The sequence below is a fragment of the Rhineura floridana genome, chromosome 16 (assembly GCF_030035675.1).
Source record: "Rhineura floridana isolate rRhiFlo1 chromosome 16, rRhiFlo1.hap2, whole genome shotgun sequence".
NCBI lineage: Eukaryota > Metazoa > Chordata > Lepidosauria > Squamata > Rhineuridae > Rhineura > Rhineura floridana.
Window position 1 is genome coordinate 24959757 of NC_084495.1, and position 72089 is coordinate 25031845.

Here is a 72089-nt window from a genome sequence, read left to right on the forward strand (position 1 = left end):
CTTCAGACTTATATCTTTATGCAGCTCTTCCCTGAATTGATCTGCTTCTTCCCCAGAGACCACTTGATACAGTTTGTCTTCTTCAGCAGGCCTGCTAGTGGTTGCTATGGTGACCTGAGGCTGGTTAACAGATTCCACCCTGTTTGTTTCAGCCCCCCTTAATATGGCTTCTTTTTCTCTGCCAATTTGCTGTCTGGTCACTACATATATTTTCCCCTGTGCCCCCATAACATCTCTTCCCAGTATTACTGGTTCTTGTTGCTGGGCATTAATACCAACTTTATATTGGCCCTTTCGGCCTCTCCATTCCATTTTCACTAGGGCCACAGGCAAACTCTCTGGTTGACCCCTCACTCCTTGGATAGTCACTGTTTCCTGAGGTAATATTACCTCAGATTTTATTAAATCTGGCCTCAGTAATGTCTGAGCGGCACCAGTATCAAGCAATGCCCAATAATTTGCCCCTTGTACTCTCACTTCCTCTCTCAGACTTGAATCAAGGTCTGTTACTTCTGTCCAGTTTATCTGGCAAAATTGAACCTTTTTCGCTGCTTCTAAAGCCTTGGGCTCTGTTTTCACTGCCCTTGTCTGAGCAGGATTACTAATGGGGTTGGCAACCTCACATTGAAAACGTAGGTGCCCCGCTCTACCACATTTGTAGCATAATTTCTCCTCACTTTTAGGGTACACAGATCCACTCTGGGGTGTCCTGTGCCCTTCAGATTTTAATGGAGGACTCACTCGCTGGGGTACCACATCCCTTCTGCCAGCACTATATGGTCTAGGTTTAAACTCTCTTGATGTTTTCCCCACCCAGCCAGTTCTATTGGAGGCGAAGTGATCCGCCATCTCTGCGGCCTCCTGCACAGATGTAGGGGAACGGTCTTTGACCAGGAGCCTTATTTCTGGTGGTAACTGATGGTATAATTGATCCAGTATCATGAGGCTTTTCACCTCTTCCACTGACTGAGCTTTGGCACTACTCATCCACTTTCCAAATATATCCATCAACTTTGCTCCCAGTTCCACAAAAGACCTCCCTGTCTGTATCTGGCAATTTCTGAAAAGCTTTCTAAAATAATCAGGCCCCAGTCTGAATCTTTTAAACACTGCTTCTTTGAATTCAGCATAGGTGACGGGCCTGTCTGAGGGGAAATATTGGTATACCTCAGCCAATTCCCCTTTAATCAAGTTTGATAAATACTGCATGTATTTATCTTCAGGTAGCCCCCACAACTGAGCTGCTTTTTCAAAGGTGCTGAGGTAAATTTGAGGATCTTGACCAGGCTCATAGACAGCAAAGTCCTTTGGAGTAATTTTTATTTTTGCTCCATCTCTGTCTTTCCTTTCTCCTCAGAGTGAAATTTCTCTCTATCAAATTTTAACTTTTCTACTTGTAATTCAGCATCCAATGCTCGTTGCTTCTCCCTCTCCTCAAACCCCAATCTCATTCTCTCAATTTCCAACTCCCTCTGTTTTTCCTTCTCTGCACCTTCCATCCTCAATCTCTCAGCTTCCAACTCCCGCTGTTTATCTTTTTCCTCAGCCTCCATCCTCAATCTCTCAGCTTCCAACTCTCTCTGCTTTTCCTTCTCTGCACCTTCCATCCTCAACTTCTCTCTCAAGTACTCTATATAAGCGGGATTGCTTAAATATCCTTCTGGGGTCTCTTCCCTGACAGGTTGTTTTTGCTGGGCAGTAGCAAATCCTATAAGTGCTACCCTCAATTCATCTACCCCTTTACCCTCGTGAGGTAAATTGAATGTTATGCACTTCTCCACCAGCTCCTCTCTTTTCATTTTTATGTATTCAGCCACGGTGTTTGAGTTCACTCACTCTTTGCCACACACTCTTTGCCAGTCACTCTCACAAGAAATCCTGTTTTGTTATTTCTGTTTGCCACACAACTATTAGGGATTGTCTAGTATTCGTATCTCACTGCTACAGCCAACACCTGTGACGTAGTCTCCTTTGTCACCACGTGTCTTTGGGACTCTCTTTGGTTCGTATCTGGATTCTCTGTTGTTCATATCCCCACCGCTACTGACACCACATGTGAGGCGTCCTTCCCTGGCTCTCCCTGTCAGGTTCCTACCTGCTCGTGGTTACTGCCTGTCTCTAGGCACCACCAGGGACTCCACCAGTCCGGACCGCACTCTCTTATGGTTTACCTATCCGCTCTAGCACAGATCTCAACAGATCCCCCTGCTAGGCAACCACCAGTAACGTCCCAATACTAGTATTCCCAGAGACTCTGAATACTGGTATTGTTATTCTCTTCACCGCTGCCACCATTTGTTACAGTTCCCCTTCAGCCTTGGTCATTACCTTACCCTCCCTTCTGGTCTGTGAAACTCCAGCCAAGGATCAGGCCTTTGGTAAACCAAATTAAGTATTTATTACAGATAACAAAGCTAACAAGATTAACAAGATTTCTTCTTAAGGCACATAAGCATATGGTTTTACTCAATACTAATCCGAACTCCACCTCCCTCCTGGTAAACAACTCTCTAAACCCCACCAAGCAATCCACTCAGTTCTCTTCTCCCCCCAGATTCCACAATTCACCACCTCACATTCACCCAGATTTACCTGTCATCCTTTCATTTATACTGTCAGCCATTTTAAACATTCAGCCAATCATCAAGCATTCTATTGCCCATTCACTCCCCCTCCTCTTTCACTACTTACCATGTATACTCTAAACAACCAGCACTTACCATATATAAACTAATATATAGGAACATCACAGAGTGCCTTTTTGAAAAAGTTTCTTATGGTGTACACATCTGCACTTGAGCTGTGCTTCCCTTCAATCCCATCCTCAAATCTTCCTATCCAGAGAGTTGATGCTGCCAAGCTTGCTGAAGTTGCAACTATTCTGTAATAAGTACACTCCAATCCAATGTGGGTCTAAGCATCCTATTAACTGTTCTTAAGTTCTCGGAAAGCTACAGTCACTTCACTAATGCACTTGCTTTTGAAGCCACGGCAAGACATCACAAGGAAAATAAATACAGCAGGGATAAAAGTATATTCACCAATATGCAAGGGGTGTGTGAGTGTGCGCACATTCAGGTAATAATTTTGTTTTCAAGTAGACATAGGAATAAGGGATTGTTTTCTTGTTCACCTGCAAAGGGGTTGAAGGTATTTTGAGAATTCCAAATGGACCCTTGGAAAGATTTGACTGAACACTCAAGAAAGCCCCTGTAGTTCCTGACATACCCGTGTCTCTGTCTTTCTCTACCCTAAAGTCAGCTTGGTGTAGGCAAATGAGGCAGGGAAAGGATTCAAGTGCCTGCCACCATTTTGTTCACAAGAATTTGAGTAAGGAAGCTCTTGTCTGTGTAAGAGCTCTATCTGAATCCTTGTGATTCCTCTAAATAGGGTGTGCACATAAGAGTATCCTAATTTCCCAGTTGGTATCATGTTGTAAGAGTGATGCAAGAAGGCTATGTTTTTTGTTCCACCCTGCATTTGTCACATTTGCCACCCTGTATTTCCACTCCGCTGCAGTTCATCTTCTGCCAAAAACTCATCTCACTGCCTCTGTGATGTTATTTACATAATTAATTACATACATTATATTATCATTACGTCATTCCAGACCATTCATTTCAATGCAAATGAAACACAATGCGGGGGGGGGGGAATCAATGACATATTGTTTGGGGAATGAAAGCAACAACAGCAAACACAGTTGGATTGATTTCTATTCCAGACATGGGACAAATAAGCAAATGCCGGCAATTTTTGCTACAATTTCTGTTTCAGTCTAAATTCTCTGGCACTCCTAGTTGTACAGCATGAGTTTGGGAATGCAGAGCAGGGGGCTTTATATGTGGCCCTTGGGACTCTATCCAGGGCACTTCCCCCTCCCAGATCACACCCCTTCTCAACCTTGCTCTGCTGTGGGCCCTTCTTTATTGCTTTTTTCCTGGCTGAAATGTGTCCTTGAACTGTACTAATGCATCATCCTTGCCTGGAGAGAGAAGTGCATGTTTAGAAACCTCGGAAGCATGTGGCCCCCAAAGGTCTGCAGCCCTTTGGGATGAAAAAGGTTCACCCCCTCTGTTGTAGGATGTTGTTTTGCAAGTTCTTAAGGGGATGCCTTCCATTCTCACCCACCTGGAGATATGAAGGCCCAGGAAAAAAAAGTTTTTTCCTGTTGTTTTTCATTGTTCAGGAAAAAAGGGATTTTTTTTTTAAAAAAGAGGAAAATTCCCATTTTTTCTGGTTTTTCCATGGGCCCCCACATCTCTATGCCCACCCTTCCCTTTTCAGATTCTCACACCCAGAATAACTGTAGCAGGGCCAGTTATGACAACACCAACCCCCAATTTGGCCCACATACAGTGAAATACATTGTGGCATCATCTACTATCTCCCCCCAAAAAAATCTGAAGATGGGGCCTCTCATCACATTTTCTTGGGGGAGGGGGAAAGAAGTATTCCATCACAGGATGCACTGATAGAGAGTCTGACCGTGACAAATACCTAAAGACTGATAAGTTTTAAAAGTTGTTATCTGCATAAAAGAATGTACCCATAATAAGAGAGCAAATTCCTGAGGGAAAAGAGTTGATGCACACATACTTGCATCTCACACACACTTCTGCACTTTTTTTAAAAAAGTACTAAATGACTCATTTCTTTTTTCCTCCCTTGCTCCCAAGAGCAGCATATTCCTGTCTGTCTTTTTGGATGATGCATCCATTCCCGATTTTCAGCTATGAAATTTCCCAATGGAGGCATTTTTATAAAATGGTACAAATTGTGTGCTCATGTATCTTTCCTTGATATTAAAGTAAAGCATTGTGTTTTATAAGGGACCATAAGGAGTTTTTAACTGTTTTTAAGGAGGTTTTTAAATCGGTTTTAGAAGGCTGTTTTTAGAAGGTTTATTTGTATTGTTTTAGTATTGATGTGTTTGCTGCTTTTTGGAGGAAGGTGCAGGATATAAATTTAAATATTAATTAAATGTTCAAAATGAGATTTCTCCCAATAACAACAACAACAACAACAACAACAATAATACAAACAAGGTTGTCTCACAAGAAGTAAAGCCCCAAAAGGAAGAACACAAGGCAAAAAAATCAGTGAAATACAAGGATATAAAAGAGATGTATGTTTAAAATATACAGCACCCTGAATAATTGCAGCACAAAGTACATACTGTCCAATGTTTCAGAAAGGAAAATAAGGACATCCCTATTTTTGCACCAAGGATTACTAGTTGTGGTTCCACACACAATGAAGCAATGAATGAAACAGAACATACAAAAATGATTATTTCAATATGCAATAGCCAGTCCGGTGTTGGTTTCTGACTATCTGGATAAGCGCCTGAAGAGGCAGACAGACCATTGGTCTGACTTGGCATGACTGTTCCCAGTGCTGTATGTCCACTGAATCCTCTTGCACCATCCCAAACTGTTCCTGAGGTCTGAGAGGTCATCTGGAATGATGCATGGAGGCATAGGAGATTGCAGTTGAAGAGAGGAGGGGGCAGAGACCCGCAGTGTATGGATGGAAGTGCCATCCACTTGTGAAGGGCTCCACTGGATTCAAGTCGCTGTTTTACAGGTGTTTAATCCAAGATAACTAGTATTACAACAAGGGTGGGAAGGGAATACCAGAACAAGACTGTTAAAAAAGAAATTCAAACCAGGAGCTCAAGAGGGCATACATGGTTCCCATTCCCAATTTTGTCCTCACAATAACAGGCCACCCAGTTAGCTTCATGGCCACTTTGGGGATGTATATCAAGATAACCCCAGGTTCCCCCTGTAGTCCAACACCCTAACCACTACACAACCCTGGGTCAATTGATGGAGATTGAAATCTAATATAACTGTAGAGAATATGAAAGTAAGAAGAAAAGTGAAAATTAGGGGGAAACTGTCTTAAGGTGCTTTTTAAAAAAAAGATATGCAGGAATATAATTTTAATAAAAGTAAATAAAATAAATCCCATAGGATGTGGCAGAAGAGAGAGGAAGGAACTTTAGGTGCCTGAAGAAAGATTATTTCAGGCTCGATGCATTTCAAAATAAAACACACCTGCCACACATTGGGTAGTCACCTAATCATCCATGCATATTCCAAAAATATATGATCCCAACAAATTAACCTGTGGGTAGAGATGAGGACACAACTCAACTTTTAAGAAAGCTCCCACTGAATGTTTCAACTGCACATTGTTTTGGTCACCTTGATAAGGACCAACTCTTGATAGAGCCACTAGTGAAAGACACATGGCCAAACATAGAAGATGTAGAGTTGTCACTGATATCCCCATAGATATGGCTCAGAAAATGCTCTTGAGATTCATCTAAAGACTCATCAAATAACTGTGGCTAAATTGGAACAAAGTGAAATATACAAGCTCTCAGTTTCTTCCAGGTGCAAATTTGTGAATAGGTTTGCCAAAGATAATTAAATTTCAATCAAATGCATTTTCATGTTTATTTATGGTTCCCCCAAACACACATTTTATTAAACACCCAGCACGTGCAACAATACACACACACACACACACACAATCACAATGCATACGATTTGCACAATCTCTTCGTACCACAAATAGAATACCCAACAAGGCATCATATAGCAAAGATTTTCTTCTCCTAACAGAGCTCTACAGCATAACAATTTCACTGAATTTTCATCAACATTCTAAAACATCTGAGGGGAAAGAGTCAGTCATGGAATGTTGAAACAAATTGCTGTACCTGCTGTGCAGTAAGCAGACCTTTTCTGGTGCCTTGCATAGAGACCTGGACAAGAAAAAGCTGCATACTGTTGAGGTGGAAGAGAACTGAGGGACAAGCTGGGCCATCCCTGCCACGCTGCAGGATGAAGAGGTGAAGGATAAGCCGGCTAGTGCTACCATGCAGTAGGATGAAACAAGTTGCTTCAGACAGCACCATAAAAGAATAAAGGCAGGAAATAGTGTTGGCCTTAGCAGGGGACTGGAAGAAACATTTGGGCTCTGCCTCGGGCAACAAACGTCTTGGGCCAGCACAAAAAAAGAGGGGTATACATTGGCATGCTAATCCACCCACCCCCTCAGCTGGAAAAAAACACCACACCCCCAAAATGGGCTCGATACCTTTGTTGAGAAGAAGGGATGCAGAACAGAGCTGAAGATTAGGACAGATTACTCTTGATCATCAGATAAACAAGAGACAGTTGGATGAGAAGTGTGTGCGTGATTGTTGGGGTGGAGGGATGAGATTCACATAGATGCAAATATATAGCTAGATCTTTAGTCACATTCCATATTATCTCTCTGTGCCATCTTTGGTAAACTGCCTTTCATATTTCAATGGCACATGGGTCTACAACAGAGGCAGAAACTGAAACCCTTTGTGAATGCCATTGGATCTTTATTGAAAAAGATTAGAAAAATCACCAGTGCTTTCAACTGTTAATTCACAGACACCTCTCTCTCTCTCTCTCTCTCTCTCTCTCTCTCTCTCTCTCTCTCTCTCTCTCATAACCTCTGCATTTTTTGACTGACCACTTTCCTTTCTTCCACCCCTCTTCTCCTCTACACGAAACAAGCTGGACAACTTTCTGTGTTGTGATAGAGCAAGCAGGCCCTCTACTGAACAGACAATGCTTAGTATTAATCAACAGCACATTAGTGTTGAACAGACAGAGAGAGAGGTGTTAGCTTGGATGAAATAGCAGTTTCACAAAATAGAAAGATTTATAGCTTCATAAAAGCTGCTTGTCTTATTAATGACTGCAGAATGACAGCCACATCACCAAAGACTGAAACTACATCTTCCCTTGGCAAAAGTATGTTCCCAAACCCATATTTGTAGAGGTAATGCAATTCAAGGTTTGGTGGTTTATGGAACAGATTCAAGTGGGCTGGTGTGCTTAACTCTTCTTGCTCCAAAACAATTATTTAGTAGATTTCCACTCTTGGAGACCAACTACAAGAAAACTAGGTTAAAAATAGCTGGGGGATTTTTTGGGGGGAGGGCAGAGAACCAGTGGGTGGTGGAAGAATAAAGCATTCCCCCCACCAAATGCCACTTCCTGTTAAAAGGGGTCACAATTAGCAAGGCTGAGAAGGACTTGTGTGGAAAATCTAGAAGTCTTCCAATCATGCACACTGTCAAACAGCAGTTTTTCTGTAGAGCTGAGAAAAAATTGAAAGGAAAGCATCTAATGAAGCAGACTCTTGCTTATGAAAGTATTATGCCACAATAAATGGGTGGGTCTCTAAATTGCCCCAAATGCAGCTGAACCGTTCAGGTAAAACGAAAGGAGACAATCCCCAACACATATGCCACTGGAGTTTTCATTGCTTGATTACCAACTTGATGACTAACCACTGAATGTACGAAATTACATCATGAGAACAGGTTGACCTAGTTGACCTAGTTGGAAGTAATACTAAAGTTGTGCTTGCAGTTTTTCACTGTGCTGACTCATTTGCACATGCAAGTCGCACTATGACACTGGAGCCCTAAGGCGATAAAACATGTGTATGTGAATCAGCCCATAAAGCAAGAATTTCAATGTCTTTGATTCCAAACCTGTTACCAGCAGAACAGATTTCCATCCTGTTACCAGCAGAGCAACCTTGAATGAGAAGTAGCAAAAGGAAGGGTACCCCTTTATGAAACTGCAGACAACTTTTTCCCCCTCTTGAAGCCATGCTTTCTTCAATAGGGGGGGAGTGGCAGTACTCAACTGACCTCTGATTGCTCGGAGGTCAAAGGGGTGGAGGACCGAGGTGGCAGCAAGGCCAGCATGGTGTGAAGGCATTGGCAGAGCCAATCCGGCACTTCTGCCAGTGGATTTGCATGGCACCAACGTCACTGCCACCTCACCCCTTCCACTCTCTGTCCTGGTATGCAGCAGCACTGTGGTTGACCAGCCCAAGTAAGCAACAAGGGCCTACCTCACCATCTGCAACTGATTCTATTGAGGATAATCTATTAGAGGCCATATGGCAGGGATAAGTGGAACCTGAAGCTGGTGGTAGGTGGAGCCAGAAACAAACCTAGGTGGAGCAATACCCCCCCCCTCTCTCTCTCTCTGGGGCCCATTCTCTCCTTCTCTCTCCCAGCAGGCTGCTCTTGTCAGTGGTCTGCCAGAGATATTGACTGATTGCCTGCAGGGGGGATTTCTCCCTTCCATCATAGGAACATAGGAAGCTGCCTTATACCATTGGTCAGACCATTGGTCCATCTAGCTTAGTAGTGCCTACACTGACTGGCAGTGGCTCTGCAGGGTTTCAAGCAGGGGTCTCTCCCAGCCCTATCTGGCGATGTCAGGGACTGAAGCTCCAACCTTCTACATGCAAAGCAGATGCTCTAGCACTAAGCTACTCAGTCAATTTCAGCTTCCTTCAGCCATTTTCCCCTCCTACTCTCCAGCTGTTGGGCCAAAGGATCTTTACCCCTGCATTAATGATAATGTTGTTTCTATTTAATGTAATGTTTGTATATTGTATTGTTTATATTGTATATTATTGTATGCTTATACCTGTGTTTATTTTTCTTGTAAGCCGTCATGAGGGCCTTTGGCCGAAAGGCGGGGCATAAATAAAATTTAATAATAATAATTAAAGAATTGCCAAGCAGTGGCAGCGGTGGGGAAATGACAAAGACACTCTTGTGCAGATTCAACTGCTTCCACATCGCTATTTATTCTTTGGGGAAGCTTGCCTTCCCGCATCCATTTAAATGTAATTACCACACCTTAGCTGGGCAACTGCACCTCATTCAGCCTGCCCTCCCTGCGCCTGCTTCCCATCCAAGCTCTTCTCCTTTGAATCGTTACAGGAAATCTTACAGCGTTTGACTTTCTGCACCTAAAGAGAATTTCACCCATCATGTGAGACTCTTAACAGAAAGCAGTGTCTTCTCCAGGACAACTTTGATCTGAAGCAAAGACTTTTACATTCAAGAAAAACTCATTTTAAGGGATAAGGAGGAGACAAGAAACCTTTTAAAAAACAAGAGCTAGCGACCAACTGATACACCATGTCCCTTCTAAATGCAGTTGGGGGACCTGAATGAAACCAACATATCTAGTTTGTGTCAGAACAGAATATGCCATTCTGATAAATACATTTCAGAACATGGAAGATAAAGATCCATTTTTCAGATGGGTATTTTTAATGCCATAAAAAAGAAAGAAAAAGAGCAAAGCTTTGTTTTAGATTCCCTCTCCACATACAAAGGCTTTATGGACTTGAAAGCAGAGAGCTGGCACAGTCACAGGCTTAAGCTTTGTTTCCTCACAGGTCTACTTTTATGTGAAATCTCCTTTTGTAATTGTTGCATTTCTCTTTACACATTTTAGCCTAACACTAAGCTTTTATAGATGAATAATGGATGCATTCCTTTTAAATACAAGAAAACTGTTCAGTTTGACTGGAAAAGAGGTTCAGGCAACTCATGTTAGGACAACCTAGGTGTGTTTATTTAGTATTTAAGTTTCAACAGTAAAGTGTACAAGGCAGAAATTGCCTGCCGCACCACTGGATTCCCCCAATGGCTTTTGTGAAACAAAAGGAAAAGATGTAGTATAAATATTTTGTTATCAGGTCCCCTGGAGGTGAAAACTAAAGTCACCTTAAAATCATAAAAAGATGTGTCACATCCAGAGAACCAAACTGGCAAATTCTAAAGTATTGTGCCAGCCTTAGATTGTGGCAGGAAGCTTCATGCTCACATAATTATGTTATGCCAGCCCATCACATAACTAGCCACCTAATATCTTGGGGAGCAGGTGGCCATTCCAAGCTTGAACTCTCAAGTTCCAAAAACTATCCAAGTATATGCTACCATAATGCAATATGTCAAGAGTCACAAACACAGTGTCCACCGGTACTTCCTACTGTATCCACAGAAGGTCTTAGTAAATATCCCTCCAAAAATCCACAATGCATATGATAATATTTGCTTTTATTGCTCAGTTCCTGTCTGAACTGGCTTGACCTCTTCTACATTGAACATCATGCCCCCCAAACCCCCCCCCGTGAGCAGGATTTAACACCATGCTAACACAAGAAAGGCCCACTAGATCTAAAATGGGCATTTGCTAAGACAAAGCATTTAAAATTATTATTATTATTATTATTATTATTATTATTATTATTATTATTAGCCCTCACTTCACTCTTCAGGGCAGGTCGCAACAATTTTAAAACACACAATTAAAACAGTTAAAACAACCCAGAAAACATCACAGAAAATAGGATGGGTCCTAAAATATATCTCTCTCAAGTGTTGAAGGCCAGGGTAAAGAAGTGCATCTCCAGCATTCTCCGAAAGTTGTACAGTGAAGTTGCCATATACATCTCGGTGGGGAGGGAGTTCCACAGCTTAGGGGCTGCCACAGAGAATGCCCTCTTCCAGGACACATACACACCCCCGAGCTTCCAAGGTTGGTCTGTAGGAAAGGAGGCATCTCATAAGGAAGGATGGAGTTAAAGGTGGGCCTTGAGTCTGAAAGCTGTGTATCCACTGCTATATAGTAGTGTCACTATGCAAAATGCAATGAAGCACAATCATGGATGACAGGAGAGTATAGCAGGTGATGACAACAGCCGAACTGGAGGTCTATTACCTACACGCCACTCTGAATGTCCTCAAGGCACAACAGAGACAACTGTATCAGCACAATCCACAGCCCTGATTGTCATGAGCTGCTACAATGAGAGACAAGCAACGTAACAGGACAGGTTGCTGTTAGCACTTCATTGACCCAAGCCACTGCATGACCACAGGAGTTCTGCAGACTGCTAGAAAGAAACAATAGATGACATTTGGATGCTCCTTAGCCTCACTTCCCAAATGAGTGCATTTCCAATGACGTATGGCTCCAAGGCAGTCAATTGAGCTTGAAAGTTCACATCTCTGAAAATTTCCAGGTGCCAAGTCCGGTTACCGCCATTTATTTTACAACCAACTTCTGAAAGTTAGTGGCAAAGTATTCACCTAATCACTTTTTAGAGCCTATATGCCTCCTCCAGGTCTTATGGCCAGCAGCCATCCATGGTGCCATGAGAAAACAATGGGCCTTGTATGCTTCCGATATGCAATGTTTTGACAAGTCATTAGTGCACCATTCCAATGATGGATGCCAAAGTTGGTATGTGCCCTCAACTCCAGCAGTGGCAAAGCAGGTAACATAAAACAAACTACATCAACAACAAGAAAACTTAAATTAAGAAAATTATTTTCTTACATGCGGAATTGCCATCCAAATCCCAGCAGCTTGCTATTTCTGTTGACTTTCTGAAACCCTAATCTATATGAACCCCCTATATTCATATCCTGGTTTCAAAACAGTAAGTAAAACACACCTCCACAGTTTGAACATCACAAGAAATGATAGTTTAACAACACAGGAAGAAGCACTGAAGCTGGAAGCCTGAGGGAAGGAGAGGGAATGTGCAGGCCCCCCATTTTGTTCTCAGTCCAATTAACTGTAGTTTGTTGGATCAACATTGTTATATTTGAACAGATAATACAAATACACACACACACAAAATTTAGATAGATAGATAGATAGATAGATAGACAGACAGACAGACAGACAGACAGACAGACAGACAGACAGACAGATAGATAGATAGATAGATAGATAGATAGATAGATAGATAGATAGATAGACAGATAGATAGATAGATAGATAGATAGATAGATAGATAGATGTATTCGCCAAAATGGGAAAGGTAATCAAGTGTAGGGATTAGGTATGTACTGAATATCAGAGATAAACAGGGACAAAGTTCTAAAAAACAAAACAATGTGGAATAAATTTAGAATAGCAGCTCATAAAACAGTATTTCCCAACCTGATGCTCTCCAGATGTTTCTGACTACAACTACCATCAGCTCCAGCCAGCAAGGCCAATATTCAGGAAATATGTGAGTTGTAGCCCAAAACATCAGGAGGGCACTAGATTAGAAAGGCTGTCTTAAAGAGACAAAAGTCATTTCACAAATGACAATTACATGACATATTTGTGGGCCCTTGAGAAAGCGCATGCCAAGTTCTGGTGTTGGTGTTGGGGTGTGTGTGTGTGAAAAAGAGAGAGAGAGAGAGAGAGAGAGAGAGAGAGAGATCAGAAATACCATAAATATCTTGAATAAGGTTGAGACAAGTTGCAAAGCCTTGGCTTTGTACAGGAATCTTGTCCGTTATCAATGTCCCAACTGCAGAAAATGACCCAAATCATCTTAGATCTACATCTCTCAACAAGGAAAGTAGAAAAGTTTGACATGTTTAAGAGAATGTGTGCATATGGAGGGGATTCAGAACCAGGACTTAGCCACACAATCATGCCTTCTTAATAGCTATGCATTTGATATATCTTCACACTGGTGTAGTCATCATCAGCACTATTATAAAGAATAGCATGAACAGTATGAAGGAACATGGGAGCACAGGACGTTGCTGTATACTGAGACCCTTTGGTTCACCTCGCTCAGTATTGTCTACACTGACATCAACTCCTCAGTGTTTCAGGCCTCTCCCAGCCCTACATGGAGATGCCAGGGACCTTCTATGTGTGAAGCAGATGCTCTGTCTCTGAGCTATGGCCTTTCCCCTAGGAAGTCACGATTACTGGAGCATATGAATATTATTTATTCTTATTTATTTATTATAGCTATACGCCACCTTTCTTTTCATGATAGAAACCCAAGACAGCTTATATATGGTTCCCAGATGGTCTCCCATCCAGGCACTGACCAGACCTGACCCTGCTTAGCTTCAGCAGGGTGCTGGCCTCATGTGCCTTCAGACCATAGCCTGGGACCAATAAATCTCCAAACAGTCTTCCAGGTCACTTCCATGCCCTCTTCTGCACCACCACTGTGTTCACACCTTTCTGTGCAACTTGAAGCGGCTGCAACATGGGGGAAAGAAGTGCATTTCTGTATTATGCTGCTCATTGGACAGCATAACAAGGAAGTGTAGCATATAGGAAGAGGGTGCCGAAAGCCTGAATCTTGGATCAGAAAGCCAATAGTCAAAAGGTGCATGAGACAGGTGAGAGGTGCTGGGATGGCACATCAGAAGATGCCATAAGTTTGAATAGCATTGATCTTGATCTGTGTCTCCCTCGGAAAACAACAACCACATATTCACATGGAGTGTTTTCCATGCCACCTGGATTGATGGGGAACCACTGTTGTTGTTTTTAAAAAAGCAGGGATAACCAACATGGTGACCTCCAGATGTTGGTAGGCTACAATTTCAATCATCCTTGATCATTGGCCATGCTGAATGGGGCTGATGAGAACTGGGAGTCCAACAATATCTGGAGACCCACAGGTTCACCACCCCTGTGGGCTTCTGGCACATACAGACTCAGGCCCCATCTCCATTATACATTTAAATGTATATACATTATACATTTGCATATCACTTTAAATAGCAATAGCTTCCTCACAAGAATCCAGGGAACTATAGTTTGTTAAGGGTGTTGAGAGTTGTTAGGAGACCCCTAGTCCCCTCACAGAGCTACAATTTCCAGAGTCCCTAGGAAGAGGGATTGATTGCTAAATCACTCTGGAAACTATTGCTCTGTGAGGGAAATTGGGACCTCCTAACAACTCACAGCACCCTTAACAAACTACAGGTCCCATGACTATCTAAAGTGGTATGATACAGCTTTAAAAGTGCATGCAGTGCAGATAGGCCTCAAATCGTGAAGCATGCTTATTGACTTGCCTTAACCAAAGTGAAACCTACAAGTTGCCCATGTGCTTCTCTATTGATACCAGAGGAGGTGCTTTGCCAATAGCAAGCATGCTGTCTTTCAGCAATGTTTTTCCACCATCAGATATCTTCTCATCAAGGAATGAAAGCTAAGCTTCCCTGGACCCCCAGAGTTCCATGAAAAGCACCAGTCTGGATGGCTGATAGCTAAGGTGGCCAGGTATAAAAAGAGCATAGTTGTGATAAAGAGGGAATTTTAACAGGTGTAGCTTGCATGATGTGCTACACCTGCTGAACTTCCCTCTTCTAAGCAATGATGGTGAAAGAAAGCTGTTCTGTTTTGCACTTGGTCACCCTTATTGAGGGTAGAGTTGCCTGGTTGAGTATCAGCAGGCAAACTCACTTTAAGCAGCAGCCCAAAAGCTCTCACCAAGACAACTACACACACACAGAGAGAGAGAGAGAGAGAAAGGAATCTCACCAATCCTAAAATATTAATTGCTTGCTTTCAGCTCAGACGTAAAAGATGTCTGCGTGTTAATGATATGTCAATGGGTTTGACATTCTCTTCGCAGTGTTTATCCTCCTTTCTTTCAAACAGATTTGGCTCTCCTGTTTCATTAGGCATCTATTAATAGCGCCTTAGCAAAGGCTGAATATGTCAGTATTCACACCTTCCATTTTTAATACCCATTATGGGAAATGGTTCAGTTTTGCATTTGAGATTATTGTCGCATTTCAGGGCTGGTAGAGGAGGGGAAAGGGAAGGTAAAAATAGCAGGTGAAACTATAGTACTTGCAACTGAAAATTAAAGGTGTCTGGGAAGGAAAAATGCAGGTGCTGATCTCCAGCGACAGAAAACTGATTATTGTAATGTTCCTAATGATGAGACTTGCCAACACAATAATGAATAGAGTCATAGTTTACAGCTGGTGGTGACATTTCCTGTTGTCATTCAGCAAACTAATTGCCTCCTTTGTCAAGTCTGAATTTCTCATAACCCAGATGTTAAAGGAAATTGGGTCTGGCCAAGAAGGCACACCTATCATGACTGGTGATATATCTCCTATTTAGTTTTTTTAAAATGTTTTTCAGCTTTCTCCACCATTTATGCAGAAGCATGAAGAATTATGAGCACCATCCTTGTCTCCATTCATAAACAAAAGAGAAGGGGGGGAGACAGGCATGTTATGAAACAATTTCCCAGCCTCTATATAATAGCCTAAATGATGTATTTATTAATTCTTTGGTGGATGGTGCCTATTTAGTCTTCCTAGGTAGTTATTCATTTCCCATGGTATTTTCCCATGGTATTATAGCTAGTTTATTCCCATTTCTTCTTATTATTATTCAAAGAAGGGTGCATAGAACTACCCTGGATAAAGTTCACCCTATAATGAGAAGAGGCACCTCAAAGAATCCATTTCATCAACAGAGAACTTGCTTTCTGAAATCCTATGGATGTATACCATTAAATAGCAAATGTACTGTGAGCAGGATTTAACACCATGCTGACACAAAAAGGCCCACTAGATTTAAGCAATAGTTACTTCCTGTTATTCAAAACCTAAATACAAGTTTAGAATATATATATATATATATATATATATATTTACCCCTCTACATGTGAATAGTCACAGCAAGTTAATCAACAAGTTAGTTCCTGTCAAATTTGGATGGGAACAGACCAAGCATGTGGTCATATCTCTTAGATAGGGACATCTGTCCCATGGGGACATATGTCAAGGTAGGGGAGAAGGTAGAGGGACCGACAGTAGGTGGAGCCAGAACCAATGACAGGTAGGGCCAACTCATTCTAGCTTGGTCACCGTCTTTGTCCCTGGCAAGTTCTAGAAGTGCAACACTGAGACTAAGGATGAAGAAGCTTGAAGCAGGCAGATGAAAGCTGATTCAGGACAGGCTAAGGTTGGTGGGGCAGTGCTCTATTCATGCTAATGGACCAGACTTCACTGCTCCTGTTTTCTCCACAGATCCACTCTATTTCCAGTTCATCCCACTTCCTCAGGGGCTCGCTCATCCATTCCATTCCATCCTCTTTCTGCATGAATCTGCAAATGGGTCATATATTATGTGTGTATGAACCGGATGGAAATATTTATATAGGCATTTCTAAATGTGTGCATTTCTCTCAAAGTAGACACTTATAAATGGATTTTGATACATTCGTTGAGCCAAAAACAGCATCAGAGGACTTTGAGATGAAAGCCAGTTGATAACAAGTTAGACCGGGAGGTGCAAAACAGGTCAAGTTTGTCGCAAAGATTTAATTCCTGACAGAGTGTGACATACTAAGGAAGACAGAACTCATTGGTACTTTCCACACTAACCGGTAACTATAATAAATACTGAATTTTATGGGTGACCTAAAATGGGGAAGGAGTGTGGTTCAATCAGTGGTAGAACATCTGTTTTGCGTATAGGAGGTCTCAGACTCAATCCCTAGGATCTCCAGGCAATGCTGGGAGTAGGGATAAGGGAGAAATCAGTTTACATTTCAGGCTGAATCTATCAAATTAACTCTTTCCAAATAAATTTGAGAACCAAGATGAAGTCATCCTTTGAATTTCGCACTTATCTGAATTTTGCAATGCAGTTCTCCAACCAAGCAATGTTTTCAAAAAACGTATATATTAGGAGAAAGTGTGCATAAAAATTTATATCTTAGTAATATATATATGTTGTGCACCGCCCTGAGAGCCCTTGGGCTGTGGGCGGTATATAAATCGAACAAAATAAATAAATAAATAAATAAATAAACATAATATACAAAATGCATTCTATTAGGAGAAATTGCTTGCAAAAATGTGTCCATTAGTCAAAACTGCAGACAAAAATATGTTTATTAGGAGAATTTCACACTAAAATGGTGAAGAATTTTCATGAGGATATTTTAAAAGAAAAATTCACCAATGGCTGCAGAGACTAGGAGAACTGAATTTAAGACAGGAGCAATGAAAAACTGAGAGAACCGAAAGTGACAAATCCTTCCATCCTCCTTGGGAGAGAATCCAGCCTGAAACCCTGAAGTGCTGCTGCCAGTCAGTGCAGACAATATTGAACTAGATGGCCCAGCTTCCTATGTTCCTCTGTGTAACATATACCTTTAAAGCTGACACCCAACATTTTTTCCCAAAGTTTTTTCATCTTTTTTCTAAAGTAGATGATGATTAGGAAAAAAAATATTAGAAAATTTTCCCCACCCAAAGGACATCAAAACAGAACCCCGAAAAGGGGTTTTTGTCAATATCATGTCTCTGCCAAAATAACACTGCCTGGAAAAGTAGACTCAACATTCATTTTCATTTTTAACATATGGCAGATTACTTTCCTGGATCACTTTAATTCATACTATTTAGAAGAGACAGTCTTTATTTTCCCAATAATTCAGAAAGGTAAAAATCTAGCATGTATTTGTTATTGTTGCCATTGTTCTATTGAATTTGCTGATTGTTGCAGACTGCACTTGGTTGAATCAAATATGTAAAAAAAGAACTCTACATATTTTCAACAAGTCAAAAGATTATTTGCCTTAAGTTTCTCCTTATAGACACCAACAGGCATATATTTCTTGAGGTTTCTTCATTAGAAGGGGAACTTCAGAACTACTTTGCCTCCAAACCATCAGTATTTTACAGGATGTATTCAAGCACATACCAGGAATTTAGGTTTGCCCAGTTAAGATGAATTAAGGAGCTCTGTTGCCCTAGTACAGGTATGGGGAACCTTTGGCCCTCCAGATGTTGCTGAATTACAACTCCCATAATCCCTGCCCATTGATCATACTTGTTAAGACTTATGGGAGTTCTAGTTCAGCAACAACTGACTAACATTGCTGTACAGTTTAGGTGAATGTTGAAGATGCACCTCTTTCCCTGGCCTTTGATACCCGAGACATGTATTTTTAGGACCCATCCCATTTTGGGATTTTAGGTTGCTTTTAAATTGTTATTAATGTCATATTTTAAAACGGTTGTAACCCACCCTGGGATCTTTGGATGAAGGGTGGTAATTGATGATGATGATGATGATGATGATGATGATCTGGAAGCCAGGGCTCCCCCACACCTGCCCTAGTCCAACAAATCCACTTCTTAAATTTCTTTTTTTTAAAAGTTGATTTTGTGGTTCAGAAAGTGACCGATGCACTGAAAAACCTGGGTTGTATGAATGACTAATAGAAAGAAGTATAAAGACCCTGTAAGCAAATCAGAATGAATGGTCATTCTCATATAACATCCTTGCAAACAAATCAGGACAAATTCATAATGAAGACCAGGCATTGTTAACTTATGTGAAAGCTTTCTGCAAGCCAATGAGTATGAGTGCTCAATAAACAGGTTGTCTGGAGAAGGTCATATGCTCACAACAGAGATCTACCACAAAATGTTGCACTTTGTGGAGTACCCTTGTTCCTTATTCAAGTCAGTCAGCCAAGACATCTTTCAGAACAGCCCATCCCCCAACTTTATTTTTTTATCATTAATTTTTATTCAAATTTTCAAAAACAAAACAAAACAAAACAAAACAAAAATACAAATTAAACAATAAAATAAAATGTTGACTTCCAATTTGTCACAGATCAGTTATAGGTCTACAATATATAACAAACCTGTCTCTTAAATTATATTACAAAATCACTTTCCTCCAGTAGTTATCTTAATTAATCATCAAATCTCATAAACATCACCTTATTCTTTCCACAAAAAGTCAAAGAGAGGTTTCAACTCCTTGAGAAATATATCTATCATTTTTTCTCCAAATAAACATGTCAATTAATCCATCTTATCAAATCTGTTAGGTCCAATAATTTCAATAGCCATTCTTCCATTATCAATGCTAATTCCATCTTCCATCTTCCATCCTTGCACCCATAATAATCCTGTTAGGTCCAATAATATCAGTAGTCATTCTTCCATTATCAGTGTCCCATAATAATCTTGCTGTCATAGCCATAGTCATATAATAAGAGTCTGATATGAATTTCCTTTATCACAAATATTTCCTTGCCATCAATTCTGAATGTGTTGCTGAAATATTGTTGTAAAGTCATATCTCTATTCTTTTTACGAAATGCACTGGCACATCTCTTGAAAGTTTTTCCATTGTCACATATCTGTAATTAATTCTATAGATTTTTTCTATGTCAAACTCCATCACATCATTCCAGTCCAGAAATTTATCCAAGACATGGATAACTTTATCTCTGATATCTTCATTAATTTCTTCGGAGACAACGCTGAATTCCAAACAGTAAACTTTATCTCTAATATAGTCGAGAGGCAGAGCTGGGGTCCCGGGGAGTTTGGAGAAGAGGATTCAGACGGATGGCAGAGGGGAGGGGGAGGAACTTCCCCCCTTTGGAGTGAAGACGAAACAGAGGAAATGCCAGTGATAGGGTCGCCTAGCAACGGGGAGCCTGAGAGCTTTGAAGTTTCAGAATCCTCCCTGGACATTCTCACGCCTCCCCTTCTCCGAAGCTCAGAGCAAGAGGGAGGGCTGCCCACAGCAGAAAAGCGCGAGGCAGTTTACCATCAGCTCCTCCCCTATCCCCCATACTGGAATCGGAAACTTCAGAAGAGGAGGGGCCGATGCTTCCCCCCTCACCACGCACACGTAGACAGCTGAAAAGACAGGAGAGAAGGGGGGGAAGGCAGGCAGTACCTGAGGGGCAGTTAAGGAGGAGCGAAAGGTTGTGCGCCCGTTTGGCCCCTTCTTTTTTTTTTTACAATAATTTTTATTCAAATTTTCATAAAACATACAAAACAAAATCATAAAACATTCAAAGACAAAAAACAAAACAAAACAAAAATGATTAAACAAAAAAATAAAATGTTGACTTCCCATTTGTCGCAGATCAAATCAGTTATAGGTCTACAATATATAACAATCCTGTCTCTTAAATTATATTATAAAATCACTTTCCTCCAGTAGTTATCTTAATTAATCATCAAATCTCATAAACATTACTTTATTCTTTCCACAAAAAGTCAAAGAGAGGTTTCAATTCTTTAAGAAATATATCTATCAATTTTTCTCCAAATAAACATGTCGATTAATCCATCTCGTTAATAATAATAATAATCTTATTGTCATAACCATAGTCCAAATAAACATATCGATTAATCCATCTCATCAAAATCTGTTAGGTCCAATAATTTCAATAGCCATTATTCCATTATCCATATTAATTCCATCTTCCATCTTCAATAGTCCTGTTAAGTCCAGTAATTTCAGTGTCCAATCTTCCATTATCAGTATTCCATAATAATCTTGCTGTCATAGCCATAGTCATATAATAAGAGTCTGATGGGAATTTCCTCTATCCCAAATATTTTCTTGCCATCAATTCTGAATAAGTTGCTGAAATATTGTTGTAAAGTCATATCTCTGTTCTTCTTTTTTACAGAATGCACTGGCTCATCTCTTGAGAGTTTTTCCATTGTCACATGGCTGCAGTTAATTCCATAGATTTTCTCTATATCAAGCTCCATCACATCATTCCAGTCCAGAAGATTATCCAAGCCATTGATAACTTTATCTCTAATATCTTCATTAATTTCTTCAGAGATAACGTTAAATTCCAAACAGTAGATTTTATTTCTAATATCCATAAACTCCAGATCTTTTTCCAATTCCACATTTGTTCCAATCTCCAGGGCTTGTATCTTCCCTTTATTTTTTCTTTTCTCATCTCTGATCTCATTCTCCTCTCTCACAGGATCCCCTATTTCTTTAAGCTCCTGCGTCATTTTGCTCAGTTCCATTTTCAGCTCCTTACTGCCCTGTCGCAGGGTTTGTTTTGTTATCTCAATCTTATCCATTATTTTCTGAAACATAATTACTTCCAGATTCTCAGCCACTTTCTTGATTGCCATTTTTAAAACCACAAAAACAAAACAAAACAAAAATAAAGAAGAACCACTTCTTATTTCAGCAACAGTTGGGTTAATATTCCAGGCTTGATGACATCACAGTATAAACAGAGCAGCCTGCCTTATCTCTCTATGTTCAAGAATACAAAACAAATTTAGTTCCCAGCATCAAAACAGTTAGTGGCGTCGTGAAGAAGCAGATTCGTCAAAATAAAATAGACCAAAAGGAGAATAGTCCCAGACAATATAATGTTCCTCGGAATAGAAATCCCTCTTCTGTTTATATCTTTAGAATGCACTTCCAGGACAGCTTTTTGCAATAGAAACAGAGATAAGCTGTTAATTTCGTGAATAACAGAGAAGAGTTATAGCTCACCCAGAAGTTCTTTAAAGCTGATTCATTTGACAAATCTCTTTTTGCTGCAACAATTTAAACCAAGTAAAAAAAAATAATAGAAAGAAGGGTGCTTGCCTGTTAGTCCGTTTTCTCTTTGAAGAAAAGATAAACGTATCGCATTAATCAGATAGAGCTTGTTCGGAAGTCCGTCCGGCATTGCTGGCTGGACCTTTTCTCATAAATTAATGAAATCCAGTCCTCCCAACAAAAACAGGCTTTTGAGGTTGATCTCTACGTTTCTCCCTGCCCGGGAGAAATTTCATCAGTCAAAAAAAAAATGTTCTGACTGATTTATATCTGAATAAGCTTCTTCTGCGGCGGGAGCCCGTTTCAAAAGCAGGCACAAGTGAAGTCACCCTTCCTGGAAGTCCCCCGTTTGGCCCCTTCTTAAAGAACAGGCGGGAAGCAGCCCCTTGCTCTGTCAACTTTCTCCCAATGCCGCAGGACCTGTATCCCTGTATTGCTTCATGAGAAGACGCAGTCTTTGCTTGGACATTACCCTAATAAAACACGAATTACTTACAACCTCTGGTCTGGTTCCTGAGTCTCATCCTGGGCCTGACAAATATCCATAAACTCCAAGTCTTTTTCCAGTTCCACATTTGTTCCAATCTCCAGGGCTTGCATCTTCCCTTTAATTTTTCTTTTTTCGTCTTCTAATGCTTGACCATTTGTATCTCTGATCTCATCAACCTCCTCTCTCACAAAATCCCCTATTTGTTTAAGCTCCTGCTTCATTTTGCCAAATTCAATTTTCATCTCCTGTCTACCCTGTCTCAGGGTTTGTTTCATTATCTCAATCTCATCCATTATTTTCTGAAACATAGTTACTTCCAGATTCTCAGTCACTTTCTTGATTGCCATTCTTAAAACCACGAAGAAAAAAAAAGCCACTTCTTATTCCAGCAACAAAGTGGTTAATATTCCAAGCCTGATGACATCACAGTGTAGCCAACACAGCCTGCCTTATCTCTTATATGCTCAGGAATGCAAAACAAATTTAGTTCACAGCATCAAAACAGTTAGTGGCATCCAGAACAAGCAGATTCGTCAGAATGAAATAGACCAGAAAAAATAGTCCCAGACATATAATACTCAAAAGCTCATAAATCAGATTTATTTATTTTTTCTCCTCGGAATAGAAATCCCTCATCCGTTTGTATCTTTAAAATGTACAATTCCAGGCCAGCTTTTTGCAATAAAAAACAAAGATAAGCTATTACGATTTCTTTCCTCCTTAATTTCGTGAATGAAAGAGAAGAGTTATAACTCACCCAGGGATTCTTTATAGCTGATTCATTGACAAATCTCTTTTTGTTGCAACAATTTAAGCCAGATGATAAAAATAGAAAGAAGGATGCTTGCCTGTTAAAATCCGTTTATCTTTAAAGAAAAGATAAACATCTCGCTTAATCAGTTAGAGCTTGGTTGGAAGTCCGTCCGGCGTTGCTGGCTGAACCTTCTTTCATAAACTAATGAAATCCAGTCCCCCCAACAAACACAAGCTTTTGTGGTTAATCTCTAGGTTTCTCCCTGCCCGGGAGAAAGTCTCTACCAGTCAAAAAAAAAAACGTTCTGACTGATTTTAAAACTGAAAAAGCTTCTTCTGAGACGAGAGCTCGTCTCAAAGGCAGGCACAGGCGAAGTCACCCTTCCCGGAAGTCACCCATCCCCCAACTTTAGATGAAAATTGGATTTTCATCCTCCAACATTAGTCAGTCAGCATTCTCTGCCCACTGAACACTGCCCCCCCCAAATGCTTATATTGCTCAAGGTTCTCTCAAGCCTACCAGTACCTCCTTCTTCTATGTGAATGTGCTATTTTTGCTACATAAACATAAGCACTTACATTTGAACATCATAAATGTTTAGTTAAATATGTGTTTAGCCCTCCGTTCCTCATAATGACCTCAGAGCATGGTGCATCCTCATTTATAAAACAAACAAACAAACAAACAGTAACTTCTAATAATGCAATGAGAGCAATGAAACATACTTAAAACCCTCTGCACCAATGGAACAAGCAACAGTATTTCCTACATAAGGCTAAACACAACTAATCAAATACAAAAGCCTGAGCATATAAATCAGTTTTTCAGCTGGTGCCGGAAAGAATAAAACTTTCGTACCCACCACACCTCTGAGGGGAGGGCATTCTAAAGACAGGGTACCACCACAAAGAAGGTTATTTCCATCACTGACATATAGTATATCTCATCAGAAAAGAGAATGATGTGTTTAAGCTGAGTCACCTTTCATATATTGAGTTATCATCAAAGAGGAGGGATTTTTGTTTATTTCAATGCCGAGTCACAACTCTGAATTCTGATTCAGGCTCCATCTGTATGATACATTTAAAGCAGTATCATACCAAAAAGCCATGGCTTCCCCAAAAGAATCCTGGAAACTGTAGTTTGTTAAAGGTGCTGAGAGTTGTTACAGATCCCTATTCCCTTCACAGAGCTACAATTCCCAGATCTCCCCACAAATAGGGATTGACTGTTAAACCTCTCTGGGAATTGTAGCCCTGTGAGGGGAATAGGGGTCTAACAACTCTCAGCATTCTCAACAAACTACAGTCCCCCAGATTCTTTGAAGGAAGCCATGGCTATTTATAGTAGTAAATCATTGCTTTAAATATAATATAGTGCAATGAGACCTTATACTTTCAACCCAAGGCCGAAGTGCATGACCTTCTCTGCCTCTGGGGTCTTTCCTCGTGAATGGTGACTCTCTACTTATGATGAATGGGGCCACCCAACCCATTTACCAGGAATCAAAAATACAATATTTGACATCATTGCATGTTGCCTATGAATTCCAAGGCTACTTTTCACACTTTGGGGTCAAAGCTGACAAGACTGAGCACTAGATTTGCCATGTTTTTCAAATGTCCAAGCAAATTTGTAGTTTTTAGATTGGGAGGAGCTTCTGAGGAAATTTGTTTCGATTCAGATATGGCACAGTGTTGTGAAATTCCTCAGGCGGGACCTGAACATCCTTAAATTCGTGACAGGTGGGCTTATTTTTTAAAAAAGCTTTCTGTAGGTGGTTTGAGGAATCTAGCAATGGAAATATGATTCAAAACAACTTTTTTCAACTGATATATCTGTACAATTGAAAATTAATATAATTGGATTAAGATGGAAATGCATCATTTGAAATGGTGATGAATTACTTGATCAAAATGGGTCAATTGGCCAATCCAGGGTTTTTACTTAACACTAGCTTCCTGGGAGCTTCAGTCTCATACATTAGGAAGATGAATTATCACAATAAAAGAGAATTACACAAATGAAGGTGAATTACATGACAGGAAGCAAAGGCTAATTAAACTATTATGAAGTGGATCTGATGTTCTCAAAGAGTATGAATATGTTAGTCATATGAATATGTTAGAGAGCTCCTACTTTCTACAGTTGCTGCATATTTCCTCCACCCACCCAATGACACAGTTGTGTTATTCCAGGTATTTAGCCTACTTCAGCACAGTCAATACCACAGTGGTAGATATCACCAACACAGTCAGATAGATTGCAGCATGGAGGGACTGCACAGGTGGTTAGGTCATGATGGGAGAAACTGGGGGGGGCAAGGTGCAAGTAGGCAGATGGATACCATAACTATTTTCAATGATGGCTTAGTCCCGTTTAATAATTCTATAGCACATCTCACATGGCCACAGGAATCTTACATAACTGGTCGGATGGTTGATCCATCTCACCCAACACTATCCAGTCTAATTGGCAGCGACTCTCCAGAATTCCAACAGAGGAATCACTGTACCTTAGCTGGATTGAACCTGGAACCTCCCGCTTGAAGAGCATGTATCACTGAGTCACTGTCCCTTCCTTTTAGAAAGTGCAACCGAAGCAAGAGGCTTTAGATGTTGTAATGGTTCTGTAGTTTGGAAGGCTGTAACACAGCAGCTAAAACCCCTCAAGCAAAAGAATAACAATAATCAAACAATTACAACAGCACTGTGTCCTAATTTTTTGCCTTTATCAAACCCTAAGTCACATTAAAAGAAAAAAGGAGGAGGCCATTTAGCTCATGTCTTTGGGTATTTGTAAAGGAATGGGGAGAACCTTAAGTAATGTCAGTGAAGAAATGCGTATTATAAATTTCAAGAAAGTACTTCCTGTGGATTCTTAGTGCACAGCCATAATCCAGAGCTGTCACTAATGCACAGTGGCACAATAGACTTGCAATGGCTTTGAGGGAGCTGCTGTGCTATATCAGATCTATAATCCGCAAACTAAGGAGGATTTACATGATAGGCTGTATATGCTCTCCCCTGGGGGGCATTACTGCCTTTATTTACCAAAATCCAGGGTTATTTCTTTTAAAAAAATATGCTAGAACGCATGTCTTTAATCCAATAGGCAGCAGAGCCCAACTAAGGAGGCACCAAAGCCATTTGGACGGGAATTTCTTATTTGTGAGAAACTGGGGAATGTGTTTCAAAATATCCATGGGAAATTGCTGCACATTCCATGGTACCAGTGGACCTGGAATCATTCACTTTATATAACTGCATGGGGAAATTCATCCAAATAGAGACTGAACTCACCACTTATGAAATCAATTATGATCCTGCAGCCCAAGGTCTACAGCAAGGAGGGGAACCTTTGGGCCTTCAGATGTTATTGGACTACAGCTGCCATCATCTCTGGCCACACACAGTGTAGGCTGGGGATAATGGGAATTTGAGTCCAATAACATTTAGAGAGCCACAGGTTCATCCCTCCTGCAGTAAGTCAAATCAAGGGACACATTCCATGGATATACTGGTGAGGTTTCAGTAGGTGAAGCTCAAAATGCAATCTCCTCCCACTTGAAAGGAGCACTCCAGTGGCCTAGATCCATTCCAGACTGTTTCTGGATCAAAATGGCATTAATTTCCATCCCAGTTATGAGTCCACCTTGCTTATTCCTCCATATGTTGTGAGGCACAAACAAAACAAAAAACACCCTTACCTTTGGTGAAAGAGGTGAAGATAACAAAAAGCAGAGAGAGATCACAGTCAAACTGGCCTGCCTAACTCCTCAACTCAAAATTATGCTTCTGTGCATGAGAAGGAGAATAATGACTACCTCAGATCTCAGGACCAGACATTTCCTCATGGCAGAGGCAGGGCCTTTGGAAACCATCTGTCTTTTTGCAAGCATCTCTGTAGAATGCTATAAAAATAACAAAACAAATCCAAGCAACTAATGTGTATATTAGGAGGAAGTATGCGTAAAAATTGAATATTTGTAGATAGGTAGGTAGATAGGTAATTATTATTTACTGATTGCATTTATATCCTGCCTTTCTTCCTGAAGGAGTCCAGAGTAGCAATTGCATTACGTTAGAGGGAATTGTTTGCAAAAAGGTTTTATCAGGAAATTTGCATACAAAAATTATATTAAGGGAAAACTGCACTAAAATGCTAATGAATTTTCATGAGGACTTTTTTAAAAATAGAAAACATGAGGAAATGTGGAGAACTCAACAGAAGACTGGAAAAGTGAGAAACGGGAAAAACATAGAGATTTGTGCATCATGGAACAAGGAAACACCACACTGGGAGTTACTTTGAGGCTCACCTTGCCAGAACCAAGCAGTAGGCATCTATCAGAGGGGAGCTAGGAATCACAGCAGAGAGAAGCAAACTGAACTGCACCACAGCCAGGAAGACAATGTTGTTCAGGCAAAATCTGAGCCCGGTCAGGAAGCCCTTTATAGTCCTCTCAAGAAGGCCAAAAGACTAACCTAAGTGGGTGAGGTCAGCTCAGAGCCTGAGTCTAGGGACAGTGAATCTGTCAATTTCAGTTTCTCATTTCTTGGCTGGAGAACCGCACTGCAAAATTCAGAGAACAGTGACTTTTGAAGGATGGGTGTGTTTCACTTTGCATATCGTTTCTGAAAATATGAATTAGGTAGGTTTGCCTTGAAATGTGAACTGAATCAATTTTCTTCCACAAAAACCTTGGGAAAGACCCATAGCTCAGTGGTATAGTATCTTCTTTGCATGCAGAAGATTCATGTTCAATCCCCAGCATCTCCAAGTAAGGCTGGGAGAAACTCCTGTCTGAAACCCTGGAGATCCACTGTCAGTCAGTGTAGACAATACTAAGCTGGATGGACTATTGGGGAGGAGCAAAGTGGGTTTGAGCTCCTCTTTTATAGTCTGGACATTTGCATGGTCCTGGTAATCCATAGTTTGGCTTAACAAGATGTGTAAACCAGGCCACTGAATGTCTCATCCATTCTCAACATCAGTTATAGTTTTCTGGACTGGGGAAAAAAAACCATCGTTAATCTGGGTTTGAAATATTCCAACACTGCTATATTCAACTATGTACCATATCCCTTTGAAAGAATACTTCTGAGTGCCCTCTTAACATTTCTGAAATGCAAAGCTACAAAGGCCTTTGATAACCGGAATCTCATCATGTGTAATAGATATATAAAGAGGTTCCTTTTCACTGGTTACAATCACTATAATTGAGCACTGTTACTAGTACTCAGCTTTGAATTTGTGTAAGCTTGTGTCATTTAAAAAAAAGTGAAGGAGGAGGGCAGGGGAGTAATAAAAGGCATACCAAATTCAGTTTTGACGAATAATTTGGAGATGGGGAGAATGAAACTCCGGCTGTTGATTGAGCTGGTGAATGAGAAGCTGATTGTGATCCACAAAGCAAAATAAATAACCCAAAGAACATTTGAGAGTTCATCAACAATACAGAATTAAAATAATGTGTACATTCTGTAGCAAAGTTTACTTCCTTTACAAAGGCAACCTCACTCAGTGGTTCAAGGTGCATAGTTCCTAACAGGAGACAGATATTCCTACATATCTAAGTGAAAGTACGTGATTTCTTTTATCAGAATCAGACATATATTATGGGCTGTAGCCAACAATATTTTACTCAGAGGAGGCTCATTGAAATGAATGCATTTAAGTTAGTCATGGCCATTAATTTCAATGGGCCTACACTGAGCAAGGCTAGCAATGGATATAACCCTATGTTATTTTTGGTTACTTCACTGATGCTTAACATCAAGGCATACAGCAGTCATGGAGTGAGGCCTAATGACTCCAATTTGTTCATGTTGCTGTGCTTAGAGCAGCCTTCCCCAACCTCGTGCCCTCCAGATGTTGTATACTACAACACCTATCAGACCAAGTCAGCGTGCTCAATGGCCAGGGATAATGTAGTTGGTTTGAATCAGGATTCACATAGATCACATTCCTCAAACATCCCCACTTATAGAAACTGTTCCCCTTCATATAAATCAGGGATGAGGAACAGGTAGCTCTCCAGATGTTGCTGGAATCTAACTCCCATCTTTCCTGCTCATTGCCCATGCTAGCTGGGAAAGATGGGAGTAGGAGTCCAGCAACATCTGGAAGGCCACATCTTCCCTATCCCTGATATAAATGATCTTTTAAAGACATTGCAAGATGTATAGCATTTCCCCATGTATGCACGCACACACACACAAACAAGCAAACAAATATTTTATAGGGAGCAACAAAGATCTTTTGACTCAGTAGCTCCCTGTAAAAGTATGGCTGCTTTCATACTGCAGTTTATTCCATTATTTCAATGATTTCTTACCTGGTAATTTCCACTTCTTTCTGTTCTTTCACATGACATAAAAGCTAGTTCCAGAAATATAGTGGAATATAAAAGTTTAGCGTTCATTTCTGTGATAAATGATTATAGAAACAATCCATTTGCAAGCTTGGGAACTTCAAAAATCGTGAGAGTTCTGTGCTAGCTGCAGCCACTCATGTAAGAGTCATGCCGGCATGCAATGCATTCCCACCCTTTGGGCATGCACCAATGTTTTTTGCTGGCATAAGTGTGGGTAGCAGCATTCTTTTCCTCCTTTTCCCATACATACCCATGTCCAGACACTAACTCACAGTGAATTGTGGGAGATCTACAGCACACATGTGTATAATGGGTGAGTGATGAAAATAAGACATTGTTCACTGCAGCTGTGTGAAAGACATTTGTGCGAAATGCCAGTACATCAGCTGGAAAAGTCACAGTTCCTTAATGCAACAGGTACTGTAGTGTGAAAGGAATTTTAGAAATCAGGACAGAAATACTAGCATTTTAATCCACAGAACTGATGTAATAAGCCCCTTGTGTGATAGCTGCCTATATATGATATTCCTCATATTATATTCACCATTATACTAGGGAAAAAAAGATATTGGAGTCATCTCTCCCTTTTGTTCATAACAATACGAGTTCACTATGCAGTTTGGTTCAAGACAATGGCCATAAGAAACATAACAACTTAGACTGTAGCTTTACTTCACAAATATCTAGGCACACCTTTCTAAAAACACAAGTCAAATACATAAATAAATAATATTTAGCTGTATCAAACATCACTTGCTCAATTTTCAAAGAATGGGGGCTGAGGAAAGAGTGTGAGACACACACACACTTTCACATAGGAAGGCTGCAGAGAGAGATAGGCTGTTCAAATGACATATCAGATTTGCTAGGCTATCATGTTCTGTAACAGAAGCAGATAAGAAGTATATATTATTTGTTTTTTAAAAAATCAGCTAAAGAACAAAAAGATTTCTAACCAAGAGTGCCAAACAAGATTTTTTTGGAGGGTGGGGGGAACTGGGGTACATTGATGACTTGACTAGACATTTTAAGTAATAGGAGAGTTCATGAAGCACAACAGAAGTAATACAATCCTAAAATGTCATGCTCTCATTGTACACTAGAAATCTTACTTTATTCATGTGTGAGATTTCTCAGTGCTCTCTCTCTCTCTCTCTCTCTCTCTCTCTCTCTGTGTGTGTGTGTGTGTGTGTACTTTGTTCTGAAAAAATCATGTATCTTGCAGATTCATGTTCATCAATCTTCACATGTACCAGCAAATAACATATATATGATTTTCCTGTGCTGAAACCTCAACTCTCTCTCTCTCTCTCTCTCTCTCTCTGTGTGTGTGTGTGTGTGTATGTGCGTGTGTGTGTGCGTGTGTGTATTTCTTACCACAACCCTGAAAGGCAGACTAAAATTTAGCCAGTATTACAGAATGGTGTGGATGGGACTCTGAGAATTGCCTAAGGTCACCCAATGAGCTGTTGACTGACCCAAGATGTTAACATCAGTGATGTTTTACATCAGTGTCCTTCCAATACTAATAATGCTGAAAAAATGAAAATTCATTGAAAATTTCCCTATATTGTTGTGAGAGAAGCATTTGTCATCCTTCTTAAAAACAAAATAAAAATCTGCATTGAAGCTGAAGTCCCCTATCCCTTCATGTCAAGTCTTTATATTAAAAAGTATATAATATGTGTGCAAGGAAGGAAATTTTGCTACACAAAGTCCGAGGTTTCTGATTTCCCCTGTTACATTATACACACTTGTCAGATGGGTCAGAAATAGTTAAACTTTACAACAGAGACATCTACATTACCTCTCCAAAGAATACCTGGGAAAACAGCAGTAATATGCTGCTGCATCTTCCAGCAATCATTTAAAGCTAAGCTATGGCTTATGAAGGAGAACCCTACAGCAGTGCGTCAATGTCTAACCATGGTTGCAGTAGTAAATACCTAGTGAATACAGAAAAATAGATGGACACAGACCATTTTCATAACATGTTTCACATATGCCTAAGCAAATCCTTCTCTACCTTGGATCTATCAAGGAAGATCCAAATAATCTGGAAGTCAGTTTCCACATACTGAGACCATGACCCAGTAGAAGACCCACCATCATGGGCCTGATGCTTTTCATTGATATTCACATCCATTTGCTCACCCATTGTCTCCCCCTGCAGAGGGTGAGCAAGTGAGTGGTGAGGATGAGAGACATCAAGAGCTGCCACCACCTGTTTATCACTGGCCCTCTCTCTGGCAGCCCTCACTCCCCCCCCCAAGAAAAGATGGCAGTAACAGGAACAGTACTAGTAGTGAGAAATAGGTTGCACTTGTAAAGGAGGGAAGAAGCCTAGATATGGTCTCTACCCTAACTTTAGCCCCCACCCTGACACTGGCAATCCATGAATGCAAAGAAGTACCGATGAACAAAGCTCATCCATGCCTTATGCTAGTGAACTAGCACTTTGTTTGGGGGGGGGGGAGCTGTTGCTTCCAGATATTGCTGGACTACAACTCCCTATCATTTCTGACCATTGATCAAGCTGGCTAGGGTTGATGGGAGTTGGAGTTAAACAACATCCGGAGTTATACCGCTTCTACATCAGCAAGGTAGAACCATGTCCATTGTGAGACACATATTGCTGGAGTAGATGGACCCTCATTCTGATTCCCCAAGGCCACTCTCCTGGACACGAGTGGCAATGCCCATAAACGTCTAGACATGAGTTGCCAACGTGGAGCCAGTGGGCAGGTATGTATCCACAGAGGCCTTCCTTGGTGCATATAGGGTCCCCTACTTTTCTTGTCCTCCCCCCTCTGAAATTAGCCTTGGAAGAACCTTTATGTTATAGCCAATAGAAGAATTTTTAAAATCCCAGTTGTGGGGCTGGTGATGGGGTGGTGGTGATGCAGCATGGAATGGAGAGTTAATCCTTTTCTGCAACCCTCCAAAAATACTCATCCCCATAGAAATTAAGCTTGAAAAAAAGCTTTCTATTGCCAGGGGTTATCTTCCTGGATATAGCAGTTGGGGAGGGAAAGTTAATTCTTGCCTTTCTGGGAACATCACTCCCCCTCACCTCAAAAAAAACAGGCTCAGATAAAAACTAAACACACTTCTTTCAAGCCTAAATGCTGAAGAAGCAGAGTGAGTGTGCACATGCGTGCATGCAGCACATGTGTGATTGTGATTTGAGCATGTGGTATCTACAATAATCTCCTTGGTTTGCAAATTGCCCTTGGACCAAAAAAAAGGTTGGCAATCTAAGTTCTAGGATCAATAGCGGTTATATATGACTCATACTGGATTACAAGCCTGTATCTTAATTATAGTACACAGAAAATCTGTTGGGACTGAATTAGGGATCCATCTTGCCAATAGATCATCTACACAGACAGCTACTCAACCCAGAGAGAGACAGGACAAAGGACAAACAAAGTGAGCCAATGCTTTCCTTCTTTGCAAAGTTGAGGTCATGGCCCATCATATAATTCACAGGAATAGAAGCCTTGATGAGGAAGTGCTTGTTGCATTTCTTCCAGTGTCCTGGCCCACATCCTCCAAAACACATCTGCTAAGAAGTCATTGTGCCTATTTCCCAAGACAGACTGCCAGGTCAAGATAAGCAGAAATGCCAACCAAGTGGCTGCTTTGAATGAAAAAAACAAACACAAGTTATAGAAAATGACACCTTTTCGGGGGGGGGGGGAGAAAAGAAAAAGGGTGGATAAAACAAACACGTGGCAATCAGTGGTGCCACGTTAACAATACCTATTTCATTACAAAGGATCATGTTCATTTTTACTCATACGTTATCCTTTTACAAAAGCCTCTTATTATGCTGTATTTGCCTAAGCTGCTTCTACAACTCATCCCCAAATGGTCCTCCTCTGCAGACTTTTTTCTCAAGAAAAAAAAATACTTTTCCAGTTATCATATGATCAAACCAATTAAAAAATCAGAATCCAGGGGAGGATGTGGGCTTTGTTTTCTCCTCTCCCTACATTTCATTATTACCTTTTTTTAGGTTCATCTGATAGCTTTCCACACACTCCTTTGTGTTACTAGAAATAGGAAGCCAAAGGTTTGTGTGCATATCCATTTCCCTTAGGATGGGCTTGTTGTAAATCGATATTTGTAACTCAATTGTAACCACATCTTTTTGGGCTTCCAGGCTCCACTGATCTGTTCACTGCTATGTTATTTATTACCAAGCCGCCACACACCGTCTAGAATCCTCCATGTGATTCCTTCAAATTAACTTTCTCTTTGACATCTCTTCATTCCCCAACTCCCCTACCTCCTCATTATATATCATAAACCAGGGCCATTCTATATCATAAACGTCCTCCAGATGTTGCTGAACTACAGCTCCCATCATTCCCAGCCACTGGCCATGATTGCTGGGGCTGATGGGAGTTGTAGGGCCAAAGGTTCCCCACCCCTGTCCTAAACAGAGAAACTATAAAGCCAAAGAACGATGTGAAACAGCTTAGGCACTAACAAATACTAGCATTTTGGGAAAGTCTATATGATCTTCATTCCAAGGATCTGGTAGCAGATCTGCCTCTGTCTGAGACAACAGAGCAGAACTTCCAACATGATACCCATAGACAGTGCTTTTTTGGGGAGGGGGGGTTGGGGGTAAAAATGAGGTGTCAGCACTCACGCCTTGATAAACATTCTGTGGGCGTCAGCACACAATGGCTGCCACAGGCAGCAAAAAAAGAGATGCCAGTACTCCGTACTGGTGAGTACCATTGCAAAGAAAGCTCTGCCCATGGGCAGAATTGCACACTTGAGGGTCTCCTCTGGTGCCCATGAAGCTTCTGAATCTCACCCTTCACTGACGCTCTTGGTACTGAGGTGAAATTTACCTTTTTCTCCTTTACATAGAGGGAAAAAGGAAGTTGACACAGTGACACTTTTTTTTACTTCCTCTGTCAGCTTTTCGTTACAGCTGGTATAGCACAGCAGGGAGGAGGGCCTGGCCTGGAGTCCAGAGTCAGTGAGTTCAAATCCCTGCTCATGTCTCCTGAGTGTCAAGGGCCAGCTAAAGATCACCCCCACAGTGAGTGGCTCAGGGGCTACGTGCCCTGCCACCTGTGCAGCTGTGGGCAAGCTGCAGAGTCCCAAGGAGCCCAGTTGCCCCCCAGTTGCAGACAAGGAAGAGGCTGGCTTGTGCAGCTGTGGCAAGCTGAGCAGGCCCTAGGCTAGCCTCAGAGGGAGAATATGGCAACCCCCCTCCTGAAAACTGCTTACCATGAAATCCTTATTCATAGGGTCTCCATAAGTCGGATCGACTTGAAGCCAGTCCATTTCCATATTTTTCAGGTTTTCAAGGTTTAGATTCATTCTACTAAATTTGACTTTTAACTTTGAAAGGTATAGTGTGTGAGCATGTGCAGTATCTCTTGGTGGAGGGTGGGGTGATCTATGGGAGAGGGAGGGAAGTGACAGGGGGATCATATGACATTTGCTCAAAACCCCAAATGTACTCATGGTCCTAAAAAGGTTGGTGACCCCAGGAATATAGTGACACTGCCAGTCAAAGTACTGAGTGAGTGAGTGTCATGGCCCCTTCAGAGGACTCGGAGGAAGAGGAAGAGGCAGAGTTGGCAGACCCAGGAGAAGGAACTAGTGGAACCCCTGAGGACACAACTCTAGCTCTTCCCCAGCTGGAGAATGTCCAGGACCTGGCTGAAGCCCCTCAATCAGATTCTGGGTATGAACAGGAGGCTCCCCTCCCCCCTGCAGAAAGGAGACACCAGCGAGTAGCACAGCAACGAAGAAAGAGGTCGGGTCGTTTAAGAACAAGCAGCTCTGAGCAGTTGGGAGACTAATCATGGGCACCTGGCTTAGGGAGTCTGTTATAAAAGGCAGTTTATTTATTAATTTAAAACATTTCTATGCCGCTCTATCTTCCTGGAAAGCTCAGAGCGGCGAACAACTCTATAATAAAAGAACATAGACAAAAATACCTTATAAAAACAAGACATACAACCATAAATACAAACTTATAAGATAAGGTTAAAATAGTAAAACTATATACAGTAAAATAAACAACATCATTACTCCATAGTCTCTCATGGTCAAGAGATTTCCTATTCCTCAGTCCAGGTTAAATGCGAGACGGAAAAGGAACGTCTTGACCTGGCGACGGAATGCCGGAAGCGAGGAGGCCGACCGGACCTCTATTGGCAAGGAATTCCAGAGTCTAGGGGCGATAAAAGAGAACGCCCTATCTCTGGTTCCTGAAAGATGAACTTGTGTGGATGAAGGTATCCTAAGGAACGAATTATCGGAGGACCTGAGAGAACGGGGGGGTTCATAAGAAGACAACCAATCAGACAAATAGACAGGGCCCAGGCCGTGAAGGGCTTTAAAGGACAACACCAGCACCTTGAATTGAGTCCGGAAGCAAATCGGCAACCAGTGAAGCTGTTGCAACAGGGGGGTTGTATGGACACGAATGTCAGCCCCTGTCAGCATTCTTACTGCTGCACGTTGAACCACTTTAAGCTTCCGAACTGTCTTCAAAGGCAGCCCCACGTAGAGTGCGTTGCAGTAGTCAAGCCGGGATGTAACTAAGGCGTGAGTTACCTTCGTCAGATCAGACATCTCTAAAAACGGGCGAAGCTGGCGAACCAGTCTTAACTGGGCAAAAGCGCTCCTGGACACAGCAGAAACCTGAGCTTCCAGGTTCAAAGCCGACTCCAGAAGCACACCCAAGCTGCGGACTTGAGTCTTCAGGGGGAGTGTAACCCCGTCTAACACAGGTACATTCCACGTTTCTAGTTTAGCCCTACGACTGACGAGGAGCATTTCTGTCTTGTCTGGATTTAATTTCAACTTGTTCACCTTCATCCAATCCATCACTGAGGACAGGCACTGGTTCAGGGGTCGAACGGCTTCCTTGGCATCAGGGGGAAAGGAGAAATAAAGCTGGGTGTCATCTGCATATTGATGGTAACAAACTCCAAACCTCCAGATGACCTCACCCAGCGGCTTCATATAGATGTTAAATAACAAAGGAGACAAAATAGAGCCCTGTGGAACCCCGCAGGTCAAAGGCCAGGGGGCTGAGCAGGAGTCTCCGAGTATTACCTTCTGGGTTCAACCCTCCAGGAAGGAGTGGAGCCAACATAAAACAGTACCCTGAAGCCCCATCCTGGATAGGCGATCCAGAAGGATACCATGGTCGATGGTATCAAAGGCCGCCGAGAGATCCAGGAGAACCAACAGGGACACACTCCCCCTGTCTAATTCCCTTTGAAGGTCATCCACCAAGGCGACCAAAGCCGTTTCGGTCCCGTGGCCAGGTCTGAAACCAGATTGGAATGGATCAATATAATCCGTTTCCACTAGGAACCGTTGAAGTTGACTAGTCACCACCCGATCCACTATTTTACTTAAGAAAGGTAAGTTGGATACTGGTCGATAATTACCCAAACATAATGGGTCTAAGGAGGGTTTTTTCAGTAATGGTCTCACAAACGCCTCTTTCAGACATCCCGGCAGGGAGTCTTGTTGAAGAGAGGCATTGACTACTCCACAGACCCATTCAGCCAGGCCCCCTCTGGCTTGTTTAATGATCCAGGAGGGGCAAGGATCAAGCGGACAGGTGGTAGGTCTCATTCCTCCAAGGAGGCTGTCTATATCTCCAGGTTGAGCAAGTTGAAAGGAATCCATCTTAATTGGACAGACAGAGGCCGAAGGTACATCCTTAGAGACTGCATTAAAATTGGCTTCTAAGTCGGAGCGGATCTGATCGACCTTATTTGCAAAATAAAAGGCAAATTCTTGACAATGGGTTGGAGACAAATCCACATTGTCTTCAGGATGAACAGGGTTAAGCAAATTTTTAACCACTCGGAATAGTTCAGCCGGCTGGTTAACGGCTGATGAGATAGATGCCGTAAAAAAGGCCTTTTGCGTAGATCGTCTTGTAGTCGAATAAGTTTTCGAGAATTCTGTAATGACAAGTCGGTCAGATTCGTTCCGTTTCATCGCCATCAGTTCATTGGAAAACCATAGGACCGATTTTGCTCTGGAATGCACAAGGGGACGCTCAGGAGCAATTGTGTCAACAGCCCTGGTCATTGAACTGTTCCAGAATTTGACCAGTGTGTCAACAGAATCACTTACTTGGGAGATAGGGAATTCCCCAAGAGCTGACAGGAAACCAACTGGATCCATCAGTCTCCTGGGGCGGACCATTCTAATGGGTCCCTTCTCCCTGCAGTGGGTATGAGTCGCAGTTAGTCTAAAGCTGACCAGGTAATGATCCGTCCATGACAACAGAGCTATAGAAAAATCTACCACTCCTGGATCGTTATCATCCTGTCCCGCATAGAAAGCAAGATCGAGGGTGTGACCAGCTGCATGAGTAGGGCCTGTTATTAGTTGAGACAGCCCCATAGTTGTCATGGCCGCCATAAAGTCTCAGGCATCTCCATAAAGTGGGGACTCCGTGTGGATATTGAAGTCACCCAAAACTAACAGCCTGGGAGACTCCAATATCAGCCCGGAGATCAACTTGGAGAGCCCGGATAAGGGGACTGCTGGGCAGCGGGGAGGACGATACACCAGCAGAATCACTATTTTGTCCCGCCCGCAGAGCTTTAAATAAAGACACTCGAGTCCTGCAATTTGCGGTAGAGGGCACCTGGTCATAGAGATGGAATCACGATAGACTACTGCGACTCCCCCACCCCGTCCCCCCAGTCTAGCCTGCTGATGTACACAGAAACCTGGAGGACAAAGACCAGCGAGGTTAACCCCGCCTAACTCATCCAACCAGGTTTCTGTAATACACGTCAAGTCAGCATGTTCATCCAGGATAAGGTCCTGAATAATCGTGGTTTTCTGATTTACCGACCTGGCGTTAAAAAGCAGGACTAGTAATCCGGGAGAATTGTCATCCAAGTACACCTGTCTATTTGGCCGAATTTGTCGTATAGGAGTTGATAACCAACGATGAGGTCGACTTCTCTTGATGTGGTAGGAGGGTTTTCTCAAATCATATCTCCCACCCCCACATATAGTTATTATAGGTTCTCCGAAAATAAGGTTCATGGCTGCAGCAGACTGCTGACTACACCGTTGGTTGTGACCCCTTGTGTGTAATGCCGTTGCTAGCCTCTACACCTTCAGACTGGACCCCTGGCTTTCTGAACTCTGCTTCCCTACCTGGACAATGCTCTTGGACACTGCTACTGGTTAGTTTGTCAAGCCTTTCTTCTGCCAGCATTATCTGCCTGGCCTTGACTGATTTATTGCCAGCTAACTGCCGGCTGCTTCATTACTGCCCAGCCCCCAGTTCTGAAGCTGACAGTGAGATGTAAACATAATCTGACATGGTAAAAAGGCAGCTTCTTATATTCCTAAAGTCAAACTGAATTTAGCATTTTTTAAAATCAGCTTAAAACTCATTCCATTCTTCTTTGTCTCTAGAGCAACCTTTCTCAAACTGGCGCTCTCCAGAAGTATTGGACAATAACTCCCATCATCCTTGACCATATGCCTTGTTGTCTAGGGGCAGATGGGAGTTGTGGTCCAAAATATCTGGAGGACCCAAGGGTGTTGCTGGGACTCCATCCTAGCTTTCCATTCTCAGTGTCCTATGAGGGCAGGGAATGGAGAGTGATGCATAGCATTGGAAGGCATCTTCGGAGCTGAATCCTCCTCTCCCCATGGATGGGGTTGTGTTGACCTATGGTCAGTGTCCAATGCTGATCTAATCCTAACACCAATTATGCATTTTTGCCAGGTGTGTGTAAGTCATTTCTCTCCTGTTGTTCTGCTCATTCTCGGGCTCTAGATTTTTGACACCTGAAACAGATCCTCAACCAATCCTCTATTCCAAAGGGGGCATCATGAAGTTTCCTGAATATGTAGGACAACCATCATATTCATTTGATTTCTCTTCCTATTTTGGGTTTTCCTGAATGCACAGAACAATTATCACATTCCTTTTGCTTGTCATCCCACTTTAGGTTTTCCCTCATATGTACAAAGGCATCCTGCATTTCTCTTGACATTGTAACATTGCAACCTTGAACAGTTGTTGTTTTTTTAAATTGCATTTTGATGCTTGGGATTTTAATTTTTAAAAATGCTGGTAAGCCAGCATCAAAGATGCAAGATAAAAGAACTTAATGGGACTTACTTCTGAGTAGACATGTATAGGATTGCACTGTCAGTGTGTAAATAGCATTATGCATAACATGGAACCACTGCAGGGGGGGTGGCATTCCCACGTCACTTAGTCCCCTTTAATGCCTTACCTCATGCCATGATGTCATAATGTTATGTGCTTCCCTAGCTCCTCCTCTGTATTATTGGCTGATGTGGAGCAGGAGGGGAAGATGTTATGATGTCATCATATCGGCATTATGGCTAGTATTGCACATACTCAGATTACCTCTACAGCCACCTGTGATTCAGCAAGACATCTTCCCTAATCCAGGTCTACTACAGGTCTAGTACAGGTGGTACTGGTGCTACTGGTGTCTCCTTGTCTAACATACGCAAGTAAATAAAACAAATCCAAATCTGAATCCAAGAGAATGCTTAATTTTATTATGCCAAATGCAAACGCTGTGCATAAATGTTCCAGAAGTCAGATAGCTATGCTTAAAGCTAGCAGACCACAAAACAATGAATGTTTAATAACAATGGAAATAAATATATTAGTTTTATAGCTATAAAGACGCTCAATGAAATCCATTTCTAAAGGAATATGTTTACCATGCAAAACTATTGTTTTCTATGTACTGCTGCACGTGGCTTATTCAGGGTGGCATTAACGTTACAAGCAACATGAAACTGCTGCTGAAAAGAGCATCCCCTTGACACCATTTCCCCCCTCTGTAATGTGCCTTTACACGTTGTATGTGTTTAGTGCTGGGCTTTGGCATGGGGGGAATACAAAACTGTTCATAAGAGAGGGAGGCTGCTGTTGTCAGGAAATAAGGAATGTATCCCTGTTGCTGAGCCAAGCATGCTGACACGGGGATGTACGACCAACGTGAGCATCTAAATTCACAATCCCTTGGGGGGAAAAAGGTGTAGCATGTTGACATCCACAACTGGATGCTCATCCTAATGGTGTTAATACAATAGAATACTTTCAATAGGATGTGCATTTAGATGGTCATCTGAATGGACATAACTATGGTATGCACTAGTTCTGCAGTGACTAGTCATGTGCCACGCACCAGTAGACCTGGATTAGGGAAGATGTCTTGCTGAATCACAGGTGGCTGTAGAGGTAATCTGAGTATGTGCAATACTAGCCATCATGCCGATATGATGACATCATAACATCTTCCCCTCCTGCTCCACATCAGCCAATAATACAGAGCAGGAGCTAGGGAAGCACATAACATTATGACATCATGGCATGAGGTAAGGCATTAAAGAAGGGGACTAAGTGGCGTGGGAATGCCACCACCCCTGCAGTGGTTCCATGGTATACATAATGTTATTTACACACTGACAGTGCAATCCTATACATGTCTACTCAGAAGTAAGTCCCATTAAGGTCAGTGGGACTCCTAGGTAAGTGTGTATAGGATTGCAGCCCAAGAGTAAAAATTACTAAAACTTCTCTCTCTCCCACCAGATTTGGGAGGGGGACTTTTTCCAATATAAAGCCACAATCCCAATCCCACATGCATAAGATACACCCCTCACATAATTAACATGTACAAGATAGCATTCACACAAACAGAGTGTGTCATTATGCATAGGCGTGCCTGTCCTGCAATGAGGAGATAATGGATGATATAGGAGAGCAAGGTTACCTGAAGACTAATCTGGTTGATAATGTGTTTTGACAGTTGAGCTGTGGAGCCTGGCAGTGACACCCCAAGTTATCTGGACTCTCTCTGGGCTACTCATAACACGTTGCAAGTTATTAAGACAGAGTTTTGAGAGCCCTCATCCTATCACTTTCTGAAAGGTATAAATGGTGGATTAAAATGGCAGCTGCAAGGTGCTCAGCTGGAAGGAATCCACTTTGGATTAATCCTCACAAGTAGAATTGCCACCAAACCTTGCCTAAGGAGACATTTGGCAAGCAGTTTCATTTAGGGAAACCACACACTTTTGTGTTCCAACCCAGTACAAATGTGGTAGTTCTTTTTTAGGGTGAGACAATATGCCCGTATGAACTGGGAGAGAAGCAACAATTTATGCAACTATTAGCAATTTTTTTCAGGGCAGAGTGGCAATGGTTCTGCATATCTCTACAAACAACCCATTTTCTCCAAGTGATGTTGGTTCTCGTAGGCAATGAAAGAGAGGGGAGGTATGGCAACTCCTAAGTCTGCTACCCTCTTCCAGAATAGAGAATAACCTACAAACCATTGCTTTCTGCAGTTGATTGCCTGTTTAATAACTACTTTGGTCTTGGCCCCACCTACTGTCAGGCTCTCTGCCTTCCACCCCCCACCATCCACAATGGGCACCAGCCACCACCGAAGTCTATCACCTCATCTGGCTGAATGCAATGCCTAGACCAGGCCAGAGTCTGAAGTGTTCCACAATGAGCAAGATTCCTTTTCCTTAATCCTCCCCCCCCAAAAAAAAAATGCCTCCAAGAGAGGAAAAAACATAATGCTGACACAGGGAACCTCCCATATGTATATGAGAATCAATGAAGGAAAAAGTCAAATCTTTTGATACTTTGGAAAGATGTTCTTTCACTGCAGAGCCTGAAATTGTCTGGCCTCATCATTTTGATATTTCTCTCTAACACATTGCTGAAGTAAGCCATAAGCATCTCAGCCAGCCCTGTCAAGGCTGGGCCATTTAAGTTTCTCCTCTTTGCTGAGTTCTTCTTACATATATGCCTCTCCTCCCCACCCCAGGCTAGTTTGACATGGGCTTTGCTGCAGTTTTGTTGAAATCTCCTGAGAACAATGCTTTTCCTGCAGTGTCAGACAGTCTCCTTGAAGAGAGCAATTCTGCCTTACAGTTCCCTGCTTAAGCACAATAGAACACTAAACAAATAAAATGGGGGTAAAAAAAAAATAAGTAAGAAAATAGAGCTTACATTGCTAAAGAGGGATATGCAGGTTGAAAAAATGTGTGTCATTTAGTTCAAATGATGTGAGCTTTGCTTAGCAAGCTGGGGGGAAAGTTCAAATTAATTTCAATGTCTCTCCCCCCTCCCAATATATATATGTATACTGGCAAACAGACTTTTCCTGCATAACATAGCTGCACTACATTTTAATAGCGTAATCCATACTGATCAGAGTACAGAATGAAGACCAGGCAGACTAAGGTTCAAAGTGCTCAGCCATGAAACTCACTGAGTGACCAGGATGACTCACTTACCTTTCAGCCTAACCTACCTCACATGATCATTCTGAAGATAAAATGAGGGGGAAAACATGTACGTTAATTTAATGGAGTAAGTTGTGCAGTTATTTGGCACATTTCTATAACTGCCTTTTTGCACATTTATTCTCATGGTGGTTTGCATAAAATAAAACACAGGAACATAGGAAGTTGCCCTATACTGAATTGGACCATTGGCACATCTAGCTCAGTATAGGCTGCACTGGCTGGCAGCAGCTCTCCAGAGTTTCAGGCAGGGCTGTTCCACTCAGTTGTACCTGGACATGTCAGGAACTGAACCTGAGATCGACATGCCAAGCAGATGCTCTGCCACTGAGCCACGGCTCCCTTGAAATGTTTTTAAGATTTAATGCATAAGATTATAAATCAATGTAATAAACAAGCCAAAAGAAAACAACCACAGCCACAATGCTTCCATTTAATCCCCAACACCTGGCAGAACCCAGCAGTAAACTATTCTCCAAATGCTGGTTCTTCTGTGGCCAAAATGGAATCATTTGCACCCAAGAGAGAGGCATCAACAGGCAAGTCACTAAGCAGACTTGCACAGGACGGGTCTGTTAATTTCATAAGCATGCCAAATAATATGCAGAGTTATAAATGAAACAGTTTATGTTGTTAAAGCAGTAAAATAGGTTTAGGTGTGATAGGAAAAAGATATTGAATGTGTTCCAATTTACCCCAAAATTTTGTCCCCCCGCCTCTAATAAAATAAAATAAGTTGTTGGTGAACTGGCTCCCCTATTCTCCCAATTTCGGAAAGGTTCCATCACCAGTTGAAAGTTCAACCTGTAATTTCCCACGGTTTGCAACTAAGGAAGAATAGAGAGAGTACGTTACATTGGTCCCAAGCCATAAGCATACAGGTTGCAGTAAAAAACAACAACAGTGGGTTGTATTCAGCCAAGCCCTCCTCAGAGTAGACCCATTAATGAAGTTAGTCATGTCTACTCTAGGTCTACTCTGAGTAGGATTAGCACTGAATACCACCTAGTACTCCTGCAATCAATTGATGACAATCCCCAAACAACTAGGAACTCTGGGACTCAAGAGTATAATTGAGTTTAATGTCTGCTTCTGAATTTGTCCGATTATTCTATGAAAACAAACACAGCAAAACAGTCTTAAACAATTTGTCACCTGCCAAGCCAAACACAGCCTGCCACTATGTGTATTACGACTAAATAAATCATTTTTGTCCCCTTCCTTGTATTTGAAGATCTAGGCAGGAAGCAAACACAGATGGTGGTTTAATCTATTCTGGCAGGCCCAAATACACAGGCTGGTGGGCTGTGTTGATTTTTTGTGGCTCACAAATTGTGGAGGTCTATAATAAAATCACCACCACTGCCACCATCATTGCTTTTTTAAAAAAGAAGCTAGCTAATTCTTAAAAACATAAGATGAGGCTGCTGGATCAGACCAGTGGTTCTTCTTTTCCAGCAACATGTTCTCACAGTGGCCAACCAGATGCCTATGAGAATCCTGCAAGCAGGACCTGAGCACAACAGTATTCTCCTGTCCTTTAGTTTCCAGCAACTGGAATTCAGAAACATAACAGTGGAGGCAGAACATAGCCACTGATAGCTTTATTCTCCATAGATTTGTCTAATCCTGTTTTAAAGCCATGTGAGTTGGTGGCCCTCACTGCCTCTTATGAGAAAAAATTCCATAGTTTAACTATGCACTGTGTGAAGACACACTTTTATTTTGGTGTGTTCTAGGAATGTGAGAGTTCCTGGAACAGAGTTAGTTTGTATCTTCAGTCAGAGCTCCTCAATCAAAGCTTCAGGCTTTTTCAATTGTGGACCCCACTTTGTGGAATTCCCTCCCAAATGATCTCCGCCATGCCCCCTCTATGATGAGCTTCCGCCGGGCCTTGATGACCTGGCTCTTCAGGCAGGCTTTTGGGGTGGGTTAGGTTTTAATTATTATTGTTGAGATTTTTAATGTTTTAATGTATTTGTATGTTTTTATTTTGTACGTCACCCAGCGTGGCTGGACAGCCAGCCAGATGGGCGACTAATAAATTTAATAAATAAATAAATAAACAAATTAAACAGCAATCTTGGTGAGCAAGCTTCATTTCCTCCATGAGATCTACAGCTGGCGCTGTGCCATGCCTGTATGTAGGGAAGATCCTCAAGTACTCCCAACAAAACCAAATATAGACAACACCTGCAAGAAAGAATGAAGAAGTCCCATATGAACAAACTCCATGTGAGTTCTGTTCTGTAACTCCTTCCTAGTACAGGCCCAGCCCAGGTCTTTACTAGAAACGATAACACTGTGTCAGGCCCAGGATGTGACTCAGGAACCAGACCAACGGCTGTAGTTAATTCGTGTTTTATTAGGGTAATGTCCAGACAAAGACTGCGTTTTCTCATGAAGCAATACAGGGATACAGGTCCTGCGGCATTGGGAGAAAGTTGACAGAGCAAGGGACTTCTTCCCGCCTGTTTTTTAAGAAGGGACCAAACGGGCGCGCAATCTTTCGCTCCTCCTTAACTGCCCCTCAGGTACTGCCCGCCTTCCCCCCCTTCTCTCCTGTCTTTTCAGCTGTCTGCGTGTGCGCGGTGAGGGGGGAAGCATCACCCCCTCCTCTTCTGAAGTTTCTGATTCCAGGATGGGGGATAGGGGAGGAGCTGATGGTAAACTGCCTCCCCGCTTTTCGGCTGTGAGCAGCCCTCCCTCTTTCCCCTCTTGCTCTGAGCCTGAAAGAGGGGGAGGCGTGAGAATGTCCAGGGAGGGCTCAGGCTCCCCGTTGCTAAGCGACCTTATCACTGGCAGTTCCTCTATTTCGTCTTCGCTCCAAAGGGGGGAAGTTCCTCCCCCTTCCCTCTGCCATCCATCCGAATACTCTTCTCCCAACTCTCCGGGATCCAGCTCCCCGGGATTGGGACCCCAGCTCTGCCTTCCGACACACTGTGAGCTACAAAAGAAACAAATATATTGTGTTTCAGACTGCCTACTTTCCAGAGTGGTAGGAAATTCCAAGGCAATGTTACATGCCCACTTCCATTCTGAGGAAGGAGGACTTGAGATGTGTGGTGGGTTCCCCCACTGCATTTCTTTTCTTTTCTACAGTTACAGTGGTAGAACAGGTGGGAGTCCAGGAGGTACTATTCATAAAGCAACATCAGCCCCAAATCTCAAAGAACCTTAAAATATTTCTAAGAGAAGCTGCTTAGCAACTATGCATTTTGTCCATTTTTATTCTTTTCTTGGGTTTGTTCTGCCTCATGTTCTGCTTGCCTATTTAAAAGTTTAATTTGGAGTTTTGCTAATATTATCTTCGACTTTGTGCATACACAATATGTGTCTTTTCTTTAAAAAATACAAGTTATCGATTGTCTGACTACCCATGTATGAGGATGAGGCTACGGCATCAGAGGAAGTATCAGAGGGGGACAGGGAATTGTCTTCAATGTCGACTCTAGATAGAGCTGCTTTCCCAGAAGGCTCTCCACATCAGGAGCTCACTTTGCTAACATCTCTCCTATGTAAAGAGGATGTGCTGCCATCCTTGGAGTCTGAGCACTCCAACCTAGAAGCCCCACCAGAGCTGCAGCTTCCTCCATGGCTTGAGGGCCACCAGTTGTTGAAGCAGCAAGGTAACTTTATCCATCAGAGAAGGAACCACCGACCCAAATTGAGCATAAGCTTTATTTAGGTTTCAGTCTGCAGTTGTCTGTTGCTGAAGCATCACTTGATCCTGGATCCTGGGAAAGTTCAGCCTGAGCTCCACATGGAATTGCCCAAGGTGTTCCTTGAACTTGAACTTCAACTTAATCTCCCAGAACTCAAGCTCTTTCCTTAATCATTTGTCAAATGACAAAGACAATCACCTGGTACATAACAATATATTAAATATCCACATTAATTAAATTGCAGCACAAATTGCAGCAATATTTTGTTTCACATTGTGACTTAATCGGTGCCAGGAATAAGGAACCTCTCTGTCCTCTGGGCTAATATCTGCCCCTCTCTCATTCAATACTTCCACTCACAGGTTAGATCCCTCTCCTCGGGATGTACCTCTTACAAGCCCTGCTTTGCATTCTCCTCAAGTGTTTTTGCCAGGTTGGAATGTGCCTTTAGACTGAAACAATCCCTCTTGTTTGCCTGGATAGAAGTGTGTTTGTGTAGGAACCTCTGGATTGTCTTCCTGATTTCTCCCCAAATCTCCTGCCCCCCCACAGCTTTGGGGAGGATGCAGTTTACCACATACAAAACACTGCAAAGGCCAAACTCTAGGTTTCTCTATCAGGACTCATGAGTCCAGATCTGAGTGTGTGAATTAACATGTTGAATGTGTGTGTTTTAATGGCCCCGCTCACCAGCAGCAGCACCAGTCATGTCCATCACTGGCCACACACAGTAACATGTGGCCCTTGTGTGCCTACCCACCTCTGCATGTAGTCACTGAGGGTCAAAAAGGTTTCTCACACCTGTTGTAGACAGGGCAGCCAATCATGGAGCTTCATAGCAAGTGATATCATGGGTTTCACTCTCTGGGATCACAGGATTTCTGGAAACAGGGATTTTATTCTAGTGCCCAGGTGGATGCCGATCTTTCTCAGGGGAATTTGTATCTCACCCACAGGACTCCTGGTTGAAGTCTCATATTTCCCACTATCCCCCCCCATCTATCTGAAGTCTAGCACTGCCCGCTAATCCAGATCTGTTCCACTGAAGAATGTGACTTACATTTGACAGTGACCATTTAGTTTTACTAAGATGTGAAAGTTGCACAAAGCATAGACAACTTAATTACCTAGGCAAGAAGGAAAGATTTATCTTTGAATGTGGCCTGTGGATTTGCTTTTCTAAATTAAAGCAGTGTCCTTGCTCAACAAAAATGAAGATTTGATAATCCCTTAACTCTATGCCCTTTTCCTCTCTTTAATAAACGAAGCACCTTGCTCATTTCCGCACACACTTGCTGATCAAGCTATCAGTCAGGTCACAGATTCATATCAATATGACAAGCTCCGATTTGAAAATGTTGCCACTTTTAACAGCTGACACACACCCTGAAAAATGGTGTTGATAATGCGAAGAAGCTGTACTATCCAGCAACACAGCCTACCAATAGAACCTACAGCATGTAACTCAAGCAGTCTGTCACAAACCCATGATGGTGCCAGACAACAAGTCCCCCCACAACAGCAGTGGTGGGGAACCTCAAACCCATGGGCTGAACCCAGCTCTCCAGGCCTCTCCTCTCTGTCTGGCCAAACAACTCACTGGACATGCTTTGCACCCCAAGTATTTTTGCCTTACTGGAATCCTTGATCTCCGATAGTGTCTCTTGCTTGTCTGGATGGAAGACAGAATGTGGGAGTCAGTGGTGGCTGGTCCATTAGGGCAAGTGGGACACTGCCCAACCAATCTCAGTCTGCCTTCAGCCAGCCTCTACCTCCCTGCCTTTATATTTGCCACCAGTCTCAGGGGTGGCCTGTCTATCCTTCCACTTCCTTAATCTCAGTGCTGCCTTTGTAGAACCCAGCAGGGAAGAGGATGGCGGCAAAACCAGGGTTAGTTGGCTCTGTCTATTGTTGGCTCCACCTACTGTTAGACTCCCTGCTTACTGCCCCACCAGTCCCAGTGGGCACCAGCCACCACTGGTAAGAGTATATGTAGAAACTAGCCTACCTACCATAAACAGGTAACATTTGCTGCTCAACCAACTTTTGCCTCTGGCCCCGCCTGCCAGTGGCATGTGGGCCTCTGAAGGTTGCTCAGAAGGGAATGTGGCCCTCAGGTTGAAAAGAGTTCCCCAAGCCCTGGTCTACAGCAGATATGAGTGCAACCTTCCCCCCCTTTTCCCCTCTTTCTGACCTCCCTCTGTCTTTCTCCCCACCCATCTGGCTGGGGAAGGAAAAATCATTCTTGCCACTTATCACATGCAGAAAACTTCTGAAATTAGGATGAGGGCTTCATGCATCTCTCGAACTACAGGTTGTCCACTCCTTGACTACAAGATCTCTCTTCTCTTGTCAGGCTCAAGCACATTCCAGACTAGAGTAATCCAGATCAGAGTAGGAATAGGTCCTTTCCCATTTAGTGCCAAACCTTGGCCACTAGCCATAACTTTGCTGATTCCAGTTGTTCATTATTTGTATATGCAAAAAGAGATGTTTGGGAAAATGCAAATTGATTATCAGCAATAAATCTCTTCCTTGATACTACCATCAGCCCTGGAAGTACACCTTCCCGATAACTCTAGGACATACCAGTGCTGGCTCTGGTGTTGGTGTTTATATTATATTATATCTAATGAACAAGCATAACATGTGAGTGTGTGTGTGTGCACAGTCCTCCCTATCCTCAGTCAAGGCAAGTGAGAAGCATTATCAGGGTTGAACGTCACATCCCACCCAGGGAAAAACACCTTCCTCCTTGACATGTCTTGTGAAGTTTGGGCCAATCTAATTTATAGTAATTTACAGTAGTGGTGATTGTACCAAGCTATTCTGGAAAGCTCTCAAGACCAAACACATGAAAAAATGCTATTTTGCTCATATCTTGCTTGTGGGTCCCCATAGGAATCTGATTATTTTAAAGATGTTTTTAAACATACTTTGTTTTGATGTGTTTTAAAATATGCTTTATTTTCATATGTTCATTAAAAGTTTCTAGGTGGCCTAGTTGAAAAGATATAAACCAAAATGTCAGCCACCCCCCATCTTCTCTTAGTACTGGCTGCTCTAATTCTCGCCTTTTCACGTTTTTAACCAATATGTCCGGGTTGTGATTGACAAGATTTGTTGACCACACACACCCCCGGTAATACCTAAACCCCAATTCAAGTTCTGAGGACAGTTTCCTTTTCCTGCTTGTCTCACATCAGGAATTCTGTAAATATATAGCTTTCAGCAGCATAAAGAGTACTTTCTCTGTACAGGATTGGTACTTGCTTCTGAGTAAACAGGACTGTACTACAACAGAAAATCACAGCAGAATCTTGGTGGGCATACACAGTAAACAAATTTAGTTATAATTATAATAAAAGTGTGCATGAAGGGTTTTTTAATCACTTGCAAAAATGACATATATATTATATCTTTCAAAAGATTTTTGAACAGAAGTTTTAAAAAGTGTACATGCTGCAGTTATACTTTTGTAATTAAAGAGTCAAACAAGTTTAAATTTTACTGGACTGTTGAAGAGGGGAGTTTATTTGTCTTATTCATAACCTGTTTTGAAATCCTTCCCAATATGAAGATTTTCTGAGAGTAAAGCTACAATGCTAATTCCACATACCTGGGAGTTAACCTTATTGAATTCAGTAGGACTTACTTTTGAGTAGACATGGTGAGGATTGTGCTGAAAATTAATGGGACTTTTGAGTGGAAAAAAAAGAAAAGGATTGTGTTGTAAATCTTTCTCTCCCCCTCCAATCCTTTTTTTTAAGCAGTCAGGCAGGGCTTACTTAGGTGTCACTGCTTTTACGTGGCAGGAAACTATTTTTTTTTAAAAATGGTCTGCAGTGGCCAACTGGTTTTGACAATAAACTATTATATGGGGTGTAAGTATTTTTACATCTCCAGTGTGTGTGTGTATGGAATATTTCTAACAACCCTGTGAGGCAACCCAAGACAGCTCACAACAAGAAATAAAGCCATTTAAAATCCAATAACTATAAAATAAGTATAAAACAGGTGCAAGACAGCTTAAAGTGGCATGATTCTGAATTTTGGATTGGGTGGGTAAAGTTCCTTATCACTGAATTGCAGTCCTTGGACATTTCCCTGTTTGAGTAAGCCCCATTGAATTCATTGGGACTTGCTTTTGAGTAAACATGCATAGGATTGCACTATAAATATCTTTACAGGTTGTGTAAATAACAAACATCTTTGACATTCATGCTTATATAAATATTTCTTCATACTATGTCTTGATATGTGTCTGATTTCACACTATGTTTGTAAATTATTATTTACAAAAGATTATTTTCTCTACATTGTAAGTGGGCACTTCTTCCTTGGGGTTGTCATGGTCCCCTTTTGTTGTTTTCACCCTGAGGGGCAGGTTAGGCTAAGAGATGGTGCATAGCCCATGGTCCCCCAGTAAACTTTATAGCTTATTTCCATTTTTAAAAATAATTAAAATGATTTATATGCAGACAAAGTTTATAAAATAATTAGGATTGCCAGGCTCAGGGCCTGAGACTGATCCTGTATAGGAGAAAAGTCAGCCAAGTGCAAGTGTTCTTGCAACACTGTAATGGGAAAAACCAAAAGGTGGAATTCTCCCTTCCCCCTGCACAAATTTTAAAGACACAAAAGACCTCTTGCTTGCCAGGCCTGGCATCCAAGAGGTCTTTTGTATCTTTAAAATTTGTGCAGAGGGAAGGGAGAATCCCACCCTGTGGTTTTTCCCATTACAGTGTTGCAAGAACACCTGCACTTGGCTGACTTTCTCTTCTCCTAAAAATACAGGATCAGTCTCAGGCCCTGAGCCTGACAACCCTAAAAGTAATGCAGATCCATATAATACATTTAAAGCACATCCAACTCACAGTTAAAGCACACGACTTCCCCCAAAGAATCCTGGGAAGTGTAGTTTCCCCCTCACAGTTATAGTTCCCAACACCCTTAACAAACTGCAGCTCCCAGGATTCTGGGCTGGGATTCATATGCTTCAAATGTACATTGAATGTGCTTTAAATGTATGGTGTGGATCTGCCCTAGTATGCTGTGCATTCATTAGTGAACTCAAAAGAACAATTTTAAAACATACTTTTTTAAACAGGGCTGTAGCTCCGTGGTAAGGAACATGCTTTGCATGCAAAGGTCCAAAATTCAATCTCTGGAAGAATCTATTGCCTGAAATCCTAGACAGCCAATGCTAGTCCATGTCATCAGTACTGAGCTAGATGGTACCAAATGGCCTGACTTGGTACAAAAGAGGAAAGAGATCCAAGGGCCACAGCAACTCCAAAATGTATTTATTTATTTTATTTACAACATTTATATACCTCTTTATTGTAAAAAAACCCTCAAAGCAGTTTATATAAGTAATTAAAACAATAAAATTATTGGCAAAATCAGTTAAAGAGGTATTTAAAAACATTCAAAATAATAAAACAAACAATGAGATAAAAACAGATAAAAACATAATAGCTTCTACATGCTTAGGTAGGATTGTCTGAACAAAAATGATTTTAGCAGGTGCTGACAAGAGGTATCTGCATAATGTCAATAGGCAGGGAGTTCCACAGTGTAGGTACTGCCACACTAAAGGATCGATTTCTTACAAGAGCAGAGTAAGTACTATGCCGAACCCTTAACATGGAAAGCACACCTTGAACTTGGCCTGGTAGCAAATCAGCAACCAGTGCAGATTTCAGAGCAGAGTTATGATGTGCTGTTAGGGTCTCACTCATGTCAGAAATTGTACTGCAGCATTTTGCACTAACTGCAGCTCTGGGGTCAAGTTGTGCTGTATGGGTATTTCTGTGACCTTGGCTGCCCGGCTGTCAGGATTTTTTTAGTTTTGGTTAGAAACCATGAGTGGTTATGGGATGCTGAGTTTTCTGTTTTATTCATAGGAATCTTGTTCTGGTTGGTATGGTATTGCATTTAGGAAATCATCACTGTCTTTTCTTTTTCTATTTGCATTTCATTTACCACTGACCTTACACCCTTACATCCATAGAAGCAACAACAGTGGTTCCATGTGGTCAGGTCACCCCCCCCCTTAAGCCCACTGATGGCGCACCTTGTTATTTGCATGATGGCTTGTTTCTTGCCCAATAGTGGTAAAACAGACTTCACATACTGGGAAGTATGGCTTCAACTGCTGTTGTTTCCAGTCGAGGCCCGTGAAGGGATAGCAAACTATGTGTGTTTTCCCTCTGTCAGTTATTACTCACTAGAATTGGGTTGGGGGTGAAAGTGAGTTTATAGCAGCCCACCGAGTAGGCAGGAAAGAGTAGAGAATCTTCTTAACTCTTACTCATTTCTCAAACCACTCTCTGCAGTGGTCAAGTCTGTAAAGAAGTTCCTTGCCCATCCTCTCTAAGCAGGTGAGAAGGAATGATCCCCTCACTTCAGATGGACCTGGAAACACCCTCATTTAACTAAGATTTCTATCTTAATTTCCAATCAGAGATTTTTGTTTGTTTGAGGAGTATGCTCCAAGCAACTGTGGTTGATGCTTAATGTATAATGCTTAATGACATCACTAGGACCCACCCCCTGTGACATCACTAGGGCACATCTCCATGACATCACTATGGCCCACCCCTGAAATCTCAGGGTTTGGGATACTTCTGACCTGGCAACCCTACTACTGGTATATAAAGTCCTTAACAGCTTGGGACCAGTTCACTTGGCTTACTCCACATGTCCACTCAAGCACTTCAATCTGCAGAACAGGCACCTACAGGTGCTGCATAATACTCATTTCACTTATAAGTAAATGTTATTTTAGTGTAGCAACACCTGCACTTTGGAACCAGATCGGCCATTGGTTTGATCCAGCACATTTTTTTTCATTCTTAAATAAAACAGCTCCACAATTATTATTGTTCTGATACATTTCAAGAATCTGTTAGTTTTATAGGTGAGCTGTAAGATGGGTTGCTGTAAGGTATTTTATCTACAAAAAAAATGAAAATCAGGAATAAAGTGCATATAATTCTTAAATGGCAAGTTTGAATATATACTACCTATCTAAAAATACCAAAGATTACCAAGATTAAAAGATCCCTTGTGCATATGTTGTGTAAATAAATCCTTACTTCAGAACATGTCTTATGTTCTTTCACTCACTCTGTTCCTTTTATTTACTATCATTGTGGAATTTTTAATATATATATTTTTGCCAAACAAGAGAGATAGCTAACAAAGGGCATTTTAACTCTAATTCTCCCCCTTCCTCCTAAAAATAAAATTAAGCTTATAAGAGTGTACTGAAAGTGCATGCATCCGTGAAAAGATTGATATTAAGATACACATTAGAGCATGAAAAATTCTGCCTAAGCTCAGTCATTTAAGTAGCAAAGTAGTAATCAAACCTCATTAAACACATAGTTTGCATGTTGTGGAATATCCATCAAGATGGCTTTAATAAAATGATAAACTCACTGGAATGGGAGAATATATCTGAGAAGGTGGCTGGGGTAAACAATACATCTACAGTTAATTATCAAATTACTTCTTAAAAATGGATATGAATCTAATTGGCACTGAACACCAAATGCAGTGACTGGTACCAAATGTTTACTTAGGGCTTCACTTTTTCCACCACTAAATTATTATTGTTATTAATTTAAAAATGTAATTTGCTGTAATAAAACTGTTATATCTCTGTAGGAGGTTGGATATGCAGACCACAGGGTGATTTCCCTGGTTGGCACAAAAGTTGTGGAAACTGCCCATTGTCTAGACTGCTTGGTAAATAGTGCTGGGGAGAAGTGGGCATGGTTCACATGGGCACCAGTGACATGAGGAAATGCAGTCATAAGGTTGCTAGGTAGGATTCTGAAAGCCAGGACCTCCAAGGTAGCTTTCTCGGAAATGGTACCAGTCCCATGTGCAGGGCCAGCTAGACAGGCACAGTTCTGTAGCCTAAACCCATGGATGGGATGATAGTGTCAGGAGGAGAGGTATGGATTTGCTAGGCACCGTGGATCAATTTGAAACAAGCTGGAACCTGGAAATTATGTGCCGGTTAGCTTAACTACTGTCCCAGGAAAACTGGTAGAAAGTATTGTAAACATAAAATAACCAAGTATATAGAAGAAAAAGTCTTGCTGAAGCAGAGCCAGCATGGTTTCTGCAAGGGTAAGTCTTGTCTCACCAACTTATTGGTGTTCTTTGAAAGAGCCAACAAGCATATAGAGAGAGGTGATCCAGTTGACAAAGTGTAATAAATAAATATATAAACAAACAAAATACTTGGACTTTCAAAAAGCTTTCAACTAGATACCACATCATAGACTTCTAAGTAAGCTTAGCAGTCACGTGAATCTGGAATTGGTTAATGCTATATTCAAAGCTTTATTTGGAAAATATTTTTACTGAAAAGTACTTGTAAGTATGATAGAAACATGACAAAACAGCATACATTGTCCTTAAACTATTTAGAATTTGAGGGGGAAACCTTCAGAAACTGTTAACATGTTGGGTTGGATCCAGATTTCGCTGCAAACCTAATCATGCCTACTCAGAAATAGGTCCTACTGAAGTCAATGGAGCTTACTCCAGGTAAATGGGATTAGGATTGTAGTATTAGTCATGCTCAGAGTAGATCCATTTAAATCAATGGGGTGTAAGGGTCCCTTTGAAGTCAACGGGTCTTCTTTGAGCATGACTAAGACTGGATCCAAGCTATTGGTTTTAGCATACCAGGAGAGCTATGCACCTAAACGCATTTGTTTTCTAGGGATAAACACCAGAGGGGGGCGGAAGGTATTAGGTTCATTAATTTTCAGTGAGTCTACTCTGAGTAGGACTTAGAGCTACAACACTATGGGTTGTATTCAACTACAATATATGTTCTCTATTTGTTGTCTTAAGGGCTAGATTGCTGTACATGTAGCCATGATGTGGCCAAACGGTGCTTTTTGTCCAAGGCACACATAGGACTTGGCAGAGTAGGTGCAGCAAGATGGAATGGTGGGTCTTGACATCTATTTCCCATGAAGCAACGGACACTAAAGGGCAATCACTGTGCGAGAGAATGTCTTGTTGATTACCTGCGCTCTTGAAGATGAAATTCCACAGATCAAGTTCTGCCTTTAACAAAATGCAATAAATCAACATGAATTTTAAAAGCCAGGGAGGAAAAAATTGGCTAATGAAATACCAAAGCAATTGATAGATTATATAGTACGATACTCAATTCAGAATGCAGATAATTAAACAGATTAATCACAGAAGGGGAAGGGGGATAACTACATAAAACAGAAAAAAACATTACAATCAGTTATGTTTGCCACTCACCTCTCAGTTTTCCCCATTCATGTGAGTTAAACCTGATGAGAAGATCAGTAATCTTTCTTTCTTTCTTTCTTTCTTTCTTTCTTTCTTCTTTCTTTCTTTCAGTTTCCCTAATTTTATTTATTTTTGGTAGGGGGGGAAACACTCTTGATTATCTTTGCAAGCCATATAAAATAACTGTTGTCTCCTACTGGAGGAATGCCTGCCTCCCTTGCTCCCAATAAACTTGGTGATCTATCTTGTGCCTGTACATCAGTGCCTTTAAAACTACAAGTGGGATTAGCATCACTCTCCTGGGATATTCCACTGCCTCATCACAGCCAATTTGTCACAATGAAAGTCTGATTAAATGCATTATTCTTATTCAAGGGAAAAGCAAATACATGATCTACATTCCCAACTTAGGCATGCAAGCCCTCCTCTTTCCTTCCACAGTAGAGCTCCTTGTCTTTGCTATCTCAGACCCCAGGGGATAGCCTCAGGCCCTTGCATGCTATGAAGTCCGTTAATCTAAGTTTTCCTCCTTACCATTAGCTATAACGGTTGAATGAATAAGTCCCCATATATTCAAGGGGCTCACACTTCAGGGTAAGCACCGAACCGAGCACCTCTCTGTTCTCTTTAATCATTCAGTTCTTTCTCCCCCCCATTTTTTTTTATCCCAAATGAATCAACATGAAAGCCTCAAAGGGGGGGGAAGACCATATAGACTGCTTTGAGATGTCAAGCTGTTTTGAAAGGGAGTCACAGCTATGGGACCACTGTGTCTTCTAAACAGGTTGTCAAAAAGTCAGTTGAGCATTTCCTTTCCAACAATGAAACAGTATTTGTAGAATAAATTGAGGTAACAAGTCACAATGCACATTTTATGATACCTTCAATTTGTCCACAAATGTAAAGAAAACAGCATTGTTGTTCTCTCTTTGATTTGCTTATTGTAATTCAAAGATAAGGGAAGTTGATCCGAGACTGCAATGAGCCTAGAGCAAGGGAAGAAAGCCCATGAACATAAATGGACTTTGTATTTACCTATTTAATTGGGGGGGGGGGTAAAATTAGTGTGGCAATTAGAGAATGTACAGGCAGTAAAATAAACCAGAATTCAATAAAAACAATCCTGTGAGGATAATCAGTGTGAGGAAAACATTAAGCACACACTCAAAATCCTTGCAGATGAGTCCAAAGTGCTGGACTCATATGGTGGTTTTGGGGGAGGTATGTTTTTTGTGGAGCTCTTCATTTACATCCATGGTCTTCCTATGATGTATAATCTAGAGTATGCCATAGGTCCTAGGAGGAGCAGACACACTTAGGTGACAATAGTGATATACCAACCATAACAGACATCCTATACCAAGAAGACTTTTTTTTCTTTTCTTTTGTTCCTGCTTGTGTTCATTGTTTGTAGGATGATTTTATTGTGATTTTGTATTTTAACCTTTTGTACACCGCCCAGAGAGCCATTCGCTATGGGCGGTTTATAAATGAAACAAATAAATAAATAAAATAAATAAAGACTTAACAGCTGAGGGATCCTAAGCATACCAATAGGTCACCATCTCCAGCCCCAAACTCCCTCCAAATCACCTTCAGAGCAGAGATGGCAAACCACCTCTCTGGGCTGAGCTGAAGCTATTCTACCCCAGCTGGAGCTTCTGGACTAGGCCCAAGGGCAGCACAAAGTAGAGTGGAAAGGAAATGATATTAGCTGAGGCAAAGAAGAACCCACAGGACATCTTTCCCTTTCTTAAACTGCTTTTTAAAATTTTATTTTATTTTAGCATTTCTTGAAATTCTTCCCTGCACTTCTAATTGCAATTACAATGCTCAATGCTTTCAAGCAGTGTTCTTCAACCTTGGGTCCCCAGATGTTGATGGACTAAAACTCCCACTTTCCCTGCCCATTGACCATGCTGTCAGGGGATGATGGGAGCTGCAGTCGAACAACAGCTGAGGACCCAAGGTTGAAGGGCAGTGATTTCAATTACTCAGTAATGTCAGGAACAAATGTCCCAGAAATCACATGGTTTGGTCTGAGAGAAGCTACCAAGCTTGGCTCAAAAACATACAACTTCAGTTCAGATCATTTCAAAGAGTTTGTGATGACACTGACTTTTATGCTGTCCCTAATAGGCTAGTGCAAGGCATGCCATGCATCTCTTACAAAGTCTTGCCTCTTTTAAAATGTATACAGTTTGGCAAGAAGGTTGGGGAAGGACCACAGCTCAGTGGCAGAGCATCTGCTTTGCATGCAGAATGTCTCAGGTTCAATTCCTGGCATCACCAGGTAGGTCTGGGAGAGAACCCTACTTGAAACCCTGGACAGCCACTGCCAGTCCATGCAGACAATACGCAGCTAGGCTGCATTCAGACATGGGGTTTATTTATTTATTGTATTTATATACCACCGCATAGCCAAAGCTCTCTGGGTAGTTTATTTCATTTGTTTTACTGATTATAATGGTAGCGCTTCTGTCCCGATTGCTAATGTTCCTTCCAGACTGCAGCACCTGTTGCATTATGGAACTGTGACTTTTTGACTGATATACCACAATGCCATGCTAAATTTCAATCACATCAGGGGATGTGGTGTGACACAATAATAAACATCATTGGACATGTCACTACTCCCCCATCCTTTATGCACATGCACATTTCTGTTCCCCCATGAAAAGGGCAGGAAAGAAGTGTACACTGGTATACTGTCCCCAAATTTCTTCACTTTACTCACATGATTTTTTGGGGTTACTGGGGTTGAAAATGGATTTTCTTTTTTCAGGAAGCAATTAACATTGAAATGAGTGCTAAACTTCCACTATATTCTGTCAGATTTCCAAAAGGGGCTTCAAATAAAATGTGGACATTATCAGGCAAGGAAATGTCATGAAAATGGAATAAACTGCTGCCTGAATGCAGCTGCAGATGGACCAAAGGGTTGGGTCAGTAAAAGGCACTTTTCTATGCTGCTATTATGTTTCCATTTTTCCAAGGTCCAGGACCAATTAGTATTGAACAAACAATGACATCATGGACTTGAATGGGATGCCCACACCTCAGCTAGGGTAAACTGACCTTATTTGTATTTAAATAGATAACTCAAGGGGAAAGAATATACACAACAGTTCCTAGCAGGGGCCACTCAAGGGAAAGATGCAATCGGCTACCCAGTACATATGGCAGATTAAACAAAGGAAATACAACATAGCAATTAAGACTGGCTTTGCTTTGGGACTGGGACTGGCTTCTCAAATAGAGTTTGGGCAAAAGCCACAAGGCTAGGAGTACCATGCAGGGAATGATGGAGCAAGAATCTTAGAAAAGAGGAAGCTAAGAAATTGTTGTCAGCTACAATAGGCTTGCTGATACATTGGTGAGCTGGGTTTGGAGCATGTGGACTTATTCAGACCGAAAACTCTTTCCATTTGGCTGCTGTTTATTGCACAAGCTTCCATATCTGTTTTTTTTCCCCTCTTCCTTCTGAGTTGGCAGAACTTAATTTTCTGCATCTATTTGGGTTCAAATACAAATCATCATCTCTACCAGCCAACATTCCCCCTCCTTTTTTTCTTTTTTTAAAAAACAGAATAGTTTATGTAATTAACGTCCAAGGCAATGAGTGAACTATTGTTCCGCGCACAATGTCTATACCAATTGCCTGCCAAGTCACTGTCGCTACCAGTATTTAACTCATTACTTTGTCAATCCCTGTGAGATCCATCAAGTAAAGAAAAGGCTCTTTTGTTCAGCCAAATTCCATTCTTTTTAGCATTCAAAAGGCCAACCCTTTTTCAGTCCAGATGTGGTTATGCCTGTTTGCTTTAACTGTGTACTCGGTACAAAAAAGAGAATTGGCAAGGCCCATCCCCCATTTGCAGGGAGATTTGGATTCATGTCATATTTCTTTTTTTATTTTATTAAAAAAAAACTCAGTTCAATTTCAAAACAAAAGAACTTTTTTTGGAGGGGCATGATTAGCAAAATACAGTTGGAAACTACCAGGATGTGTTCCAGGGCAACATATTCAGAGGACAAGACATTTTCTCAGTTAGAGGTCCAGCTAACAAGAAAATTAGTAGGAGGCAGAGGTCATATCATCAAACACCTTCTTGCAATTTAGGGCAACCCACCATTGGCCACCTTTAGAGTTAGATCCATAATATATTACTTGTGGTGTGTGATTGTTGGTTCCTAATGGTCATAACGTGTTGCGCTGTGTGTAGTTGTGTTGTTTAATTTCATTTAAAAGCAGCACCACAGCAGCAGCGATTAACAGCAGATGTTGAAATGCAAGTGTGCCAGCGTGTGCGTGCATTTGCCTAAGAAAGCAGGCTTTTACCCTGCATCAGCATCACTGAGAGTGGAGACTTGGTAAAATAAGAAAAGCTACTTTATTTAGAGAAACACATAGTAGATAGAAAAGGCATACCTAGTTCTAACTAACTAGCTAAGTTGGAGGCATAACTCCCAGGTGTAGGAGTCACCCCCATGCTCGGAGAGAGAGAGACAAAGGGAGTCTCCTCTGTCCTGGTCAGCTGGAGGACAAAAGGAATGGAAAGGGCAGAAGGAGGAGGGGCAGGTAAACTTCCCTAAAGGCATCACAGTCTAGTGACAGAAGGAAGTCAGAACAGAGCATCACAGGTAAAAGGTAAACAAAGCCTATCCATCTGGAGGACCCTAGCCTATCTTCCCTCTGGAACTTAAACAAAAGAACAAAACAGGAGTTGCTCTTGCCCCACTTCCAACATAACCAATGTGTGAAGTTGAAAATCCATTAGTGTTGGTGGGATGCCAGAAATATCAAGCTACTCAAAGTATGCATGATCTGCTCCATATAATCCTTCACTCCTGTGCAATTTCCCTGCTTCATATGTTACCTGAGAAGCATGATATGGAGCCATAAGCAAACAGCAATCATCTCTCTTAGGTAATGGATGAATGGTGTTCTACTCATGCAAACCCACAGCGTATCATACAACTATGGGAAAGCAGGTGAATGGCCAGAACAAAATAGTTTACTCAAGGAAGCCAATCAAACTAGATTTTTTGAGGGAAAGGGACCCTTAAAAAAATACAGTAGATCCTCCATATCATTATCACAATAATCTTTCAATATGCATAGCCAACATGGCATCCTTTAGATGTTGTTGGACTACAACTCCCATAATCCCTGGGTTTTGGTCACGGTGGCTGCTGGCATGGATTAAAGGTATAAGGAGAGCCCTGCTGGATCAGACTAAAGATGCAGCATCCTGTTCTTATAGTGGCCAACAAGATGTCTATGGGAAGTCCACAATCAGGATGCAAGTGCAACAGAACTCTCCCCACATGTGATTCCCAGTAATGGGTACACAGAGGCATACTGCATCTGACAATAGAAGGAGCACTGTGTTAGAAGGGCAATGAATTGGCTACCCCTGTCTTACAGCATCCATGTAGCACAAGGATGGGGAACCTTTGCCCCTCCATATTTTTAGCCGCCTTCTTCCATCAGCCCATCCAGGTTATCCAGTCGTCAGGGATTATGGGATTTGTGGATTCCTCATTCCTGTTGCAGAAAAAGATTATTTCCAACTTGATGATGGGGGTGGGTGGGAGGAGAGGAAGAGAGGCTGTTGCATAAGCAACAGGAGAATTAACAGGGGAATTCTAGTGTACAGCTCAATTTCTGTAGACATTATGCTACACCAGCTAACTTAGATGTGGCTAAACGGATAATTAGAATCAATCACTTTGCTGCAAATTCATATTCTGTTTGCTGTATCTCCCAATTATTATTATTTTTAAAAGAGGCAGACAATTAAGAGGGAACTTTGCATAATTTATCTTAAGCACACCTGCATTCTGAACTCTTAAGTATCACACACTTTCACACTTGTTTTGTCCTCACTACTTTTTTAAAAAGCTTATTATTATCTCCCCTCATTGAATTGTGCTGAACTGCTAGGATATCATGACAATTAGTCTTGTTATGAAACATGTCCTCCAATTCCGTGAATGTTTTCTTCCCCTGCAAAATGAAGTTTCAGGGTTTTGTACCTCTTTCTCAAAAGGTACTTTAGAATTCATTTAGAATGCATTTATAATTTCAGTGGGTGACAACAAGTTACTGTATTGTTTCAAGGTGGCCGAGGGTGGTATATGTGTTTTCCTTTCTGCAGCCTCCCTGGCTGCTCATGCTCCCTGATTTGGGGGGGGGAGCCCTGCAGGAGGAGATACATCATGATGTCTGGCCTGAGTTTGAAATGATGCATGGGAAGCTGGGGAGGCTGACTACTGAGTACCTGGAATTGGCACAGTCACTGGTTTTGTTTTTAAAGAAAGTTCTTCCTTTTATTTTAATAAAAGGTCTCCCACACTGAACTAAAAAGATTACTTTTTTTAAAGAAAACAGCTGTCAGACATACAGTAGACAACCTCCCCACATCCCCATGCTTGCAGGAAAGCTCAACCAAGGACATAATGAGGTTTTCAGGAAACACAGTCACCCAGAAAGGCTGCAGAAAGAAGACCACCAGAAAGATAACCCATAGAGTGAAAGGAAGAGCACTCACAAACACTCTTGGACATCTTGAAAGCAAGGTAAGGGCAACAAAATCTGGCACCCACCAATGATAATTTCACAATTTTTCTCTCTCATTTCATAATTTCCAAATGCAATTTCTTGACATATACACACACCACCTTGAGCACTAATAAAACCAAATCTTTATGCATCTCAAAAACTGTACTCCTGTGGTCTGGGCATCACACTGTATCAGTAATGTATTGTATAGTTGTTTTAATCATTTAGGTGTGGGCAGCCTTTGGGCCTCCATATAATGCTGAACCACAACTCCCATCAGCCCTGGTCATTGGCCATTGCTGGGGCTGATAGGCATTGTAGTTCAGCAACATTTGGAGGGCCAAAGGTTCCCCACTCCTAATTTAGGCAGTGCCATGCATGTGGTGTCCATGACTCAGATGGAAGAGGAACGTGGAATGGGAACTTATTATGTATTCAAGGCATGCTGAAAGGTATCCAAGAAGCCTTGATTAGGTGAGAGTGTCTCTTTTATTTCAGGATACATGGACACGCAAATTTATTGACTGAGTCCAGGATTTCATAGAGAAACATAGCCTTAGTTTAGATATTCAGATAGAGCTGGCAATAAAACAACAGAATGGAGGAGAAGCACAAGAGCTTCTCTCCACCTTCCTAATATGAACTGGCTATTGCACTTGAGCATCCAGTTGTAAAGAGGTTTGCTTGGTTTCTTTGAAGGGTGATGTAAACCAGGCTTCCATGTAGTTGGACATTTAGGAAGAAAGCCTCCCAAGTTGCACATGGCCACCTGGGTCCATGCCACTTCAGCACTGCCGCTGCACATGACTCAGGCTCATGAATTATCTTCTAATATTGTGACCCACTAAGCCAAATGCATAGGATGCATAGAGGCCAGGTTTAAGGGAAAGGCCATACCTGAGTGGCAGAGGTCCCAGGTTCAATCCCTAGCTTCCTCACGTAGGACTGAGAGAGACTTCTGTCTCAAACACTAGAGAGCTGCTAGTAGTCTGTGCAGACACTGAGCTTTATGCACCAAAGGGCTTGCATTCTACAATCTTTGTAAACAGGGGTGATGCTAGGTCTTTACAAAAGATTTGAAGGGCACAGACTAATGACACCAATTTGCATGCAACTTGCATGTGCTAATTTACATGTAGAGATGCAGACTTAGACCAACTTTCAAAAGAAAAGCTGTTCTGTTAGCACAGTGTGTGTGTGCGGGGGGGTTGTGTGCATGAATAATAGGGATAAGGGGATGGGGATCTGGAGCCCAGAGTCCCAGGGTTCACGCCTCTTAGGCCATCCTCTAAGATTGCTCCTGTTTGTAAATTTAAGTACAAAATGCAGAGCTTGGAAAAGTTACTTTTTTGAACTGCAACTCCCATCAGCCCAGCCAGCATGGCCACTGGATTGGGCTGATGGGAGTTGTAGTTCAAAAAAGTAACTTTTCCAAGCTCTGACAAATGGCCCGATCCACATCTCTAGAACTAATGTCTGGAGCTGGAACTTAGCTGTCCGCAAGATTTTGCACTTCTCTGAATTTTGCACACACACACAACATGGAACAGAAATATACAGATGCATCCATGCCTACTGTGTCCTAAACCAGACCACAGCAAACATAGTTCATAGTGGTAGAGCACATGCTTTGCATGCAAATAGTGCCAGGTTCTGCACCTCTTGGTATGGCCAGGAAAGACTCCTGTCTGAAGGCCTGGAGAGCCCTGTCCGGTCAACGTAGGCAACAACTAAGCTAGATCAATCAAAGCTCTGACATGGTATAAGGCAACTTTCTAGGTTCCTACACATCCTGATACCCAACTCCTCAACTGGATAAAACAGGGTTATCTCCAGGAGGTGATGATGAATTTTTAGCAAGTCCACAGTGGTTGATCCCAGCCCTATCTTTTACTGAAAATGTATCATTTGAATATTACACATGCAAAACAGCATCTTCCCCTCCCCATCACACAAAACACATTCATATCTAAAACAGACATACCACATTAAGCAAGGTTAAAGCCAAAGGGATCCCATTTCCTTAGATTACAGCAGAATTAATTGATGTGTTTAATCAAAGAGATGCTACTTGGCAACCACATAAAGCATCTATTCTCTCGAGATCCTCTGAACAATATAGGCAGGCAGGCTGCCTTTAAACAAACACAGAAAAAAACAGCACCAACAAGGAAAGCATGCCTGGATTTGAGCCCTGTTTGGATTTACTTTTAAACGTTAAAAAAATAATGTTAGCACTTCCCACCTAACCCCTGTCTTCTTTTACATGGACCATTAACCTCTTCTTTTTGCATCCGGCAGGCAACTAACCAGGATTATAATAGAAGCTGTCTCAAATGGGAAAAAAATAAAAGATCTAAAGTATTGCAGTGCAATACAACAGTTGTTGAATTGTGTTGTTGGGGAATAGCGACAGTCGACGGCTTGGCTTCCAAACGTTAAGGCAAAAATCTGTTTCTTCCCATACCTTGCGTAAAGAATTTTGCTTGCATTCTAGCACGATGGTATGTTAAGTAGTAAGAATATAAATTGTGTTTGGCCATATATCTCTGTATTACAATTTATTTGGTCTGCTTTCCACAGTTATGTTTAAAGTGATATGCCTCTTTAATATTTATGGAACAGTCTTGGGCAAGTGCTCCCTTCGTGTAATAAAAACGCACTTAGAAGAAGTGCCTCTTCATACAGCAGCAGCTACTGACCCTGATAGCTATTCCACCTCCACTGTCAGAGGCAGTGTGAATCAGAATACCAGGAGCTGGAAACTGCAGGAGGGGAGAGTCATGGTCATTAATTTCAGTGGGTCAACTCTGAGCAAAAGTTAGCTGAATAAACCCTCTGCATAAAAGGCGGAGCACAAATGCATAGCTGAAGTTAATAGGGTTACAGGATACTCCACCCAGTTTGACCACTTACAGTCTCTTATTGCTCTTGCTACAACATGGCTTCCATCCTTGGTAAGATGCAAAGCAGTTTAAAAGGGGCACATATTGAACCATCTATTAGGATAAAGCTGGGTTGTCAGCTTTCCAGTTGCACTTAACTCTTCAGGAATGAGTTCTGTAAAATTAATTGCTCTACTCTACTCACCTGGGTCATGCCTGTCACTTTTGAGTATGTGAGAGAGATGAATATGGGAACAATATTTTCCTAACCACCTTCAATAGCTGTACTAATGCCCTGTCTGGTTCACAGAGGTCCCTCTTCCCCTCCATCCAAACTATTTCAGTTTCTGTACTGATTATACTGCTACAACATGCTGATAACTGATACCATACATTTATGCCAGAAGTATTATATTACCATGCAAATAACATTCAGAACTGAATGTGCATTATAACCGATCCTACCAAATATGAATGCTTTATAGAATTAATTCTGTGCATCCTTAACTGCACTGAATAAATTGCTAACAAGTATTAAATTAACTGTTACAATCAAATTACCCCATTTACCACTAATGACAGATACAATGAGCTTGGCATTTCAATGTGGGCCATTTTCATGCTGAAAATTTAGAATTTAGCTGTCCAACTGCAGTTTTGGTGATACTGCTGACAAAGAGGAAAACAATCTTAATGGTGCAAAAATCACACACACATTTGTCCCATATATTTTGGATAGCCCCCCCCCAAAAAATGGTCCCAAGGAAACCCACTATCTAAGCTTCAAAACACCAGCGGATTATTAATTCTCACAATTGTTTTCAAAAAGATTCAATAAGCCAAACAGCAGCTATTTAACATGGTCTAGTGAGCTAGTGATGGATCCAAATAAACTAATGTCCAGTAAAAATGATTAAGAATTATGGGGAATGAAACATCAACTTGGAGAGTGCTATTTTATCAAGAAAGCCTTTCCTCCTTATTCCCCCATGGACAAACTCATTTCCCCCAGGTAATATCACAGACCTTCTCAATTTATTCTTTGAGAATTATCAACAGGCTAGAGAAATTGAGTTAGAGAGTGTTATTAGTAAGACAGAGGGAGTTTAGCTAAATCTTCAGCAGAGTAGAAAGGTACATCTATAGCAGGGGGCAAGCAACATGGTGCCCTCCAAATATTGTTGGACTACAACTCCTATCATCTTTGACCATTGGCTATGCTGGTGGGGGCTGATGGGAGGTGGAATCCAACAACATTTGGAATAAATTGCTTACCTCTGATTCCGAGTATTCCATTCGTGATCTACAAGGAAAGTGTCTGTGGTAAGGGGTGCCAGCCAACAAGATTGTCTGGGCCCAGTACATTGTATGTGAATTGGGCCCTCCGCTCCACCAGCGAAATACAACACAAAATTGCATACAATTTGCATAGTCATAGTTTATATTTATAGATCAAATTAGAAACAATCACTATTTCAATAAAAATACAATACATCTCACCATAACAGGGAAGACTGACCAGGCCTTACCTTTATTTGGACTTGTTTGCTTTGGAAGTATAAAGCAGGACTAAAAAATATTTTTTCTAGGGCAACAGATCCACAAAAAAAAAACAATCAATCAGATTGACCCAGAAATAATAAAGTGTCTGACAAACAGAATGTCAGCAGGTGAAACTTTGACCATGATTATACTTCCATACTAGAAAAGGTAAGGTTTCATGGCAGATAAGACTGTCAATGGCTACTACCAAGGATGGCTCTGCTCTGCCTCCATAGTCAGAGGCAGTATGCTTCCAAATACCAGTTTCTGGAAACCACAGGAGGGGAGAATGAGCTGGGGAAGACGCAGCCGCCGCCGCTGATGACGAGCGAGCCCGGAGCGAAGAGACTGGTGCCATTTCATAATCTGGGTTGGGGCAGTCGGTGGTGGCTGGACTAACATCCACTCTGAGTAGCATGGTGTCACTAATCCATCATCTCAGTCGCCATGGAGAAAGGATCTCTCCTCCAGGTCTTTCCCTCAAGACCCATTTCTTTGGACTTCTCCTGTGCCCATCCTTCTTCTCACCCAAATTTATTTATTTATGTATTGGCTACTGTAAATTGTAAATTGTATTGTTTTATTGATGTATTTTGATGTATTGATATATTTTAATGATGTATTTTTATATTTGTGTTTTATTTGTAACCCGCCTTGAGGGCCTTTTGGCCGAAAGGCGGGATAGAAATAAATAAAGATAAAGAAGAATGCTCTTTGCACTCAGGACCTGCTTGCAGGCTTTCCACAGGCATCTGGCTAGCCACTGTGCGAACAGATGTTGGACTAGTTGGGCCATTAGCCTGATCCAGGAGACTGGATGTATGTTAGACAATGTTACGTATGTTATGTTAGACAATGTATGTTATGCATGGCAGAATAACTTGTTGAATTTCAGCCTGCCACACAGCTGCTAAAGGCACAAGAGCCCTGCTCTCCCCCAATGACAACCCTAAACCATGCAAAGAACTAAAGTTTCACAAGTTGTAAACCAGGAATATTATGGCTGGTCTTTCATCTATTGATTTCAGGCTGGTAATACTATATCCTAGAGATATAAAATAATTTAATATCCTTGTTTCCTGCATGCATTCTCCTAAAAATTACAAGACTCAAAGACTGGATAAGAACACTAGACGACACTGTAGGGTGCACCTTCCTCCAAAGGAGCCCATAGCAGCAAACATATCAAGATTAAAACAATACAAATAAAACTTCTAAAAACAATTATAAATGGCCTTCTAAAGTAGTTAAAAACTCCTAACTATTGTCCTCAGTAAACTATTTTCATATTATCTAAGCATTCCACCCCTTGCAATACAGTTAATACGCTTATGTTTACAGGGCTGACATAATCCATAATCTCTCCATTACAATTCCCTTCCCCCACAACATGGGCATACTAATGTTTGACTTTATACATATGAAATGCCTAGATAGTAGGCAACAATTGTTTTCTTACTAGTGAACAATAAATATGGATTCAAAATGAAACAGAAAGTTCCTTTTCTTCTTGGTTCATTTTGAAGCCATTTTTGGTGTTCCTTGTAGGTGCAGGCCAGGCACCAGTAGGTGGCAAGGTTGGGCACTGGTTGAGGGCCCCTGGTGCTGAGAGTGGTCCCTGGTGCTGGGTTTGTTGGTTGGTTGCAGCTCCTGCTCCACAATCTGCACTAGCATCAGGTTGTAAAGCTGATTGTTGTAAAGCATCAGGTTGTAAATGCGCCCTGTGATCTGATGCTGGTGTGGATTGCAGAGTGGCAGCCACCCTCCCAGGCTGGCCTCACAACTTCCTGTAGTGCCACATCAGTGTGCTTGCATGCATGCTTGCCATCACCCAAAATGGCAGTGGGGGCATGTTGATGCCATCTCGGGTGATGGCAGGCATGGGCACACAGTGAGCTAATCTGCTGACATGGCAGAGCCTGTTTAAGCCCCCAGTGGTGGTGGCCACTGTAGAGAGCCCCTGCAATCTGCTGCCCAAGGTCCCACTGCAGCCTGGTGCCAGCCCTGTGTAGTGTGTGTGTGTGTGAGTGAGTGAGTGAGTGAGTGAGAGAGAGAGAGAGAGAGAGACTCTGGTCTGCATTCTACAATGACACTAGAGACTTTTTTTAAAAAAGGAAAATTCAGAGTCCATACCCTCTGTTTACTCCTGGCCCAATGCAACAGTTTCATCTATATGCTGCTCTTGGGGAAGGGGAGCCACTTAGTCCATCAATATTGTTGCCTGCTGTAGTTGCTAATGATGAACTGCAATGTCAATTTGCAAACGAAAATTCAAACAGAAGTTGATAGTGGGGGAAAAATACTCTGGTATCTCCATAAACCTCAATTAGTCAAAGAGGATATTTTGCCTGAAGAAGGCAATTTCTTTCTGTCTTTTAAACGAGCATGCAACAAACCTCCCAAATTTTTGTATTTGAATTTCCTAGTACAAATTGCTTCTGCCATAACTTTGGTCAGTGAAGATAAATTGAATATTATGCTAGAAGTAGACTCATTCAATGGGTTCTTTGCCAATTCAAAATCTGAAATCTAGGAAAAGTTTCCTGTTTGAATTAAGTAATTCAACAAGCCTTTTAAGTTGAGACCTATCCCAGTCTGCATCTGTGTCAGAATTGTTTAATATGTTTTAATAATGTTTTAACCCTTTTAAAAGTTGTTTTTAAAATGTTTTAATGCTGTTTTGTTTTAATGTATTTTAAGATCTGTTTTTATGATGTTTTAAAGTGTTTCAGTGCTTTGTTTGCTGCCCTGAGCTCCTGCTAGGAGGTAGGGTGGGATACAAATTGAATGAATGAATGAATGAATAAATAAATAAATAATTTTCTACTGGTGAACTAATCCTGGATAACTGGCAAATTGTATGATGATGGTGATAAAATGAATGCTTTAGATTGCTATCTCCATTATGCATATGCTGGAATTAACATTCATGCAATGGAGAATTCAATTTAGCACATTCACTGGATATCATGACTTATATGTATAACTACCAAGGTAATCAGAAGATGCATTCCATACATCTAATCACATGCGTGGATCATGTCCAAGAGGAGAACATGCATAGAGTCCCGACAATATATGAAGTACCACGTTTATACTATGAAGTTGCCCACATTATGCAATATAATATGGAGACTATAAAGATATATCAAATATATTTATGCTGTTCATCGGTGCACATTTTTCACAATGTCCCATAACTATGAACAATGGTGGGTCACATACACACATACACACTAACCACAACAGAGACCATTTAATACTGGTCTATCCTGTCACAAAGAATCATGACCATCCCTTGTGGATTCTGGTTCTGTAGGCTTGTTCCAATTCTTAAACTTCCCACTTGGCATAGTTTAGGCAGCTGGGGACAGATAGGGGAATGGCATGGATTCAGGGTACCCCAGCAGACATGTGAACTTGGCAGAGTGGAATGGTTATTCTCTTTCAAAACAACCATCTTGTGTATAAGTGTCGTGCCTATGGATAGATTTATCTCTATATCTTGACACACTAATGATCTGACATTGGTTGAGTGCGAAGTTCTTATGTATAAGCAGGATGCTCATGGTGTCAAGAAAGTCCCAGCTTTAGAGGTGAGAGTACCTTTTGTTTTCTTTGACAGTTATACAGCCAGAGACTAATCTCAGTATTCACTGTGTGCAGAGTGGTGAATGCTATAAATGTTATTACACACTGCTCATTAATATGCAAAGGTGAACCTGTGTGTTCTTTGCACATTGTCTTTGCCAGCCAATGAGCCTTTCACAGGCTGTTTAAACTGCCTTCAGCTGAAAGTGCATGGTAATATGGCATGGCTTGCTGAGGTGTGTGTTTTTTTAAAAGGGCTCTGCTATGGAACTGATCTATAAATAGATGGCGGTACTTAAAGGAAAATGAATGACACAGGGCAGTTGAGCCCTTCCCTGTGGACTCTGCTTCTAAATGTGGTTAAAATGCTGGTTTGGCCTTTTAAAATATGGAATGTGCATTTTCTCAATCCTCCAGGCAGAAAACTTCAGCTTTTCTGAAGCATGTCCATGCATAGAAAAAGCAGCACTTATGTATTCCAAAGGAAGTTCTGTAGGTTGTAAACTGGCAGGTTTGCAGTTCAAATCTCACCTGAGCCATGAATTCATTAGATAGCTTTAAGAAACTTATTATCTTTCAGCCTTGGACGTCCTTACCCCATATCCCCCAGGACCACACAAAGTCAGGCCATTGGTCTCTACAGTCTATAGTAGGGTTCCCAGATTCCTGGCCTGAGACTGATCCTGTATCTTTAGGAGAAGAGAAACTCAGCCAAGTGCAGGTGTTCCTGCAACACTGTAATGAGAAAAACCACAAGGTGGAATTCTCCCTTCCTCCTGCACAACTTTTAAAGATACAGAAGACCTCTTGGAGGCGGGGCCTGGCAACCAAGAGGTCTTCTGAAGACATCCATTATTGCAGCATGTGAACAAACTATTGGATACCAACCTAAGAAACATCAGGATTGGTTTGATGAGAATGATAGTGAAACTGAACATATCATCAACAAGAAAAGGAAAACCTTCCAGATATGGCAGAAAGACATTAACTGTGCTGCTAAGAAAAAAATATATGCCAGTGCAAAGGCTGAGGTCCAAAGAAGAACTAGAGAACTTAAAAATGCCTGGTGGATAAAGAAAGCTCAAGAAATCCAGCACTTTGCAGATGCTCATGATGCACAGGGCTTTTTTAATGCCACAAAGGCCATCTATGGACCAACAAATTACGGTACAAATCCCTTACGTTCAATGGATGGTACCAAACTTCTTAAGGATAAAGAGTCTAATGCACTGTACTGGAAAAAGCATTATCACAACCTCCTTAATCATAACTCTATCGTGGCTGATGAGGTCTTCTCGCAAATTCCACAACAACAAACTAGAGACAAGCTTGCAGTATCCCCTAATTTGGATGAAGTCAGTAAAGCCATCAATCAAATGAAGAACAACAAAGCTAGTGGACCTGATGGGGTTCCTTCTGAAGTCTTTAAAGAAGGTGGGCCTGAATTTACACAACATATCGAGGTATCTCTGTTCTTGCTACCACAGGTAAAATAATTGCAAGGATCCTCGCAAATTGCCTCCTTCCGATCTCA